This window comes from Pinus tabuliformis, chromosome 7 (genome assembly GCF_031772625.1).
Source record: "Pinus tabuliformis cultivar Carrire ecotype Pingquan chromosome 7, CPIR1, whole genome shotgun sequence".
In the NCBI taxonomy this organism is placed as follows: Eukaryota; Viridiplantae; Streptophyta; class Pinopsida; order Pinales; family Pinaceae; genus Pinus; species Pinus tabuliformis.
In genome coordinates, this window is record NC_142293.1 from 561,714,375 (window position 1) to 561,786,463 (window position 72,089).

Consider the following 72,089-nt stretch of genomic DNA (forward strand, 5'->3'; position numbering starts at 1 on the left):
AGGGACAAGTGGTAGAGAATTAGATTGCTATCAGTTGTGACTATAGTTGTGCATCAGATCTTGCACAATCAATGGATTGAGTATGCCAATGAGTTTGCTCATGTATTTGGCCCACATTTTAGCTTTTGCTCACGTCCACAAAGAGTGAGTGACTATTTTGCAGGTGAAAAACGAGTTTGGGAAGCTATTCCCATCAGTTCTTGAGCAGGTATTGAGCAGTGGAGGCAGGCAAGCAGCGGGGGAGATTTGGAGATCAAATCTGAGCTGTATTGTGTGTAACAGAGGTGGAGATACTTGTGAGAAGTATTATGCTGTGTAATGTTACATGATTCATTCAATATAATATACAGATAGTTGGGGTTTTTAGCGAGATGCTTTCCCCGGGATACATACTGTGTTAATGAGTTTGATTGATGCTTCTATGTGCGCCTGTGAATGTTTCTGCTTCTGTAAATTGATGATCAACGTAGAGGAGATTATGTATTATACATGTTCCGCTTATAATTGTATGATCAGGATAATCTCTGTGAATATGTGTTAAATTATTCAAAATTTCTACATGATATCGGAGCTAGATGATTTGTAGAAAAGGTTTCTACATGGTATCGGAGCTGCTTGATTTGTAGAAGAGATTTTTACAGGATATCAAGCGAGGATTGATCATCAGATCTACTATTCAGGAAGTGTTTACATTTTATTTCTTCAGGCAGAGTCTGTAATCGGGCCAGGTAGCCTCTGGATTCATCCTTCTTTTGGAAGGTGAGATATCCGGTGAATGCCCATACAGTCGATCTCTGTACAAGAAATAATTTGTTCTCACGAATTCTAGATCGGAAGCGGTTGAGTTTTGAGCTGGTGGAATTCGGATTTAATTCCAAAGCAAGAGATAAACTCAGAAACATTCAGTGTGAGAATGGTGACAGTATGCCCTAGTATCTCACGAAGTTCACCCAATGCCGGGATGAACTGGGAAGTGTGGGGGTGACTGTTGGATGAGGATGGTGAGTCTAGCACTCCTTGACCTTCCTAAGAGTTGGCATAGCTACCAGGACTCAGTGAATGGAAGGGAGAAACTGCCAAATTGTGAACGACTATGGTCGGATTTGATGCAGGAGGAGATCAGACGGAGCACCAGAGACAGTTCTTCATCTATGCATGATGAGGAGAACTGTGCCTTAGCGAGTAAGGCGAAGAAGGGGAAGGGGAAGGTTTCTCTTTCTGAATCCAGTTCTTCCAGTGATTGGAAGAAGGTTGACAAGTCGAAGGTGAGATGCTTTCGTTGTCATGAGATTGGTTCACAGGTCAGGAACCTGTATGCTCTTGAGGTTCAAGATGCATGCAAAGCCTTGAGCAGCGAGGCAACTGATGGAGACTTGGTGGTTGAGAGGGAGCATAAATTGCCTCTCGACATGCAGAGCCAAAAGAAGTCTCAGACGATTGTGGAGGAGCCACGATTGGTGCAGCAGCTTCAGGAGATTGTGGAGGAGCCACAACAGGGGAAGCTGAGAGGAGATCGAGTAGAGACATCTACTCATCCAGAGACCTCCAGTAGGGGGAAACTTCAAGCCAGGTGGGCTGAGGGATCGCATGCATCCATACCTCCAGGTAGGAGGTGGGGTGATGTGGATTGATCATCCCAAGGAGGAGGGGCAAGATCCTTGAGGTACCCAACCTCTTGGATGAGACCTTGCTACGGGAGCCCCGATGTGTAGTAGCAGGAACTGACTGATTGGGTAGAGACAGATGCGGATGGAGCGGCAGAGAGAGCGACAGTGCAGGGAATCCCAAGACAGCGCATAGCTAGCAGGTTGTAGCAATGCGAGAGGCACAAGTGTTTTGCACAGTGCTAGGTGGCACAGAGAGGTGTGCAATGGTGCGAGATGCATGGAGATGTTGCAGTAGCGCAGATGTCAGAGAGGGAGCACTTGTCAGCAGCAGGTAGAGCTTCAGCATTAGAGGGTGTTTCTATCCCAACAGGGAGGTCAGTTGGGAGGTGCAGTGCGGATGCAATGCTGGGAGATAGAACCAGCAGCAGCACGGATGCAGTCAGAGATCAAAGTGATAGAGGCTAGAGTAGTCAGATACTGAAGAGCACAGAGATGCAGAGTATCAGTCGACAGAGGCAATAGCAGTCTGAGACTTTGATGACAGAGCAAGTGGACCAGCCAGATGTGTTGCATGGAGAACATTCCAGAGTTACAGGATCGGGTTTGAGAGGAAGCCTTTCTTGTTGAGAGGGAGTGTTGAAAAGTGTGCAACAAGAAATGCTTGTTGAGAGTGCAACAAGATGATGGAGCTTAGTGAAAAGATTCGCCTTCACTAAGTGGGCCCGCAGGCTATTTTTGGCGCAAGTCTATTTTTAGACTATGTCTATTTTTAGACATATGGATCATGTCTATGGATTGCAGGTTGCTGTTTATGGATGATTGGTCAAGTTGGGAAAAATAGATGGACTTCTATTTTTGATCAAAATGTGAATGATCACAGTGTGAGTGATCAAAGTCTATTTTTAGACTGGCTGTCAAAAATAGAAAAGTCAAATATTATTGTCTCATAATAATATTTGGACTATAAACTTGATCTTATTCTCTTGGAGCACTTCAGAATGAGCTACGGATGTGGTACATGCAGATCCCACAAGGAAATACGTGGTTACCTATGGGATGACTAATATTTGCATGCAGGACTTCAGTTAGAACTCAAGTGAGTTGAGTTTAGTGGACTGGAGGTGCAGTTGATGGAGTTGTGTTCAGTTTAGCTTTGTTAAACTGGTTGTATTTAGTCTAACTGATCAATAGACTAGAGATGAGTTGGGTGAATTAGTTATTAATTAATTCACAAGTTATTAACTCATAATACAACTAATGAATACATCAGTTAACTCAGTTGCATGTCAGTGCATGTTCAGTTCAACAGGGACAAGTGGTAGAGAATCAGATTGCTATCAGTTGTGACTATAGTTGTGCATCAGATCTTGCACAATCAATGGATTGAGTATGCCAATGAGTTTGCTCATGTATTTGGCCCACATTTTAGCTTTTGCTCACGTCCACAAAGAGTGAGTGACTATTTTGCAGGTGAAAAACGAGTTTGGGAAGCTATTCCCATCAGTTCTTGAGCAGGTATTGAGCAGTGGAGGCAGGCAAGCAGCGGGGGAGATTTGGAGATCAAATCTGAGCTGTATTGTGTGTAACAGAGGTGGAGATACTTGTGAGAAGTATTATGCTGTGTAATGTTACATGATTCAATCAATATAATATACAGATAGTTGGGGTTTTTAGCGAGATGCTTTCCCCGGGATACATACTGTGTTAATGAGTTTGATTGATGCTTCTATGTGCGCCTGTGAATGTTTCTGCTTCTGTAAATTGATGATCAACGTAGAGGAGATTATGTATTATACATGTTCCGCTTATAATTGTATGATCAGGATAATCTCTGTGAATATGTGTTAAATTATTCAAAATTTCTACAGACAGTTCATGGACCTATGTGACCATAGTTCAGCAGAAGACAAGGCAAAGATAGTAGATTTCTATTTGCATAACATGACCCTAACTGATATGAACCTATGGGATCCCATTGCTAGGTTAGGGGATTTGCAGCTGATGGCCATGGCATCATGGATGAGTCATGATGAGAAAAGGGCAACAAAAATCAAGAAGATGATGGCAAAAGAACAAAATGAGCCCCTAATGATTAGAGCAGAGCCATCAGACCCTATGGCCCTCATTAGCACACACTAGCTACTTGCAAATGATCCTCAAAGTGCCCCTAAGTACATCACTGATTAGGCCCAGGCTATTGCACATTTTGAGGACATGGAAAGATTGTTTGGAGATGACTGCACTCATGCCTGTATGAGAAGGTGGAACACACTGCCACACAGACTAAAAATTAGGGAGTATCACTCTCCAAACAGGATGAAAGAAGCACTGAGGAGGGTGCCACTATACAAGCACTCTATGCAGAGTTTGAAGGTCAATTGGATTGGCCTCAAACTAAGTCCCCCACTGCTGCTAGGACTGATAGAGGGCAGAAAAGAGAAGAAGAAAAATAGTAGTGGGCAGAAGTGGACAGAAAGGTAGGATTCCATGATAAAGAAGAGGATCTCACATCAGAAGCATGGGATGTCAGGGAGGCCATCGGGGCCATCAAAGATGAAGAGATGGACTAGTTGCTCAGAGGATGAGCAACACATTTAGTAGGGGGGTGATGATGAGCCCAAAAAATGGGTAATTATATGGGCTCATTTTGCCTCCTAACTTAGCTTAATCCACCATTCTCATTAGTTTATTGCATGTTTTTTATTATATTTATGCTAATAGAGTGAGTTGGGTTAGTCATTATGCCATGAAGTCTAATGTGTGCTTTATGCAGATTTTTGGTCAATTTTGAGACAAAGTGAAAGGTTTAATGAGCATTTTGTAGCCAATATTCGAGGAAGACAAGGGAGAGGATTTATAGGAGGATGTCCCCCTCATTGATGTCTCCCTAATTCGAATCCTCCTTCAGATAGCTCGAAGCACACGCAGCCACATCAATGCATCAAAGGGGCAGCCGAGCAAGTGAAGAATAACTGTTGTCTATCTCAAGTCTTGGGAGCCAAGCCTCCTTGATTTTGGGAGAGCTATTGTGGGCTCCAGTTTTATAAATAGAGAGGCTTAGGGCCTCATTAGGTTGCTAGATGTTAGTCAAATTTTCGCACTTTTTTTGCAGCTTTTGTTCAGCTCATTTTCGAGCTTACTTTTGTGGATAGTTTTATGTAATGTGACTATTATTTTGATAATGAAGATGAAATATTTTCTAAGCCAGCACTGAGTTCTCTCAGAGGGCTGAAGCTCTTGGGTTAGGGCCCAACCCAAGCTGCCCAGCACCTCTTGTTTTGTATTTATATGTTTTGTTTCAGTTCATGAATTAGTTGCTGTTAGATAGATTTTTTTCCTTAGTAGAATAGGTTGCTTTTGGTGATTTACATAGCTGTTTCCATTTCAGTTTGTTGAAGTAGGTTAAATAGTGATAAGAGAAAGATACAAAATGGCCATCAATAGAGCCTTGACCTCCTTTCCTCCCTTTGGGACCATGAGCTGAGGTCAAGACCCTCTTGCTGCCACAAAAACACAGTTTTGCCTTCCCCATGCAATTTCTAGTGTTGTAGTCTGATTTAGAGGTTAATGCTTTGCTTCAAATCTATTTTGCCATGCTCATTTCTGTTTCTGCAATAAATCTCTTTCCATGCTTTCCTTTCCATATAGCATTGTTCAACATTTCTTTTTCCTAGATCAAAATTTAGGTTAATATGAAGTACAATTCTGTTTTTTTGGTGCAGCTAGTTCCTTTTCTTGCTCAGTTTCCGTGTTTGATTTGTAGCTCTCCTGCAATACATCTCTGCTCATAATAAGTCAATAAATCAGCCATCACCATCTCTTTTGCTACATGTTCCACAGGTCATTCACAACCCCTCATAAATCTGCCCTAATTTTCTGCATCTTTTTCATAAACTTTCCTCTCGTCTCTTGAACAAGTCCAACCATCATTCTCTTCCCTGATCCCCCTGGATGTACCTTAGACACCTTAACACATCCCTCTAGTCTTCAGCTACCCTTTCCCACCATTTTTCCACCTTTAAAACCTCTAAAACAGCCATCGACATCCTCTTGTAGATCCCCTGCAGCTTCCTGTAGAATTTCCTACAGGTGACTTTTTGAAGTCCGATTGCAGGGAAAGCCTCCAGAAGGTTTCCAGAGGTCTCCTAGGACCCCTCCACACCTTCCTATGCCTCTAAAAATCCCAAAGTCGCACTCCATCGCCACCTAATCGCTGCTACATTCACAAACAAATAAATTACATGCATGACAATTTCACCTAAAATACATAAAAACCCAATTTCCTCAGTAGGTAATGGCATTCATTTCATAGGTTTTCATCTCTCTTTCTGCAAAAGTAGGGTTAGTTGGTAAATTAGGGTTTGCTAGGTTGTGATTTACATTCCAGTATTCTTTCTCTTTCTGCAAGTAGAATAGCCTCTATAGAGTAAGCTTTCCTTTCTTTCATCACATTTAAATCTTCTTCTGGAATCCATAGAAGTTGGCTTGAGCTCCTAGTGATCTTGTTCCAGCTGACCAAGTGACAGCCTGCAGTGTGAACTAGTACTTGTGCATACAACACCGTCGCTTCCAAGTTTGTTACAAACTACCGGGTTGATAAAAGTAAAGTAGGAAACCCCAGGAATTGCAGCATTATTGCTGCAATACTGGTGCTCACCAGTTGCCTCTTCAAGGACGATGTTGCTTCATCAAAACTCAAGGATGGCCTTTTTTATGCTCGAGGATAGTCAGGTATTCACTATGAGGCCACAACAATCCTCTACTCCTGATTTTGTTGGATCTATGCATACTGCTACAAGATTGATTTCTGTCCTATAACAGTCACACAATTCCCTCCAAAACCTCATTCAAACCTTATGTTGCTTCATGAAATGTATCTAGTGGCTTGGATAAATCAGGGTGAACCTAAAAACAAGAATGGAAGCTCTGAAGGGGTGAAGGCAAGGATTTTTTTGTTTTTGTTTTTATGAATCAAAGGTGGAGTCTTGAGAAGGAAGTTAGTTAAATGGAGTGGATGAGAGGTGAAAGGGGGTTTGATGAACCTCTTCTAACATTGTCAGAAGAAAAACATGGGTTTTGACCCCTTTTCCTGAGCAAATACTTATCTTGTAGCATTTCTGGTCAATCTTATAGCAATTCAAGACAATCCCGTAACATTGGAGGATCAAGGCATAATTGAGTGTAGCTACTTGCTCGAGGATGTAGGGAGGTGAGTGACATGATGAAGGGAGTGAAAGGGTGAGGTTGGAAGATGGAGAAATGGGATGTGGACTATGTTTCTTCAAATTTTGCCCCTTTGACCATCTGGAATCCTACAAAAGGAAAGTGTTAGTAAAACAAATGTAAGGACTCCTTGACCTCTGTGTGCTTCCTCTTTCTCTCTCTCTCTCTCTTTGAGAACTGCAAGTTGCCTCAACAGGTTTTCATTGTTCATGCCTTCCCCAAGTGCCTCAAAGGAGGTTTTCACCTAGGGATATTTTTATTCTCTCATCTTTCTTTTCTCTCTTGGGTTGCCTCAGGGAGGTTTTCAACCCTAGAGCTAGCCTCAGGTGCCTCATGGAGGTTTTCACCTAGGACTCTTATTTTCTCTCTCTCTTTTTTTTTTTTTTGAGGGACTGTATGAAATAAGGGTTGTGAGGCCCCCAATCACATTCAACTCCTTGCTTATTGAACTGGTAAACTCCTCCTTTGACATAGGCTTCTTGTAAAATTTTAGTCGATAACCATTGAAAAGTAGTGGAATACCTTCCCCATAAATTGTTCTAATTTGGACAAACCCATTATCATGGCATTTTTCCACTAAATAGGGACCCAACCATCTTGTCATTAGTTTCCCTTTGAAATATTTGAATATTGAGTCATACAAAAGGGCCCAATCACCTACTTGGAAGGATATCTCTCTAATGTGCTTGTCATGCCAAACTTCCCTTTGTAGTTGGACTACCTCAGTGTGCATGAGAGCCTGCAATCTGAGCTCATCCAAACCATTCAGTTGGAGAAACCTCTCTTGTTGTGCTGTAGTGAGGTCTAGGTCCAACTGAGTTGCCATTCTTAGGGTGTTTTATTCAAACTCAATGGACAACATAGCCTTATTCCCATAGATGAGCTCAAATGGGGTGAATTTAATGGTGGTTTTCCATGTGATGTTGTAGGTTCAAGTGGTATCTACAAGTCTATCTACCCAATCCTTTTTGTTGTTGCTAAAAACCTTGGTCAAGATGTTCTCCAAGGCTCTATTTATGACCTCCAATTGCTCATTTTCCTGAGGGTGATAGGCACTGGATTTCCTATGCTTGATGTGGTGCTGCTCTATGATGTCTTCAATTAGATTTGATGTGAATTGTGTCCCTTGATCAGTGACCAATTCCCTTGGAAAAAAAAACTTTTATAAGATGTTCTCCCTCAGAAATGCAACCACTTTCTACTTGGTTGCTACCTTTACCGCTTTTGTTTCACCCCACTTGGTCAAGTAGTCAGTTCAGACAAGGATATACCTCTTTTGCCCTGCTAGAGCATCAATGGGCCCAATGAAATCCATGCCCCATTTCTCAAATGGCTCCAAGATCACTTGAAGTTGTAGGGGAATCTCATACTTGGGTGTAGGCTTTCCCATCCTTTGGCACTCATCGCACTTGGTGGTGTACCTTCTTGCATCTTGATGTAGAGTAGGCCAGTAGTAACCAACTTGTAGAACTTTGAAGGTTGTCCTCTTAGCAGCAAAGTGGCCTCTACAAGGTCCATCATGGCATGTTTACAAGATATAAAATACCTCCTCTTCCCTCACACATATTCTCAAAACCTGATTTGGCCCCAACTTGAAGAGATTTCCCCAAATCCAAGTGGATAGGGCACTCTTCCTAATGATCTTTCTCTTCTCCCTAGAGGATAGATTAGGAGGGAACCTCCCAGTAATCAAGTAGTTTACAATATCAACAAACCAAGGAGATAACACCGAGATGAAAAAGAGGCATTCTTCTAGAAGCTAATCATCTACCATGTCCTCATTCCCTGTAGGCAAGTTCAGTCTTGACAAAAAATTTGCAACCATATTCTCTTTCCCTGGTGTGTCAACAATAGTTAAATCAAATTGTTGCAATAATAACAACCATCTAATTATCCTAACATTGACATCAAGTTTATTCACTAAGTAGTTAATGGTTGCATGATCATTGTGAAATTTTTTTTGATATCCAGTGATATAGTGCCTAAACTTATTCAAAGAATGCACCACAACTAGAAGTTCCTTTGTAGTGATTGTATAGTTTAGCTCAACTCTAGAAAGGTTCTTACTGATGAAGTATATTTCATAGGGCAGTTTGTCTTCCACTTGTCCTAAGGCTTCCCCTATAGTTTTATCTGATGCACCAGTGTGGATGTGGAAGGGAAATGTCCAATTGGGACCCCTAAGGATGAGTGCATTAGTCAACTTCTCCTTTAGGACTTCAAAGGCTTCTTGACATTGGTCTGTCCAATAGAAGTCTGAATCTTTAGCCAGTAGTCCAAACAAGGGTGAAGCCAATTTACTGAAGTCCTTTATGAACCTTTTATAATACCCAGCCAATCCAAGGAAGCTTTTGACATCCCTTTGTTTTTGAGGTATAGGGACCCTTTTAATGATGGAAACTTTATTGGGGTCAACCTGTATCCATTCCTTAGATATGGAATGGCCTCAGATAGTCCCTACTTTCATAAAAAAATCACATTTCTTAGGACTTAGTGAAAGATTCAACTCAATGCATTTATTTAAAACCTTACATTGATTAAAAAGAGATTCCTGGAAGTCACATCCATAAGGAGTGAAGTCAACCATGTATATCTCAATAGTGTCATGAACAAGGTCAACAAAGATACTCAGAATTTCCCTTTGGAAGGTCGCAAGGGAATTGCACAAACCTAATGGAAGAACTCTATAGGCAAAGGTACCCCAAGGACATGTGAATGTGTCTTGTCTTGGTCTCATCAGGTGCTCAAGTTTATGCTCAAAAATCAAAGTGTCAGAATCTTGTCAAAATTAGCTTCAGATCGAAGAGCTTGTCATTCTGAATCCAACGGTGTGAATGACACTCAAATCCGAGCTCATATGTAGAAGTTAGAGCAAGTAAAAGTTCAAGTTTGACTTGCCCACATGGCAAGATTGGATGATGTGGCAAGTCTTTTAGCGAATGGAGAGGCACCAAGTGGTAGCCCACCATTGGCCCCCGCATATCACAAATCGCAATCGCAGATCGGCAAGGGGAGAAGAGGTCAGAATTGGCCCTTGGGAGTTATCGGGTGGCGATGCGATAAGTCACAGATCGTAAATCGCATGTCGCAAGAAGAACAAGTCCACTTAAGGCTGTCGCTGGTTCTTCGCCGAACTGTGAAATGTGATAAAATACCTGGACGTGAGGTGTTTATAAATTCTAGTGAAAACTCCTGTCGGGTCTGCCAATATCGCAATCACAGTGTTCCACTGTGTTAACAAGACCTTCAGCCCACTGAACTTCGCTGATTTCGATTTGTGATACGACCAACAGGATATAGGCCATTGAGCGGAGAAATTCTTGCCTAGTTAGCGGATTTTGGGGCTAATTTGTAGAATTATGCCAGTTTTAAAGCATTTTGTGGAATGAATAGTTGGAGAACTAGGAGAAGTCATAACTTTTTTTAGTTCTTATCCAAATTGGATGCAAAAAAGAGGCTAGATGGCCATTTTTGAGCATTCTGAACTCATGGAGAGAGGTTTTAGAGGCATTTGAGCATGGTAAACACACCTTTGTTGTAACTTTGAGAAAAATAGAGAGGCCCAAGCATTAGAAGATGGACCAAGGAGACGTAGCCCAGGAGGGGTGAACTCCTCATCAAATCTCTATGTTGTGTGTTGTATTTGATGTTCTTTGCTGTTATTTTGCTGCTATTCAACATCTGTTTTATGTGAAATTGTTCATAATAATTACATAAGAAACTGTCATGGGAATTAGTTAATTAAGCAAACATGGTGAATCCTTAAGCACTTGATAAGAAAATGATAAGCATCTTGGGTTTTATTTTGATTGGGGAATTAGCACAACATTACTAATCTGCTCCATTTCAGACCATGTTCCTCAGGTTTGATCTGTATTTGGTTGTACTCACTTAATCTGCACCATTTCAGATCAAGTTGGTATTAGAGCACTGATTTTGCTTACTAGATTTGCTTGTGTAAAGAAGGAGTATTGTTTGCTAGTTTTGTGTCATGCTAACAAGGTTAAAACTCAAAAGAGGAGAAGGGAAGCTGGTTGAAAGCCCTGTAGTTGGCTCAAGGGGAGGAAGAGCAAGGTTTCCAAAGTATTCTACACCAGTACATCCTCAAGTTGCAGAAATTGTAGTTGAGATTTCAGAGACCATGTCTCATGAAGGAGAACCTATCATGACCGAAGATGAGAAGACTTTCAGAAAGGCTTTCTTCGATATGATAGAGATGGTGAAGGTCCTCTATGATTAAAGGAATAACAGATTGCAAGGAGAAAGTTCCAAACCTCCCAAAGGAGAAGGCTCTTCAGGAGGAGGTAATGGGAATGGAAACAGGCCTCCACCCTCTCCACCATCTTCTTCATCGTCTTATTCGCAAGAATCTTTCCACTCTTCCACTAATACAACCCTTAATCATACTCATCATCATTCTTCAAAAGGATCTGGAAAATCACCTCTACTTAAACTTGATGTTAAATTTGAGTTGGCCATGTATAATGGTGAAGTAAATGCAGTGAAGCTTGATAATTGGATTCATCAGTTGGAGGTCTACTGTAGAATTTAGAACCTTCAAGAGGATGATATTAAAATTTAGTTGGCTTCATTGAGAATGGATGGTGCAACACTCATTTGGTGGGAAGCAAGGACTCAAGGCGAGATCAAAAAACATGGTAAGATCTCTATTACTTGGTCTAATTTCATTGCTGCTATAAAAAGACAATTCTACCCTTTAGCCCATATGCAAAAATCTATCATGAATTGGCAAAATTTCAGACAATTAAAAGGTCAAAATGTGCAAGAGTATACTCAAGAGTTTATGAGAAGAGCTCTTATGCTAGGAGTAGACTTACAGTCATAAGATACTTTTCTGAAATAAATAGGAGGTTTGCATAGCTATCTTTGACACACCATTCTTATACTTAATCCCACGAATCTTGATGAGGTCTGTGTTCAAGCTACACACCTCGAAGCAAGATGGAAAAATGTTCAAGAAGAAGGTAAGAAGAAGCCATTCTAGAGTGGTGAAAAAGGAAAGAATTTTAAAGGAAAGCAGAAGAAAAATGCTTCTGTTAAGAAAGAAGGGGAGAAACCAGTGTGCAAGAATTGTTCCAAATAAGGCCATGATGAAGCACATTGTTGAAAGCTTCATCCTAAATTACGACCGAATAAATTTAACAACAAAGGGAAACAAAAGACCAACACTGTTGTACAACAAGACTTGGGTTCAGACTCAGGAGATGAAACAAAAATCACAGCCACAGTCACCAAAGGAAAAGTTGTGGTAAAAGCAAGCAAAGAGGCAGTCATGGAAAGCACCAGCGCAACACATAACTCCAACAACATTTCAAACGAGGAAAATTGAATTGAGCTATTCCACATCCAAGTTATTTCCAAACACACAAGAATCGATACATTGTTTGTCAGTGGATCTCAGGAAAATTTAATCTCTGCAGATTTGGTCAAGAACTTAAATCTGGAAACCGTGCCTCATCATAAACCGTATCCATTGGGATGGATAACCAAGGATGCCAATTTGTAGGTAACATGGAAATGCGTTTTCAGGTTTGTAATCACTACCAATTTTGTTGATGAAGTCGAATTAGACGTTGTGCCACTGGACATTTATGGAATTGTGTTGGGAAGCCCGTATTTGTATGACAGGAAGGCCGTTTTCCATCGATTTGAGAACAAGTATCATTTGTTCAAAGAAGAAGTGGAGTACATTGTAAGAGCCCATCGTATAAAGATTAATCTGTCTTTGGCAAGCGCAGGGAAAATGAAGCGACTGGTCAATTCCAACAAGAGTCTTGTGCTCCTTATGATCAAGCAGAAGAATGACACAGAGTAGGAATCCTTTGCAGGCTGTGATGTAAAGTTGAAATCTGAATTGGTTGATGTGGTCAATCAATATGGAAACATGTTCCAAGAACCAAAACTTTTGCCATCGAAAAGGGGAATTCAGCATGAAATATAGCTACAACAAGAATGTCCACTCTTGAACATTTGTATGTATCGAATGTCAATTCTAGAAAGTTTAGAAATTAAAAAACAAGTCCACGAATTGTTAGATAAAGGAGTAATTCGTCCCTATACTTCTCCATGTGGTTCACCAATTGTTTTAGTACCCAAGAAAGATGGAACTTGGTGCATGTGTGTAGATTATCGAGATTTGAATAAAATTACCATAAAGAATCGATACCCACTGCCAAGAATAGATGTTTTGCTAGATCAGTTGAAGAATGCAAAATATTTCCCTAAATTAGACTTGAGAAGTGGATATCATCAAGTTAGAATACTGAGGAGGATATTTGGAAGACTTCTTTTAAGACCAAACAGGGATTATTTGAGGGGCTGGTTATGCCTTTCGGTCTTTGCAATGCTCCAGCTACATTCATGAGAGTTGTGAATGATGTTTTAAGATCATTTCTTGATGAGTTTGTAATTTTCTATTTAGATGATATTTTGATATTCAACAAATCATGAGAAGAGCATGTCAAGCATGTGAGGAAAGTGTTGGATGTATTGAGACTAGAACAACTATTTTTGAAGATGTCTAAATGTGAATTCAGGAAGACTTCCTTAGTGTATTCGGGCCACATAGTTGGAGGAGGTGAGTTGAAGATTGACCCCTCTAAAGTTTCGGTCATTGTGAATTGGCCAATACCCAAATAAGTCACAGAAGTAAGGAGTTTTGTAGGAGCAACACGGTACTAGAGGAAGTTCATTGCCAATTTCTGTTCCATAACATCTCCACTACATGCTTTGACTAGCGTGAAGGTTGGCTTCCAGTGGGAGGCAAACAATAAAAAGCATTCGATGCTTTAAAACAAAAGATCAGTTCAACCCTAGTTGTAGCATTGTTGGACTTGAAACAACCCTTTGAAATACAAACAGATGAAAGTGACTATGCCATGGGTGCAATTCTTTTACAACATGGTATGCCCATTTCATTTTATTCCTGAAAGTTTTAACGGTGTTGTTATTAATTATCCTACATATGATAAAGAGCTTTATGCATTGGTGCAAAGTGTGAAGAAATGGAAGCATTACTTGATGGGAAAAGAAATCATTATTCACACCGATCATCAACCTTTGCAATATTTGCAATCTCAAACAAAATTGCAACAATCAAGGCACTTCGTTGGATGGGATTTTTACAGCAATTCCACTTCGTAATCAGGTACAAGAAAGGTATTTATAACAAAGTTGCTAATATGATTTCTAGACCGATTGTTAATGCAACCATTTTACTCAAGAATCATTCTGTTTTGCTTGAAATTTATGTTGAGTAATATGCACATGATGTTGATTTTCAAGAGGTATATTTAAAATTGAGTCAAGGCCACCAAGTTGAGGAATTAGACTACCATGTTCATGATAATCTGTTGTATCATTTGGAAAAACTTTGTGATCCACAGGGAGAGAGTAAATGTCACAAGGGAAGTGCACACTTCTCTTATTGCTGGACATTTCAGTGTAAGTAAAACAATGGCAAATCTTCAGAGGTATTTTTATTGGCCTTGTATGCTTGAAAGTGTGTCACATTTTATCAGAGGTTGTTCATTGTGTGTAGTCAGTAAGCCTAGTAATAGGAAACTAGGATTGTACACACCACTTATAGTACCTTCACGTCCATGGGAGAGTGTTTCTATGGATTTTGTAGGAGGTCTTCCTTTATCAAGAAAAGGTCATGATTATTTGTACGTAGTTGTGGATAGGTTCAGCAAGATGTGCATATTAATGCCTTGTAAAAAACAAATTACAGCTGAACAAACAACTCAACTTTTCTTTCAAAATGTATGGGTTCATTTTGGATTACCTACTTCTATTGTAAGTGATCGTGATTCCCGATTTGTTGGGAATTTTTGGTCAAGTTTATGGAACTTGATGGACACCAAGTTGAAGAAAAGTACAACCTTCCATCCACAAATAGATGGTCAAACTGAAGTGGTTATCATGACAGTTATTCATTTGCAGAGAGGATTTGCAACAAACATCCAAAGATGTGGGATGAACAGGTGCATTATATTCAACATGCTTACAACCGAGCAAAACACTCTTCTACTCTAACTTTGCCTTTTGAGGCATGTCTTGGTTATTTTCATAAATCACCTTTGGATTTCATTTTTGAGAAAGATGTAGTTGTATATGGACATAGTAACATAGACAAAGCAAAAAAATTCATTAAGCAAATTCAGTTGATTCACCAAACAGTTCAAGAGAAACTAAAAAAGAGTCAAGGAAAGTATAAAGCAAGGCATGATAAGCATCGTGTGGATCATCAGTTTCAAGTAGGCGATGAGGTTTGGCTCTACATTAGCAAGGAAAGACTTCAAGGTGAAGGTAAAAAGCCGAAACCAATCCGTTATGGTCCATTTAAAATTCTGGAAAAGATTGGTTATAATTCTTTCAAGCTTGATTTGTATTCATATATGCAAATTTATTCCATTGTTAATGTTAAAAATTTGAGATTGTATGAGCCTCCTTTAATTGAAGATCAAGGAGAAATGTAAAGATTCCATCAATTGAAGAATTTTCTCCAGAATTTCTTGATGAGCTTCAGCAAGACACCATACTTGACAGAAGAACGAGGTCATCAAAGAGGGGAAATCTTGATTATCTTTGAGTGGGTCTCAAAGGTACAAATCCATCAAAGGCCAAATGGATTGAAGAGGGGAAGGTGAGGGAACAATAACCTTATCTGTTCAATAACTGAATATAATCTTTTGGGGTCCAAAAGCTTCTAGTGGGGAGGAGTGATCAGGTGCTCAAGTTTATGCTCAAAAATCAAAGTTTCAGAATCTTGTCATACTCAACTTCAGATCAAAGAGCTCGTCATTCTGAATCCAACGGTGTGAATGACACTCAAATCTAAGCTCATATGCAGAAGTTAGAGCAAGTTAAAATTCAAGTTTGACTTGCTGACATGGCAGGATTGGATGATGTGGCAAGTCCTTCAGCGAATGGGGAGGCGCCAAGTGGCAACCCACCATTGGACCTCGCATATCGCAAATCCAAATCACAGATTGGCGAGGGAAGAATAGGTCAGAATCGACCCCTGGCAGTTACCAGGTTGTGATGCGATAAATCGCAAATCGCATGTCGCAAGAAGAACAAGTCTGTTTAAGATTGTCGTTGGTTCTTTGTCGAACTGCAAAATGCAATAAAGTATCCAGACGCGAGGTGTTTATAAATTCGGTGAAACTCCCATCAGGTCCGCTGATATCGCAATCGCAGTGTTCCGCCGTGTTAAGAAGACCTTCAGCCCGTTGAACTTCACTGATTGTGATTTGTGATACAGCCAACAGGATATAGCCCGCTGCGTGGAGAAATTCTTGCCCAGTTAGCGGATTTTGGGGCTAATTTTTAGAATTATGTTGGTTTTACAGAATTTTGTGGAACGAATAGTGGGAGAACTAGGAGAAGTCATAACTTCTTCAGTTCTTATCCAAATTGGATGCAAAAAAGAGGTTAGATGGCCATTTTTGAGCATTCTGAACTCATGGAGAGAGGTTTTAGAGGCATTTGAGCATGGTAAACACAACTTTGTTGTAATTTTGAGTATAATAGAGAGGCCCAAGTATTGGAAGATGGACCAAGGAGACGTAGCCCAGGAGGGGTGAACTCTTCATCAAATCTCTTTGTTGTGTGTTGTATTTGATGTTCTTTGCTGTTGTTCAACATCTGTTTTATGTGAAATTGTTCATAACATTTACATAAGAAACTCTCATAGGAATTAGTTAATTAAGCAAACATGGTGAATCCTTAAGCACTTTATAAGCAAATGATAAGCATATTTGGTTTTATTCTGATTGGGAAATTAGCACAACATTAATAATCTACTCCATTTCAGATCATGGTCCTCAGGTTTGATCTGTATTTGGTTGTACCCACTAAATCCATAAAGGAAGGAAAATAATATCTTCCCTGTAAGGCCATCTAGGACTTGGTCAATCAAAGGCAAAGGGAAGTGGTCCCTTTTTGTAGCCTTGTTAAGCTCTCGGTAATCAACACAAATCCTCCACTTCCCATTTTTTTAGGGATTGTGATGGGGGGGGACACCCATTCACTATCTGAAATGGTATATGTGAACCGTTCATCCAATACCTTTTGTAATTCCTCTTTCACAATGTACTTAAGAGCTTGATTCATCCTTCTTTGGGTTTGGTGCACAGGCTTGCATCCATTTTTGATGTAGATATGATGATTACAAATTGAGGGATGCACACCTTTGATTTCCTTATAGTACCAAGTAAAAGCATCAAGGTGTTGCCTCAACACATTGCATAATTGTTCTTCTTGCTAAGTTGAGAGAGGGGGGTTGATATTTAGAGTTTTGGATGGACTAATTTCTACAACCTTGGCATGATATAGATTAGGGTCAACAAAGCACAAATCATTCCATAGGTTGCTCTCAGATTCTTTCATCAATTCATCAACTGGCATAAAAGTGGGAGGCTGAAATTGTAATATATGGTCAATAAGGTCATCTTCATCAAGTTGCTTCCCTCCTACAATAGTGTCTAATGTACATATTGGGTAAAGAGATGTCTGATAAAAGTCTTCTTATTCCTCATCCTCTAACCACAAGGGCAAGTCATGCTCAATATAAGGTTGAGTAGGAGGGTATAACACAAGTTGTTTTGATAGATGCCCATTCTTGATGGTCATGTTCCCAACCCTGTAACTAATGTAGGCATTAATAGTGGCCAACTAAGGTCTTCCTAGGATGAGAGGGTAAACATTAAACTTGGTTTTGGGCTAGAGGAAAAGGAAATTTGTGGGGTACTCCCAAGAGTCAATGGAGACCATCACATCCTCAATAACTCCTTCAGGAGCTATTGTGGATCTATCTGCGGGCTGCAACATTGTAGTGGTCTTCCTCAAGGCCCCTTGGAGGTTGAGCTTGAGCATGGTTTCCTTGGTAATCACATTGATTGTAGCCCCAAGATCAATCAAGGTATTAGGGACCATAATGCTATTAATGTGTACATCCACTACTGGGCTACCCGAATCCAAATACTTTGGGGAGACCACCCTCCCAAGCATTAGATCAAATAGCTGCCCAACAACATTGATAGTGGGGGTATATATTCTTCTTCTTCTCCTAGGCCTTTGGAAACACTCTTCCTTGATAAGCTTGTTGTAAATGGGGATATCTTTGATGGCCTGGAGAAGGGGTATTTTGACACACAAGTTCTTCAATTCTCCCATAAGTTCTACCTCTTATGGGGTGTGTTGTTTAGGTTGGATCAACCTTTCAGGATAGGGAGGTGCATTGGCTTGAGGGGTACTATCTTCCTTCTCTTCTTCAAATTACTCAAGTGGAGAAGGTGGGTGAGCATCTGGAAGTACCTTCCCAGACTGAAGGTTGATCTCTTGGATTTCCACAACATAAGAAAGATAGGATGTCTCCCCACTGTAAACATGTTGTGCCTGCTTATTGTTTGGGTTCAGATTGAGTTGGGAAAACATTCGAGGTTACTTTGGTGGGTTATGGTGAGAGAGTTGTGGTCGAGGTTGAGGAGGAGGAATTAAAGTATGAGGTTGGGCTACTTGAGGCCTACATCCTCATGAGGGTTTGCTCCATTAAGGAGGTTGAGGTGGACATGGCTAGAAAATAGAGTTAATAAGTCGAGGAGGATATTGAGGAGTATAAGGCCAAGGAGAAGGTACAGAAAATGATGGATGAGTGGAAGGGTACCAAGGATGGAAAGGTACATTATAATCTCACACTTAGCTATTTTCCTGAGCAACCTAGCCTCATTCAGCTTCCTGAAACTATGCACTTTGATTATAAAACTGTCAAGCTTCCTCCCTTGCCTGCTGAAACCCCACAACCCACAGAGACCCCAGCCATCACTGCTCTCCAGAAATGCACAGAGCAGTCCAGCTACATTGAACTCATAAATTGCGCAAAGGTGTCCTCCTAGGACCCCCATCCCGCTACAGTGTCCTGTGCCTCAAAACTATGCAATGTTGTCCAAGCTGCCCTATCTGTCTTGCATGCAGAAACTGCGCAGATGGGTCTCCCAGGGCCTCATCTCGGCAGCAGTCACTATCAACTGAAATTACGCAGATATACCTCTCAGTGACTACAGGAGAAGGTGACATGTTGAAATCGCTTCCAAGGAGCTGAGGAGAGGGACAAAGGAACCAAGTAATGTAAGAGATTAGGACTACATGAAAACTCCATCGTATGCATGATCATCTTGAGGGTAAGTATGGTAAGTAAAGAACACCTTTCGAAGTACACCTCTTAGTTGAGTTTGCAGGACGGTTTGTCAATGCCATATCATCCTGTCCTCAGTGACATGCATGTGCGCAAACACGAAAGGTCATTGTATGTGTTTCTTCTACATGTCTTACTTCCTTTTCACTTGTTTGACCAACTGTCATCTTCGACATGCTGATTTCTATGTCATGCTTACAACCTCATTCTAGTGTTTTTGAAGGCTGTGTTTGAGTTGTGTTCGCTATGTAAACATTTATCGCGCTCACACACGATATTGTAAGCAATGTTGCGCAAGTGTCATCATGGTCGTCCGAATGTCTATCTCAAGTGTCGTGCTTGTCACTCGCACCCATCGGTCAGTCACACTGAGTGTATGTTGTCTTGATTGTTCGAGGTGTCTTTTCGTCGAGTCATGTTGAGTGTGTGTTCGCAAGGTCATGCATGCACAAGTTCACTCGCTCACACACTTAGTCATTTTGCTGAAACTCTGTCAATCGAACCACCCTCCAACAACTAAACCTTCACTGAGCTACATTGCATAGTCTCAACCCTCAATGAACATGTACTGCTACCCATAATTACGCAGAGCTTGAGGCTACTTCCCAGGTAGTCTGCACTGTGCAATCCTTGAGTTGGCTCGACTGTCTATCACCAAGAACAATGCAAAATTTTCTTAGCAAGCCATCTCAATCTACGCTGCCCGCAAGAAACACCATAAAACCTCCAACTGGTCAACCAGAGAGTTTGACTAGGCAGTGACCCCAGGCCTCACTCCAAAAAATTACGCAGAAGCTGCCAAGCATGCCCACTTCTGCTGACTAAAGAAACTGCACAAAAATGTCGGACAGACACGTGGTGGCCTTAAATTTTGTATAGTTTTTCGAGCGAGTCACCCTGTCAACTGACTTGCCGCTCCTCCTAAAAAGTGCACAGTTTTCATGAGAAGTCTCCCAGCTTCCCAACATCCTGCTTAACTTAGAAATTGCGCAGGAATGTCTAGCAGACCAGCCTCCTATCTCTGCGCAGTTTTTGCTAGCAGCCTCCTGCAGCCCACTGCCATCTCCCTAGAGAAATTGCGCAATTTTCGCCAGCAGCCTCCCGCAGCCCACTGCCAGCTCGCCAGAGAAATTACACAGTTTTTTCTGCCAGTCTCCCCCTGCTGCCTGCACTGTCTCCTTGAAAAAATTACGCAAATTTGCCTGCTAGCCGAGCCAGATCCCACAGAAAGTCACTGCTGATTCGGATTGCCCATCTTAGCCTCCCAGTGACCTCTGCACAATTTTCATGGACAGTTCCCGAAGCCCGCATCCCATCTTGAAATCTGCCTTGCGTAGTTACAGAGCCTTGTCCTCTCTCCCGGTCACGTGCATCCAAAAGTGAAAGACAATGCATTATGGTAGACTAGGATATTTCTGGATTTGATGTTGTCTCATCATGAGTGATTGCATATACAGGTACATGGATGAGACATGGCGCGACGACAAACGAGATGAACAAGGAACGCATGCAAGGAGATTTGTTCGCGAACATGATGAACAAGGTGTGCATGCAAGGATATTTGTTCATGAATGGACGAACACATGGAGCATGCCAAGTACAAGTGAAGGAGAGACATGCATGTGCAAACATCAAGCGAACACCAAGACCATCGAAGACTCCACACACCTTGCCATGTGGAGGTGAAGCTATGATACACCAAGAAAACATCCATCACTCAGCAACACTGCAACTTGATATGCACACCACCACCATCATGAACATACCAGCTCTGTCATGTCGAGTCATGTCATGAGTCATCTCGGCCACATCACTACTGTGGGCCACACTGTTGTAATTAATGTAATTAACTTGGAAGTTCAAGAGACCCACATGTAAATATGAAGAGTTATGTAAAGTTGAAGAGTCATGTAAGTCAAACAGTCACAAGGGAAGTCAAACAGTCACAACAACCAGTTTTACCCTTGGCTATAAGTACCCCTCATTTGTACATGCAAAAGACTTTTCACCTTGGCTCCTCCCACATAGACTTGAGAATCTTTAGTAATTTCTTTGAGGAGCGAGTGGTGGCTACAATGCCCCGCTATCGGGGTTAGTGATGTATGGTGTAATGATGTGTCTTGGAACTTTCGCTTAATTCAGAAGCTTGATAACAAGCCAGGAAGTTTTCATACATGTATTGTATTTGTTTGTAAGACTATTCCTTGGACACTTGTAATGCATGTTGCTTTAACTTGTGCTAAAATAGTTTAACTATTTCGGTTGTTCTAATACATATGCTTACGAAAATGTGTTTTATAAGTTGTTAACGTTGTCTCGCTCGTGTGGGCTATCTCGTTGGACACTCGAAAGATTCATTCTTGTAAACTTATTATAACGCCCGTCACACTCATGTGGACTATTCCGCTGGGTGTTGTATGTGCTATCTGTTCACCTTGTGTTTGTGACTGCCACATTCGTGTGGACTACTCTGCCCAAAGCTGTGCATGTCTTGTTGTGTTGCGTGTCTCTAGCAGAGTTGGGGCTATTCCCTTTCAAACTTAGACTCACTTCCACCCTCTCCCTCTGCAGTGAAATAACTTTGACACAAGCGACACTAAGCACTCACCAGACATGCGAACCTCGCTGTTCGAAGATACAGAAAACCACTCTTAGGTGCTAACAAGCAAGAGATAAGGCATATCTTTAAGATAATGGAAACCGGGCCATTGTACCAGATGGGACTCCTACACCTAAAGGTGTGAGGTCTAGTTGGGACTTCATACGAAGGAAATCCCATGAATGTTGGTGGGTCAAGCACCATCAACAGAACATGATTCGTACAAACTTAGGGGTGATAGTGCTATATGCACAATAGATCAAGCTCTACTCATGTCACCAACAATCATTGAATCAGATCAAGGCATACAAAGACCACTCCTTTAACTAGCTTGTAAAGAAAATTTCCACGAAGAGACAAGATTCTACTCTAAAGACATTATCCTATTTGCAAGGATCATTGATCAAGTGCAAAGACTAAATACCATTGCAGGAAGGAAAGGACTACACTAATTGCATAAATGAATCGTTAGATGTAATGACTAATTACAGTTGAAGGAAGTAAAGATCTATGCTAATTGCAGAAATGAATCATAAGATGTAATGACTAATAACAATTGCAGGGAGTAAATATCTATGCTAATTGCGGAAATGAATCATCAAATGTAATGACTAATTAAAATTGTAGAAGTAAATATCTATGCTAATTACAGAAACTAACCATGCTATTATACTTGCAAGAATCAAATCAACATTCCATTTGCAACATGCAAATCATAAGTCTACGGAAATATAATTTATGTTTGCAGTGAAGGAGGAATGGGTATAGAGTGGTCTTTGATCCTCCCCAACCATGGATTCAAGGCCTGGAGGTCATTATTCAATCCAAAAATGCAAAGATAAAGGTTTTGAGGTAAATCTGGTCGAGTTTAGACAGTCCTACAGGATACCCAAGACTGCTATAGGATTTCCCTGTTTGCTATAGGATTAGATTCGAGAGAATCCCGAGGGAGAAAAAGGTTTGCTAGAGGCGGAAAAAGTGGATGATGGTGTATGGAGGATATGTGAAGCCTTTTTCCAAGTTTAGCACCCCTTAGAGGCCCATATTGAATAAAATTACATGCCCATAGTGTCCTCCAATGACCTTGAAAAGATGATCTCGGTGGCAGAGTTTAGGAACAATATGAGGGATCAAGGGGGAGAAGGGAAATGAAAAAGTGGATGTAGGATGAAGTGTGCTAGTCACTGCAAATCACTGATAGTTCTTGTAGCCCAATAATAAACCCTTGTTTATTATTGGAAAGAACATCAACCTAGTGGTCAAGTTGTAGTAAAAAAAAATTAAGATGGAAAGGATGAGTTGATTTCTATAAGAACTATTCTAACCTACAACTTGCGTCTAATCCTTATGCCAAGACATGATATTAACTTCTAAGATGCAGAAACATAGCATGTAAGATAATTATAATCCAAAACCTAGCAAATTCCAAAGAAACACACTCATATTTTGGCTTGTTTTTATAGACTTTCTAACCACACTTCCCACAAGAGAGGTCATGATAAGGCCTAAAAACACACTTTTTCAATCTAATTTCTGCCTAAACAAGGAAAGAAATGCAACAACTTAAACGTGAACAAAAATAAAAAGCATGAGAAGGACTAAAGCCTTTGTGTTGGCCCCAAACCCAAGGGTATCAACCCTCCTAAGATAACTTAGATGTAGACCAACAATAAAAATTTCATTAACATAAAACAGAGTTCAAATACATCACATCAAAATGGAAATACAATCTTGAGCACTTGGCTCTTAGTAGCCCTTCCTAGCTCTCCAAAACTTGAATCCTAATGAGCTTTTGGGCTCATTTAATTATACAAAAAATGATTGGGGTAACTCCCTTGAAAGGAGGACTCTTTCCCTCCAAAACCTCGAAATTAGTGGATCTAGTCCCCTTAGGTCCTTGCATGTAATCGAGTTCATTGAGTGGACTTCGAGTTGATTGTTAGGAATCTTGAGACTCAAGTCGAGGTGGAGAGTTAATGTAGTGGACAAGCCCCCTATATTCTCCCTAGATGCCTCTAACATGCCCCTTAATAGTAAATGTCTCCAAAAAATGCTTCTTTTACTTGCATATTAACCACATTAGGCCATGAAATATGACAAGCAACCTTTAGTCTTCATACTAAGCACATTATGACTAAGAAATGTAAATTAATATGAGGAAAAGAGAATTTAAGGGCTGGAGGATAACACAGTGGGCCTCAAAATATACCTATTAGTGGGACCCATCAATAATCATGAGACATCATCATCAAACACGTAAGGTTTTTTAGGACCAACCAGAGTCAATTCACAACTTCGTTTGTGAATTGAGCGAGGTTAATCCAAAATAATTTCTATCATATTTTCCATATCTATCATAGAAGCACTATCATCATCATCAAAGAAACACTATCAACTTGTCTTAGTGACATTGCCATTAATGAATCATAAGCAAGGTCACTAACATTATGGAGTTAGGTCACTGTAGCATATGAATATAAGAATAAGATTATTGTTTCATTAGGTCACTTCTAAGTCATAATTTTGCTTTCGTGATCATGTATATGGATAATTGTCTTGTATCAAAGTCTCAATCATAATAAATGTCCTTGTATTGCCACATCAAATGTTGTTATTGTCATTAAGTGTAAGTCATCATCAAGTTCACTGATATTCATTATTTATGGTCACTGTCATATGAAAATTCATGTCATGTCATCTACGTATATACATGATTTAGGTGGATAATCACTAGTGTTAGCACCTAAATCTGCCTTAGGCTGAAGGAAGGCAAAACTCAGGGTAACCACAAACCACGCTCAGTCTGGTAGCTAGCCCTACCAGAACAGGAGAGGGCTCTCTCCTAGTCACGCTCAGCGAATAAGTAAACGGAATGGTCTGAGATGACTAACAATGAAATATTGATCTTAGGCTAGTAAGTAAATATGGATACAAGAAGCAATTTTTTATGAATGACTGAGTTTCTAGGATGGTATGGGACCAACGGACAGCAATGAGCAGAGAATTTAATACAAAGGCACAGATTACTTCGTGAGGCAAGATAGGTGGAAAGTCTAGCAATTTAGTTCGAAATAACGCGGGATGGAAAGATTGCTTAGGAGAGTGAAAAGGGCATAAGTACATGAATCCTTTTCAATGGAAGAAGAACACTGAACATGAAATTTTCCCACAGGAAGAGCAATATAAATGAATTCTACCTTATCTAACTTAGAAACTTTCACTGGAAATGAATATGAAATGAACTGTGAAACATTACGAAATACATATGAAACATAAGAGACACATTTGCTACACTCACAACCACATGAATCTCATGAAACAGAGCCGCTGCCTTTCATTAATTATCTGTCAAAATATACAATGAAGAAACAGAGTTTCTTTCCCACAGTCTCCCAGAAGTTACTAGCCAACCAACCCTTTGCAAATAGTTTTGCATACAATATATAGAATGTGCCATGAAGAGATAGAATGCCCAAGGGTTGGGGAGTTACTCGAATCATTACAAAATGGAGGTGGAAAGCCAACCATTAGCTACAGGTGCAGTGTTACAAACATGACAAATGGCTTGGGTGACTGTTTGCCTCCCTTTGCCACTTGGATAGAAGCCAATCTGGAGTGAAAATACTTTAAATTCTGGCTTAGGTGCCGAAAAAGTGAAATGTAGATGAGCGGGTCCACTTGGAGAAGTTGTGAATCGAAATTTCGCGAAACGGGCGCGATTTTGGCCTTTTTCTCTATATGCGCCGCGCCCAATTCTATACGCGCTGTGCCACTTTGGAGGCTGTTTTGAGGCACTTGCAGGAGTCTAAATTGTGCCCAAGTGTGCTTGTTGGAAAGCCTGGCCTGTCTAATTTCCAACCCAAGTGGAATTTCTGAATTTGGTGCTCATTTGCCCCTCCAAATCTTCATTCTCCCAAGACTACTTCCTGTGTGTCAAAATAGGGGTAGAGAGGTCATTTTTTGAGTGTTTTTGACCTCCTGGAGACTCAAATCATGCCCAAATTTCTTGTCCAAGCACCATTAGTCGTGATTTTTCATGCTGAATCCAAAAATGCAAACCATTTGTGATTTGGAGCTCCCAATCCTAAGCGCTGCGCCACTGGGAGAAAAAACCTGTGTTTTGACCAGAAAATTACCATGTGACCAAAATTGCCCCAAATTTCTTGAAATTTGGGCTGGAGGTTCTCTATGAAGTGCTATGCTATTCCAAAGAAGCTTCAGCCAATATTCGAAGCCGATCTTGCTCTTTTGCCTCTTTTGCCTCTCTTGTCGCTTTGCTCAATTTTGCCTTCAAGCTCTTTATCCAGGCGTTTGCACTCATATTTCGTGCCCTGTAATGGAAAGCCATGTGTCTCAGTAAGGCATGGTCCTTGTCGGCCTTATCTAGCAACCTCTCCAAGTGCATGTTAACTCTCTCGAGATTGGCCTCCCGGTCCTCATTGATCTCTTGCTCCAATGACGTGAGCTCAACTCTTCTCCTTTGTGCAGCTTGGCGATGCTCACGAATGTTTTGTAGCTCCATGATCGCTTGCTGATCCTCAAGATGTTTGTTCCTCTGCTCCAGATATTTCATGTTCCATTTGGCTCTTTCTAAATCAAGGGACAAGGCTTCAATCTCTGATTGCTGTTCCTAGATGATCTCTCTAAGCTCTGCATTTGTCGGTTCTGTATCTATCTCATCATCATGAAGGAGAAGGAATTCAGTCTCTCGTTCACCTGATGGCTCACCTGAAGGCCCCTCATCATGCATTGGCTCCTTACCTCTGTCCTGTTCCTGTGTCGTCGATGCCGCAAGCGAGGCCCCTTCCACCTCGGGTGGAGATAACACTCGCTTTTCCGCTGCAAACAAATGTCTACTGCCTCTCTGATAGGTGATGAATACTGGCATAGTAGCGGCCTCCTGGCGCTCATACTAGTGAGAAGGACCACCTATCTCATGCTCTCCCTCTGATAATACCTGTGGAGTGCTGAAGAAGTCACAGGAGATGAAGTCCTCCCAAGCAATGCCCTGCAATTCCAACTGATGATCCACCAAAATCCGGATAAGAGCAAAGTGATAAACACTGTTAAGTTGCTGCTGAGGGGTCTTATGCTGCATGAAAGTGTTCATCCTCTCTATGTTCCTGCAAATTAAAAATGGGAGGTTCATCATCCGCACCCTGGTAAAGTGCACGAGCAACCTGATGTGATAGGAATATAGACGAGAGAACCTCCCCTCACAATTGAAGTACTTCATGATCAACCTCATGAGTGGAGCATACTCATTTCTCAAATATCGGAATGGAAAGACTCTTGTGAGCTGCCTCAAACAACTGGCCTTGATGTAAGGCTCATAATGCTACCTATCCACCTGCTTCTTCTTATGCCACTATTCTCCAACATTTGGTATGCCTGTTGCCACTGAGATAGTTTCGGGTGTCAATGTGAAGGTGACCCCGGCTAAGATAGACTGACCTCCATGTAGGTGAAGCAAAAAAGACGGGCCAACCCATGATGAACTCTAACATTAGCCACCCTTTGACAAAATTTAAAACATGCTAGGTGATGGAAACATGACATAGCAAGAGGGCATGCCTGTAATTCAGTGAGGGTGTTTGGCTCATCCCTAACATGTTTTCCACTCTTGTGATGTCTCCTGGGAGCCTGTTCTTCCGGGGATGTATCACTTTGAGTCTCCACCTCATACTCTGATGAACCCTCAGATGCCATGACTGCTGTTTATGTACTGTGCTTGGACTGCCCTTTGATGATGGTGAAACTAGGTGTTGTTGTGATATCTGCCACCAAGGGGAGCAATGAAACAAAAGGGAGTATTAGGAGGGGAGTAATGTGATGGGAATAGGGGTTATGGGGAGAAGTTTTTTTAGGGATATGTAGGGGGTTTGGGTATTTGATAGGGTAGGTTTTTGGGGTTTTTTGTTGACAAATAATAGGAGGGGAAAGGGAATAGGGTTCGGTAGTGTTTTAGGGTAGGGATAATGGGAAAAACGAGAAAGGGAGGATAGGGAAAAATGGTAGGTGAAGGAAAAATGGTGGGTGAAAATGGAACCTTGGCTTCAATACCACAAATATGCAACCCTAGCAACAATGGCCTTTAGTGTTTTCTTGTGGTTGACTTTATGAGTTTTGCTGCATTTCAAACATTGCCATAAACCACCATATTATTTATAAAATTTGAGGAACAAGTCATGTCATAGAGCCTACCTGTCAATTTGAGGGGCTTCACAAAAAATTTGGGGAAGTTTGGCACTGTTTCGGCGCTTTTTCTGTGTGCGCCGCACGCAAAACCCAGTGCGCCGCGCCCTGGGTGTGCGCCGCGCTCGTTGGAAAAATACATTGAGGGTTGGCTTTGTGTGCGCCGCGCCCCTGTGTATATGCGTTGCGCCCTCTGTGTGCGCCGCGCCCCTGTGTATATGCGCCGTGCCCTGAAAACCGCCTCCAACCTTGCTCCAAACACGCACGATGCACACTCAAAGACTTTGCAATGTTTCCCTATGCACTTGATTTGCACAATGACTTTGATTTTGGTGGAAACTTGTATATAAAGACTTGGAAGTCATGGGTTAAATTTTTGCTTCTTCGAAAACCCATTTTTCTAATGTTATGTTTTGACACTTTTTCACTGACTTAAAGCAACACTGATTTTCACTTTCCCTTTGAAATTTTAGCTCAAATGATGAAATTTTTGGCACTCTTTGCAAGGATTGTACGACAGGACATTTGGCCACGAAAACCATGCCTGCATCTGAAGAAATCAACTGACGACTTTTTTGAAAATTTTATCACCAATGACATTGTTTGACTTTTCTTCAAAATGGAGTTTTGAAGAACAGTCGAAGTTTATCAATATGACGATGAAACTCTCTGAATCATTACTTTGTAAGGGCCTCACTCTGGCCTGCATGGCTTTACTAGACATATTTAAAGACCGAATTGAATTATCCCTAGACCTAATGATCGAAAATGATTTTTGTCCATTAAAGGACCAGACGTTGACTGTCATGGACTTTGGTGATCATTGACAAAAGACCTAAGCCAGCAGGATCTAGACATGGGGGGAAATGACTAGCAATGACCTTTTTCGTCAGATTATGGCATGCCCCTAGCGGAATGTAGTTGAGTGAATGGAGCGGACTCCTAAAGACTGAAATGCATAAAGAGTTTTGATCTCTGATGGAGGACTGACAAGACCGACTCTAACAACTAGTACAAAATGGCTAATTAGTTACTAAAGAAAATGACAACATTTTGCATATAAACGACCATTTTTCAGTCGGTGAAATAATGGCTAATATACAGTATCTTATAATGCAACCAAATTTGAGTCATATTTAGCTTAGTCATTAATTGGTCGTCTCAATTTTACCGTCTATTAGTATATTTAGTCACAAATTTTGTCATTAATTTAGTCATTAACTGCCACAATTAATGACCAAATACACAACAAAATATACTACTACATGATCACCCAAGAAAACCAATTAATGACCAAAGAAATATGACAAAAATGTTTGTCGTGTTATAAGATATTGTAAATTAGCTACTAATAGTCATATATCTGCAAATTTTATTCATCGTTTGAAACCAATTAATAACCAAAGAAATATGACTAAGTTTTGATCGTGTTATAAGATACTGTAAATTAGCTACTAATAGTCGTATATATGCAAAATGTAGTCATCATTTGTAATCAGAAATTTATCATTTACAATAGTCATTTATCTTTTTTTAGTAGTTTCATATTCATTATATAAACAATTGATTTAGTAGTTTATATCCATTTCATTTACATTCATTAATAATCACTATAAACGACTAACTAATTTAGTCGTTGTATATTCATTTTATTTGTGTTCATCATTAATCAATATAAACTACTAATTTAGTAGTTTTAGATTGATTTTATATGTTCATTATTAATCAACGTAAATTAATTAATATTATTTTGCGACCAAATTTAAAAAAAAAATGTCATACAATGTGCATGTTCGTTTAATATGAAAATGAAAAGTTACATATGTTAATTACAATACTAAATAATATCAAGTACAACTATAAATAACTTCAACCACATAAATTATATTATATGAAATGTCAAGTATTACAATATGAGTTTCCAACTATATATTGGTTGGACTACAATTTACACATGAAATATTGTTTCATCACTTCAAAACATTATCATTGTTGCTAAGGCATTGTAGGTGAATTCACCAACTCTAAAGGCTTGACCATCAGTCTGTATGTGTGTGTCTCATGCGAGATATTGGCTTTAAGGGTATCATTAGATTGTTTCTCTTCTCTCTCTCTCTTTTCATTTGTCGCTCCAGTGTTATTATTCTCCTCTTTCTTCAATTCTTGTTAAGGTATCATGTGAAGGAAGGGTCATACTACTATTTTTTGCCATATTACATAGCTCCAATGGCTGCAATCAAACACAATAGAATCCTACATATCACATATCTCAATCACAATGTCTATCATTACCAGCTCTTACAAGGAAAAAAAACCCTTATTAAAAAAGTAATAGTTTTGAAGTCAAACACCAAATTTGATTAACCTGATAGCATCCAATTACCAAAAGTTAACAACTCTTACAAGGAAAAAAACCCATATTAAATAAGTAATAGTTTTGAAGTCAAATACTGAATGTGACTAACCTGATAACATCCAATTACCAAAAGTTTTGGATAGCTTGGATGGAAGACACATGAATGTAATTTATTTCCACTACAAATCAATTCATGTACACATTCACCTTCTTTTCCAGAATGAAAAGACCATACCCTAACAGAATCCTCACTTACAACAACAAAATATTCTCCACTTGTATCCCAACAAACTGAGTGCACATGCTTTGTATGCCTATGAAATAATAAATATATTAAAGATACTAATCATTTCCAAGCCTTTCTTTATCTAAATCCGATAAATGTTTACAACTACTGAAGATATTTTCAGAAAATATTTAAAAAATTAGAAGATACAAGCATCACATGTGGAAACTGTAGATACCTTAAGTAAACCAATTTCAACAAAACTAAGAGAATAAGAAAACTCAGAATCTTCATCCAATATTGCATAGAAGTTTAGTGTGCATAGCAAAACACTGAAAGTGAATGAATTATAACACAAAACATACTTGTAAAGAATGCAAATTGTGCTCAGTCTCAACATAAAAATTTGATACAACATTTTCTGCAGTGACTGCAATAATTCTACCAACTCCTTCTTGAAATCACACTTGACTCATACCACTCCGTGAAGTAAGTGAAATCAAGAATAAGCCTTTCAGAATTTAATGTGTACACCATTTTATCTAGCATAGTGCATTCATCGTGATTAATTACACAACTAAAAAAGTTATACTTTATAAATTGTCCACCTTAAAAGTTATAGTGCAAATTCTCTAATTAACACTACAATAACACATTTCATTTTGTCCATCACAAGATTAGAGAAGATCATTGTTTCGATCGAAATCAAAAAATTGATACAACATTTTCTACAGTGACTGCAAGAATTCTACCAACTCCTGTTTGAAATCACACTTGATTCATACCACCTCGTGAAGTAAGTGAAATCAAGAATAAGCCTTTCATAATTTAATGTGTACAACATCTTATCTAGCATAGTGCATTCATTGTGATTAATTACACAGCTAAAAAACTTATACTTTATAAATTGTCCAACTTAAAAGTTATTGTGCAAATGCCCTAATTAACACTACAATAACGCATTTCATTTTCTCCATCACAAGAGTAGAGAAGATCATTGTTTGGATGGAAATCAAGAGACATAACAGTTCCTAAATGACCAATAAACATTCTCAATGAATAGCTTGGTTGTAACAAATAACAATATGTTAGAATGATTTGACCTATCTAATACAAGATTTGGGAGCAACCACTCTTTAAGAGAGAATGCCCATTGAGTAAATGATTGGATGAAATCAACTTATAACGACCATCCTACACCCAAATCTATTATCAAAAATTAAAATAAAATAAAATTCAAATGCTTGCATGTGCCAAGAAGGTACCAAAGCAGCCCAATCAATGAAAGCAACAACAGGTGCTAGATGGCTATCATCTAGAAACTAGTGTACTTAGAATTTATTTAAACCAAGGTTAGTATTTATGAAATGGTAAATCAAGCAAGAAATGTATTTTCATATTGAATGGAAGATTTTGCTTGAATTTATAACAAAAGAAATGCTAATATTTGGAGGAAAACAAAATTCTAAGCCCATTATGTCACAAAAATACAAGAGAAAATGAAAAAGCCAAGCATCATTTAGTGAGAGGATGAAATGTTTGTCTTCAAAGTTTAAGAGGACAACAATATTAGAAAGATGCAACAATATATCAATTATGTTGCTAAGATCTTAAGCGATCCTATCATGCAAGTTCCTTGATCATTAGAAAGACGCAACAACATATCAAATGTGCTGCTAAGATATGAAGCAAACCTATCTTGCAAGTCCCTTAATAGGCATTATTTGTGAGGGGATAATTGGACCATCTTTAAATTCTTAAAGGCAAAACAATACTTGACATCCAATTACCAAAAGTTTAGGATAGGTTGGATTAAAGACACGTGAATGGAATTTATTTCCACTACAACTCAATTCATGCACACATTCACTTGCTTTTCTGGAACAAAAATACCATACCCTAACAAAATCCTTACTTACAGCCGCAAAATATTATCCACTTGTGTCTGATCTGTTTTTTTATGATTAGTTTTTCTGTGCTAATAACAATTACATATTTATAAACAGATGCTTGCTTAGTGCTTCTTGTGTTGAGGTTTCGTTAGTTGTTTGTGCATACAATCAGGTAAATTTCCTTAAGTTTAAAAAGACATTCATGAGAAAAATAGCTTCAGAAACAAATACTAAACAACAAACATTCACAATGCAACAAACCATCAAAGAGATACATTAACACAATGTTTTGATGGAGTTCACCCCTCCTAGGCTACATCTCCTTGGTCTAGCTTCCATGGTTTGGGCCTCTATATTAGCTCAATGTGGAAAAATGTTGTTTTACAAAGTTCTATGGCTCCTGATACCTACACCAATGTGTTCAGAATGTCAAAATTAGCTAAGAACACCTCTTTCTGAGCTCAATTTGGTCGAAAATTGACTTCTCTAGAGTTCAGTTAGTCTTTTCCTACATTTTTTCCTCTAATTCTGGAACATCTCCAGTTAGCGCCACTAAAATTGGTGGCAGGCCCGAATTTTGGGGCACCGCCCAATTTACCGCTAGACTAAACTGAAGTTAATTAATATTTAAACTACGCTTAATTAGAGTTGAACCCCATGATTAGCGCAACTGCAGTCTTAACTTTCGACGGTTTGTTGGCCTGGTCACATGCGATAACTGTCGCATTAATGGTTAGAGAAAAACCGTCGGATGACGTTAGAGTTTGTGGTGTCGTGTTCACATGCTAATCGTCACAGTGGTGGTTTGGGGCGGAACCGTTAGACGACTAACCGTTTCATGTCACCCCCACAACATTCACATGTGAACTGTCACGGTTTCAGAGTGTTGTATCCCACCGGTCTTGATAACTGTTTGCGGTTTGTTGTTTTGTGTTCACATGGGGGAGGGCTGGGCTACGGGCTAGCCCTCCCCTAACCACCCAAACTCAAACCATTACACTTCAAATACACACCGCGAACTTAATGGGTAAGAAACATTGTGTAGAGCAAACGGTTAAGGCATAGATTTTGTGTGTGGGAGGTCGTGGTTTTGACCCCGACTTCCGCCATATATTTTGCTCCACTATAAATACCACCAATCTGACCTTTGGGAGGTGCCACGTGGCAGCCTCTGGGCTTGCCATGTGGCATTCTTCCATTGGTCCAAAAATCCACCAATAAGAATGAGCCAACAAATCACCTGTACAACCCAACCAAATAAAGCCACTTGTCCATCCCTACTTCACCATTGAGCTACATTGATCATGCCTAGTCACTGGCCACGTCATACGAACTCGGTTTTCAATGAAATGAGTTGCGTTAGGATTGTTTTTCCAAGACGGATGCAGTCGTTCATGTTTTGAGCCGTTCTGAGAACTTTGATTTTTGAGCTAAATACTGATCACCTGATCACTTTCCCAGCAAACTGAGTGCACAGGTTTTGTATGCATCTAAAAGAATAAATATATTAAAGATACTAATATATTCCAAGCCTTTCCTTATCTAAATCTGATCAATGTTTACAACCACTAAAGATATTTCTAGAACACATTTAGAAAATTAGAAGATACATGCATCACATGTGGAAACTGCATATACCTTATGTAAACCATTTTAATCAACAAACTCATAATCTTCACCCAATATTACTTAGAAGTTTAGTGTGCATAACAAAATACTAAATGTGAATGCAAGATAACATAAAACATACCTGTAAAGAATGCAAATTGTGCTCAATATCAACATAAAAAATTGATACAAGATTTTTTGCAGCTGCTGCAAGAAGTCTGCCAACTCCTGTTTGAAATCACACTTGACTCATACCACCCTATGAAGTAAGTGAAATCAAGAATAAGTCATTCAAAATTTAATGTCTCCAACATCTCATCTAGCATAACACATTCATTGCGATTAATTACATAGAGCTAAAAAACATATACTTTATAAATTGTCCACCTTAAATGTTCTTGTGCAAATGCCCTGATTAACACTACAATAACACATGTCATTTTATCCATCACAAGAGTAAATCAAATCATTGTTTCGATGGAAATCAAGAGACATAACAGTTCCTAAATGACCAGTAAACATTCTTAATGAATAACTTGGTTGTAACAAATAACAACATGTTAGAAGGGAATTCCAAAAACGAAGTGGAATCGGAGGATGGAGTGGACGTGCAGCTCTGAAACCTTCGCTGAGAAGGGTTAGGGTTTCCCACATCATTTTTTTGCAGTCACCTTTGCTTCTCTCACCCCTCGATACGCTGGTATCACCGCTACGGTTTATAGCCTAACCATTACCTCCTATACCCTACTTTCTCGCGTTATCACTATTGTTGTCTACAGAATGTCGACAATGGATATCGACATGGTTGACTACTCGAAGGATCCAAACCTCGATGAGTCCATCTAGAAAATCCCGAAGTCTGCGCCGTAGTCGATGGATAACGGACCTCTGGGCATAGAATCTCCAATTACGTAGGATTAATCTCACTGTCGTTCCGACCCGGGACCTTCCTCACTCCCCATTTCGTTTGACAACTTCTCCATCGGAACGCCGGGTCTCGACTACCCTCCCCTCTCACTGGAAACCCTAAAGTATCTCGTTTCCTGCATTCCTCCATCCACTACCTTTGGCATTGTGCCTTTGGACTCCCCCCATATGACTCCCCCATCCATAAACCCTTCTACGGTTGGACATGCCTCTGTTTTCGTATCCCCTCTGCATGCATCCATTCTGCACCCCCCGCTTCATTCCTTGATTATTCCTGGCCTCTCTTCATCCCCATTTGGGTGTTTTGACACTCCTTTTGTTAACCCTCGTTCCGACACCCCTCTATCTTGGTGGCATGCATCGGGCTCACAGGACCCTCTTCAGGAACATCCCACTACTCTGCGAATCGGTAAAGATAAGAAACAAAAGTGTGTTAAAGCCACCCACAAGAAATTGGAACTCAGTTTCGGGGTTGGAGTGCACATGAGGGAGGTAGTGGACACAACCAACATGGTATTGGTAGGTAGGGTTGAAGGACGTGCCTACACTACTAGTAGATTAACAATGGGTCATGGAAATTTGGGGGCATATCCTCACGAAACTCCCAACTGTAACTACTTTGGCTCGGGGGTGGTTCGCTCTAAGTTTTCCGAGAGAGGAACAAACAACATGGGTCCTGTCATAATATTGACATATTGAGATGGTTCCCGTCCTGCTCAAGCGCTCGAGCCCTTTATCCGACCCTGAGTGCGTACAATTGGGAGTTGGACCAATTTGGGTCAGGTTACCGGGCCTCCCCCTACATTTTTTGTCTGAGGATGTTTTTACGCACATTAGGAATGCTCTTGGAACATATCTAGGATTTGACAAGTCGTATGAATCAACTGACAACAAGTCCATGGCACACATATTGGTTTATTTGGATATCGGAGAAGTATTGAAGGAACATATTACTCTGCACTAGCGAAATTTCACTCGAGTTCAGCTCCTGGACTATGAAGGTGTGCCCTTTCATTTCCAAAGGTGTCATAAGGTGGGGCATCTATTTAAGGAATGTCTGCTGGTTAAACCTGCCATCTCCCCTACCAAAGCTTCAGAAGCAACAACCATGGGAGAGCCATCAATTGTTGAAGAGCCAACTTCACAATCTCCGGGGCCGTGTCACACTACTATCGAAGATGGTAAGATCCTAGTTTCAAATGCTCCCAGGCCTCCTTCACCACCTATGACGAGATCCAAGGCTATAGCCACAACTACTCGATCATCGGGTACTTCTTCACCTCTCTGCTCTGCATCTCCTATTATTTCTACTATTTTTATTATGCACCGTCATGTTGAATTTTCATCCATCCCTAGTATCACATCATCCCCACTTTCTTGCCCTCTGGACCTGCACCCTCTGACTATATCCACCACTCTTCCCTCCATACCTGATCTGCACTCCAACCCACTCCCGGAGATTCCTACCTCCTTTGGGCATTCCTACTCTTACAACCTCCGGTCTAGGGCATCCCTTCCACCCAATTTATCTGGGGTTGGGCTGATTTCCCCTCTTAAAACCACCAAGCCCACCAGAGGTAGACATTGCTTCATATCCAAGGCGATCATCTAGGATGGGGTGGACGTGGCATTGGGCAAGCAATCCACACTCGGCAGGGTTCTTAGAGCATTGAATACCCTCAACCGGTTTCTATCATGAAATGTCTATCTTTCAATTGTAGGGGTCTGGAAAGCCCTGCAAAAAAAAATGCCCTCAAAAGGTTATTGGAATATGAGACCACCGATATTATATATCTTCAAGAAACCCTTGCCAATGCTAACTTGATCATCCCCATTCTTTAAAACCTGAAGCTGGGCTGGAATTTCCATGCACATGATGCCATCGGAAGATCTGGAGGTATTGCCTTAGGCATCAATCCACGTACCATTAAGATTATCTCCACCTGGGGTGGAGTTGGGTTTATTGGAATGGACATTTTCTCCTCTAAATTAGGGATGGAGATAAGAATATTAAATATCTATGCCCCCTGTCTCAACCGAGCTGATTTCTGGACTCATCTGCTCAACTTATCCCTTGTAAATTCTAACAATCTTATTCTAGGAGGGGATTTGAATTTCTCTATTGGATATGGGGAATCCTGGGGCAGTAATGCCCAGATTGATCCACTTTTGGATATCATGGCACACCTAATGGAGCAACACCAATTGATTGATATCCCCATGCACAAATTTATGCCTACTTGGCACAATCAAAGAACTAGAGATGCTACATTATCCAGGCGATTGGATCATTTTCTCATCAAGGAACATTTGATTCAAGCTCTTCCTAATTATTGTCAGGTGGTGGGAATGGGTGGAATCTATGACCATTCTCCTATCTTCCTTGAGCTCTCTGGCCCCGTTCCAAAGCCTAGGTCTCCCTTCAAATTCAATTCCTCATGGTTATTGAACCCTGATTACATCAAGTTGGTCGTGGATTTCTGGCACACCCATCCTCCATCCAGGGGGATATCTATAGCTAAGGGCTTCTGTCAAAATATACTCAAGATCAAGAGTCTTACTATTAAATGGGCTAAGGAAAAAAGAGATCAGGATGAACTAGCCCTCTCAACCATTGAAGAACAGATGGCGGATCTACTATATGAGAAAGGTAGAGGGTTCATATCAGATGCTGCAAAATCTCACCTCACTAACTTAGATTCACAAAGAGCCAAGATTCTTAAAGATCGTGAGGAAACCTGGTGACTTAGGAGTCGGGCCATATGGTTAAAGGCCGAAGATGATAATACCAAAATTTTCCACAACTTTGCCAAGGGACGGAGGGCCAACAACACTATATGGAAAATGCCCATTGAAGATGGACATTATGCCACCTCTTTTCACCAGCTGGCCCACCTAGGAAATTCTCACTTCTGGAAGCTGTTCAAAGCCCCTCCTGGGGCATCCTTAGCTGAAATTGTTTGTATAGCTGGGTTATTCCCTTGTTATGTTGATCAAGCAGACTCTGATTACCTTGTCAAACATGTTTCCGTGGGTGAACTGGAGGGCACTATTAAATGGTTTAAAAAAGATAAGAGCCCTAGACCAGATGAGTGGACAATTGAATTCTATATTGCCTTTTTTGATACCATTAGATAGGATCTACTCAACGTTGTGGAGTAATGTATACTTACTGGTCATATGTTCGAGGCTATCAACTCCACCTTTATTGTTCTTATTCCCAAAGTGGATTCTCCTAGCTCTTTTGATGACTTCAGGCCCATCTCTCTCTACAACTGCCTCTATAAATTCATTGCCAAGATTATCGCCAATCGCCTTAAGCCCATTCTATCTAATCATATTCTTCTTGAGAAATTTTCTTTCCTACACAATCGACAAATACATGAAGCAATAGGCACTACTCAAGAGGCCCTCCACTCCATCAAGATGAAGAAGCTCGAAGGGACCATTTTCAAGATTGAGTTATCCAAGGCTTTCGACAGGGTTAGTTGGCTATACATTAGAATGATCCTCACTCACTTGGGCTTTCCCTTGCCATTTATCACCTGGACCATGAGTTGTATTACATTTTCTCTTTTAGTGTTCTCATTAACAACTTTGCCTCCTATTTTTTTCATGCAGAGCGTGGGCTAAGGCAAGGCTGCCCTCTTTCCCCTCTCCTATTTCTCCTAGTCATGGAAGGTCTCAACCGACTCATTCACTAGGCCAGAAGGGAGGGGCGAATACTTGGTCTGAAGATCACTGATCAATGTACTATCACCCACCTCCTTTTTGTGGATGATGTGATTATCTTTATAAATGTGTATCCAAGATTCAACTGCTTTCCATGATATCATGTTACTTTTTTCAACTGCTACAGGTATGGAGCCCAATAGGATGAAATCCAGTATTGCCTTCTTTGCTTGCTTAATTCAGGAAATGCAGATAGCCTCTCAGAAACTCCCCTATAAATGATTACAATTGGAGGTTGGTCTTAAATATCTTGGCTTCCGGATTAAACCTCTTGGTTACAAGATTGCAGATTGGTCATGGCTGGTGGCCAAGATCGAAAAGAGGCTACTCAACTGGAACCATAGATTTCTATCAAGAGCAGGGAGACTAGTACTCATCAAATCGGTACTGGAGGCAATGTCAGTGTATTGGATGTCATTAGCTTGGATCCCAAAAGGAATCCTTGCTCGAATACAAAAATTATGATGCAGATTCCTTTGGAATGGTCATAAGGAAGGGAAACCTTTTGCATGGGTGGGATGGACCCGAATCACACTACCAAAGAAGTGGGGGGGATGGGGGTTAAAATCCCTACCAGCCTTCTCCCATGCTCTAGCTGCAAAAATGTGTTGGCTCATCCTCACATCCAATAGTCTATGGACATAGGTAGTGCACTACAAATACATTTGGCCATTACAGATTATGGATTGGATACGGCTTCCTACTTGGCGTAAAATGGATATTTATTCTATTTGGAGAGTTGTCCTTCACACTCTACCTACTATTAGAAACGGTTTAGTCTGGTGCATTTGTGATGGTCAATCGGTGTGGATTGGCATTGACGCGTGGACTGGCAGTGGAAATATGCATCGGCTCCCACCTGATCTCATTCAACACCTCAAGCACAATGATATTCACAGGCTTGCAGCCATTGCAAATATGGAGAATAACACCATTTTCACTCAAGCATGGAAACCAACAGGGGATTTAGGCATCCCAACACAATGGCACCAGGTATGGGATGATTACATAAAGGCTCTGTTAGAATCCCATGTTTGCATCAAAGAGGGGGATGATGATCTCATCTGGGCTCATGTTGGGCATGAAAAATATACGCCCAAAGAAGGTTACCTTGCCATTCAAGCCTCTCTTACCCCACCTGTGCTCATTTACTGGTGGAAATACTTATGGAAGCTTAAAGCCTTGCCTCACACCAGATTACTTATGTGGAACATCTTGAAGAACAAGACACCTACAAGAACCAACCTTATGCACAGGTCATATCATGGCCCCTCTAGATGCGTGTTATGCAAACAGGCTGAAGAATCAAACGACCATCTTTTCCTTCACTGCAATTCAGTTATTGACTTGTGGTCACAGGTTCTTTCATCCCTCTCTATTAACGCACGATGGTCCGGAAACAACATTGTGGAAGCTTGGAACCACTGGAGATCGGGGACCTCAAACAAAAAACATCATTGTATACCTTTGATTTTATGTTGGTCCATATGGTTGAACCGGAACGGATATATCTTCAGAGACAAAGCAATCAACTGGCCTATATCTATTGCCTGCATTTTAAACACATACCATGAAATACCTGATGATGATAATACATCAGTTGTTTGATCAGTGACCACCGAAGTCATTAACCACAATATATCATGGGCCTATTTTGATGGTGCTGCTTAGGAACAGGGATTGGGGGGGGGGGGTTATTCTGTTTCACCAAACTGAAAACCATATCTATCGCATTCAATTGGGTTTGGGGACTGGCACAAATAATTTCGCTGAAATTATTACTCTTCGTCACCTGGTCCACTTTGCACTTGCTCATGACTGCAGACATCTTCAAATATTTGGGGATTTAAAAATCATTGTAAACTGGTTCAATATGAATCCACTTGTCATATGCATTCACTCAGAAATATATTGGATGAAGCATTTCTTTTTAAATCCCATTTTGAATTTATTTCTAATCAACATATTTACAGGGAACGCAATCAGGCTGCTGACCAAGTATCCAAGGAGGCCACAGTCCAGCCCAGGGGTATCTGGCTCATAAAGGAACAACAGGGTGATGAACACTTCTAGTACTACCATCGACTGTACATAGATCAACACTACCTGAGGGCCAACATGCCCTAATTTTGTAGTATATTTTTGTCTCAGTACATGATATAGTCTTATCTTGTATATATTATTACAGAACTGTTTACAGTCCACCCTATAAGGGTTTTTTGTACAGAACTATTTTTTGATGGCCATGGGCCCAACATATGCATATGCCACTCAGGCATCTACAACATGTAATTTTCTTTACTAATAGAAAATTGTGATTTTTCCCTGGGGAAAAAAAAACAATAAGTTAGAATGATTTGACTTGTCTAATACAAGATTTGGGAGTAACCTCTCTTTAAGAGAGAATGCCCATTGAGTAAATGCTTGGACGACATCAAATTATAATGGCCATGCTCCACCCAAATATATTATAAAAAATTAAAATAAAATAAAATTCAAATGCTTGCATGTGCCAAGAAGGTACCAAAGTCCCCCAATCAATGAAAGCAGCAACATGTGCTAGACTTATGCTTTATATTAACCGTTAAGCTCTCATTTCCTATGATATATGAATTTGCGCCATAGTCTAAACCTTCGTTTTTTCCATGATTTTTTTTCCTTTACTAAGATGCGGACTTATGAAATTGAACCCAATGCAATTCAAACTTGAAACTTTTTGAATTAGAGTAAAAATCACTACCATTGTGCCATATATCTTCCTTGCAAAGTAATTGGAATACTAGATGGGTGGGACCTTGCTTACTTGTCTCACATGTGGCACATCGCTCTAACATGTTCATGTGTGAGGGTCATAGATGGGCGACTCAAATAACTCAAGGAAATTGTGCGACATAGATGGCTCGAACCCCTTACTCATTTTATTGACTACCCTCCCATCTTGTCAATTAACATTACATGTCCTCCACATAAAGAGGTTCCTTCGGATGAAGACTAGGGTTTTAGCTCTACAATTATGCTTCCTTGGTTATTGATAGCACCATGTTTCAATAGTGAGTTGGTTACATCAACAATGTTTCAATTTGTGAATGACAAGTAATTTTATAGTCATTGTTGAAAACGTCATCAAGAAAATCCTTATTTAATTTTTCATTGAATTAAATTAGGAGAAAATTGTAATTCCACATCACATGACAACTTGAATAAGTTAAATAAGTTAGTTTGACTTAGTTGGTTTAGTTAATTAGAGTTGAGGGTCTAACTTGAGTCATGTAGAGTGAATCCTACTTTATAGGAGCCCTCATTGAGTTTATTTTAAGTTGTAATTAATTGATTTAGTTTAAGTGAGTTAAAATCAGTTAAACTAGTTCCAACTATTGGAGGAACTAGTAGGAGGTTTAGGAGTGGAGAGTGGCTTCAGTGTTCAACTGGTTAACTCATAAATCAACCATAAATAACTCATACATGTGTGATTTATGAGTTACCCAGTTGAGATTGGATTTCTAGGGTGGTGTACTATTGTAACAAACCCAGGTTAGAAGTTCAAGTAATAAAAGTTAATAATGGAAACATAAGACCACATTTAAGGGACACTTATTCCGAGCTTAATGTAGGGAAAAATATCATAGTGGGAATCACTTGATGTGTTTATGGATAAGTGGAAATTGGCAAAGGCAATGGCTAAGGCTTTGAAAAGGAAAAAAGGAATTTTTGGAATTTTATTTATGAAAACTAAGGAAATTAGGAGAAAATGGAGGTGAAAGGTCATAGATTGCAGGTGAGGAGGAAACTAAAGGAAAATTAAGAGAAAATGAAGAAATTAGAGGCATTAATAATAAAAATACATCAGAGCATTAGTTGGTAGCCTTTTGTTAGTTCAATTTTTGAATTAGTGTGAGAGAGGAGAAAAGCACCAAGAGGAGAAGGAAAAAAATCAAGCAAAGGAAAGCAAGGATCAAGCAAGGAAAAGTTGGACCAATAAGCATTAGTAGGAATACTTGTAGGTAACAAGTTACATGTATGATTTGCTAGCTGGTTTTGACATGCATGTTGGTATTTTATTCTTTTGTTGTCATTGGCATGGATTTTTTCGGGTTTCGTCAGTGGATTTTAGCCTAGCCTTTCAATTTCCAGATAGCCATGGTGTGATGGGATTATTTATCGCTTTGAGCATTGGATTTCTGAATGGTTTCAGAATCCGAGGTGAGGTGGTCTTAGGAATATTCCCAAAGGCCTAGGAATCTCTTGATCATAATGGCGAGATACACGATAAAGCCTGAGGGTGGAGATGGAAAAATTCCTCAAGGATGGTGAAGGAATATGGAGGCATCCAAGCTTGGATTGGTTTTGTGATCTTAGGACCAGTTTAGGTGAGATCACAATATGGTGAGGGTGGAGGTGCCTCAACCTATGGATTCCTTTGGTTTTTTATTGATTGGTTTATCCGATGAAATCCAACATTCATGCTTGGAATATGGAACAGGGGTGATTGGATGAAAGAAATATATACTTTAACAAATCTATGCTAGGGGGGCTTGTGGAAGTCTTAAATGTGGTTGGATTTTGCCTATGTTCAATAAAAGATAAGTTTCTCTTGTTTTGATGAGTAAATGTACTTGTTATTATGTGGCTTTAAAGGATTTTCTATCATATTTATTTATCTCTTTATATGTTGGTTATAAGCATGGTTATATGACACATCTTAGTCATGGCTCTATTCATGTTTTTACTTGTAACTGAATGAATAATGGATGCAAGACCTAATTGATGTTATGACATCTAATGTGAGAAGGTAAAGACCCTTCTTGTTAAATCTCAGATAAGGTTTTAGTCCCTCATGTTCATACTTGCATTCAAGAACTGTAGGTTGCATATCTACCAAGTGTTTGAAATAATTTTAGTCCCGGTTGGGGATGGTCATGTTGAGTCTTATTTCCAGTTTTTGGTTTACAAGCATTGTCTTCATGTATTTATGATTTCTGGAAGTTTCATAGAGTTTTGGGCAGAGGTTAAGCCCCAAACTTGGAAAATAACCTTAAATATCATAGTAGTTGGCACAACACTGGCATAAAAAGTCCACAATTGCACTAATGTAGGCCTATGGGAGAGACTAAGAACCCATAGTCACATGGAGGCCTTGGAGAGGGAGCGACTCAGACTCTAGGTCAAGGAAAAAGTGAGATGTCTGAGCAGTTAGACACCTGGAGGGGTTGGGTTACTCTTGGAGGTCATGTGGCATGTAAGGGAAGTCAGCAAGGTATTGTTGTGCTGATTCCATTTCCTTAAGGTCATATAGGAGGTTGATTCATATCATAGTAGCCCCTCATCTCCTGTTTATCCTGTGTAAGCCGGTGAGATTGGGTAGATATGAGAGGAGGTGTGTTACACGGTCGTATCAGAGCGGATTGCACTCTCTTGGGTAAAGTTTGATGTTGTCATGGTTATGGTTGTCATGCATGGGGTTATGGTATACAATTGGTATGGTCATGCATGATGTTTTTATGTTGTTATATGGATATGCTTATGATTATACATGTACATGCAAATGTGGACTCATATTTTAGTTGAGATAAGCCTCCAGTGAACATCACTAAGGTAAGGATTTGGATTTGGTATCTATTTGGTTTATCTGACATGGTACACTTATAGGAAGAAGAGAATCAAATATAACGAGTAAAACAATAGACTACAACTACCATGGCTCTCCCTATAGATCAATTGGGTAGCAAAGGGAAGAGTATTCTCCTGGTATAAAAGATAAATTGAGGAGCTTGAGGGCATTGATAAAAAGTTTCAAATCAGACAATGATAGGTTGGTTGAGGCTCAAGAAAGACTTGCAAGAGCTCAGGAAAAGCATGTAGAGGTTAATTCAGCAATCCTTCAGATCTTGTCAGAGTTATAGAGGCAAGGATAACTGAGGATTAGTCAAGAGAAGGAAGAGAAAACTAATGGAGCCTATGGTAGCACATCTTGATATGGATACATGTTTGATAGAGGGGACATTGTTAGAGGTAGAAGATCACTGGATGCACCTGACAGGAGGACTGGTATGTATGGGGATCATTATAGTTCCTCATCAAGGAGACATCATCACACTCATCACTATCATCATCCTTATAGGATGGGTGATTATTTTCCTGAGGAGTTCAAGAAATTAAACCTCCTACATTTGATGGAGAAATGAATAATTCAGAAGCTATAGAGGCATGGTTGCTTGGGATGATGAAATTATTTAGATTATGTAACTATTTAGAGAACATGCAAGTTAATATATCCATTTTCAGTCTTAAAGGAAAGAAAATATCTTGTGGGAGGATGTAAAGAATGTCAAAGGTACTCAGGAGGATGAATTGATTTGGGATCAATTTGAGAGGCTCTTAAAGAAGAAGTACTTGTTGGAGAGGTACTATGATTCATAGATAAGGAGTTTTATGAGTTGCAGATGGGTTCTATGACAAATGATGAGTGTACTAGCAGCATCTTGGATCTGTTGAGGTATGTGCCTTATCTCAACGTTGAGAAGGCTAAGATTCAAAGATTCATTAGTCGGGTGTGAGTAGCATACATAGATCAAATTGAGTTTGATGAGCCTAGATCATTGGAGGAGGCCATACAGAAGTTGAATCATTATTATGAGTATTCAAAGTGCAAAGCTGAACCTAAGTGTGGCTTGAAAGGAAATTAGAAAGTCAAAGGAAAATCGCCACCAAAGTGGGGAAAACCTCAGGATGTGGGTGAGAAATAAAATGTGGTTCCTTACAAGAAGTTCAATAAAATTGAGAAGGGGCATGGGTCACAACCTCGAGAGTAGTAGGCTAGAGGTGATGGTAGAGGACCCTTGCAGTGTTGGATATGTGGCAAATATCATCGTAAGAAGGATTTTCCACTATAATAAGGAGGTAGGCCACAAATATATAGTGCTCAACAGGCGCAAACAATTGGGGTGTTGGCCATAGTATTCCTTCGATCTATGCAGTTGTGGACAACAAGAAGGAATGTCACCAGCCATCCATTATCGAGATGGATGATAAGCTTTGTGATCAAGTTGTTTCTATTTTGATTGATCCTATATCTAATTATAGTTATGTTAATCTTGACCTAGTGGATAAGTGTGGCTTGAGAAAATAAGTTCATGTAGAGTCTTAGTTGGTTCATTTGGATACATGTACGGAGAAGAGAGTTCATCACCGGCTAAGAGCTTGTGTATTTGAGTTGAATGGTATGCCTATAGTAGCATATTTGAATATACCACCATTGAGATTGTATAGTATGCTTTTGGGTATGGATTAGTTGTATCTTCACAGGACCAAATTAGATTTCTATGACAAGGATATTTAGTTCCTAGATGATAATGGAGAGAAGACAATCTTGTAGGGAAAGAAGAAGTCTACATTAGTGAGGATGGTCACAACTATGCAGGTGAAGCATAGTTGCAGTAAAGGGTGTGTGATGCTTGCAGTTCATATTGCCACTGACAAGGGTAAGGATGTTGAGGATCCAGAAATCTTCAAGAGGTACCTTGTATTGCAGCAGTTTCAGGATGTGTTTCCAACAAAGATTCCATAGTTTCCTCTGCATAGGGATGTATACTTTTCTATTGAGTTGGTACTAGGGGAAGCACCAACATCAAAGGAAACTTATAGGTGTAGCGATGCATCACCTCATATCTACCCACTTTCACCGACTTACCTAGAGTAAACATCAGATGAGGGGTTACTATGAAAAAACTCGACCTCCTAACTGACCTTAAGGAAGTGGAATTGACGGAAATCCACAACATAAACCTTCTATACCTGCTACAAGACTCCTTGAAGCCTTCCTAGTCATCCCCATGAAAATTTCCTAGGTCTCACTGAGATTTATATCATTAAACCCCTAGACACTCCTTGATATGGACAAGGATGTGTTTGGGAGGCTCCACACTCTCGCATAACAAGGCATGGATCCTCCTGGGGACTTTTCTCCTCATACTTGTGCCTACGACTCTAGGATTCGTGCCACTTTTCATGACCAAAATCTAGGTCACTACCTAGAAACCCCTGTAGCTTTCATAATCCATAATTTACATGACAACGAGACTTGCAAGCCAAAATTGACTCCAGGACTAGGCCTGACCATCCCCAACCAGGATTGACATTCTGTCAAACACTTGGAATCAATGTAATCTATAGGACATGAATTTAAGACAAAGAATAAATGACTAATAAATCATATGAGACTTGATAAGAAGGATCACCACCCTCTACCCTTAATTGTTTTGACATCAATTAGGTCTTGCATCCATTATCATTTCAGTTACGAGTAAATACATGAAATAACCATGACTATAAAAAGTCATATAACTATGCTTATAGCCAACATTAAAAAATGTAAATAATAATGATATAAAAGCTATTAAGGTCACATAATAAAAAGTACAAAAGCAATATCTCTTAGCTTTTATTAAACATAGGCAAGAGTTGACCAGGTTCGGGACTTCCACGTACCGCCCGACCATAGACATGGCCGAACCAAATCTTTATTTCAGCTAGTCACCCTTGTGACATATTCCAAGAATGAATGTGGGATATCATGGATAAACTAATGCAAAAACAACCAAGGGAATCCAGAGGTTAAACCACCTCCACCTTCACCAAACTGTGATCTCACCAAAACCGACACCGAGATCACAAAACCAAACTGAGCTTGGAATACCTCTAGAATCCATCACTATCCTTGACGAATTTTCCATATCATTGTATCTCAGGCTTTACCACAATCCACACCAGATCACTAGGCCCTAAACCAAGGCACCACGCTCAAGATTTACCGTGTATCCCGCCAAAACCGGTCAAGGGATTTCTAGGCATTTGGGAATTTTCGTGAGACCACCTCCGCACTCGATTCTAAAACCATATGGAAATTCCAAAGATCAAAATTGATAAACAATACCATCACACCATGACTATCCTAAAAAGGAAGTGCGAGTTTGAAAACCATTATCATAACCCGATAAAACCATGCCACCGACAATAAGAGAACCATATACCAACATGCAAAGCCATGCATTTCAAAACCAGCTAGGAAACCACACATGCAATATCTTACCTGTAAGTATTCCTGGTGACGCTATTTGATCCTTCTCCTCCTTGCTTGATCTTTTCTTTTCTTTCCTTTCCTTGTCCTTCCTTTCCTTGCTTTTCCCTAATTCCTTCCTCCAAATCTAGAATGCTCCAAGAAAACTCTAAGTGTCCAAGAGAGTGAGAGAGAGAGAATAATGGGAGAGCTCCAAAAATGAACTAGAAAAAGTCTGTGAGCTGATCCTCAAAACCATTTTTATCAATGAGGCCTCTATTTTCTTCATTTTCCATTATTTTCGTTCATTTTCCACTCACATGCAACTTGTGACCTTTCACCTCCCTTTTCTCATAATTTCCATTATTTTCATAAATAAATGTGCCAAAATACCTTTTTGCCTTTTTAATGCCTCAACCATTTCCTTTTCTAGTTTCCCTTGGCCATAAACACACCCAGTGATGCCCACTAGGATATCGTTTCGCAAAATTTAGCTTGGAATATGTGTTTCTTAACCATGATCTTATTTTGCCTTTATTAAATTTTATTACATGAACTTTTATCCAGGGGATGTTACAGACCCCTCCCCGTTGGGCAACACTGTCCATGATGTTAAACCACATGAAGACTGTTATAGACATTTTTGTGCCTTACAACATTGAGCATGAAATGTCCATAATTCAAGGGATCCAAAGTCCCTAAAAAGAGTTGTTCCTGCCCCTAAAGGAACAAGGTCAACCAATGACAGCTTCTCCCAGAAGTTCTCCACCAAAAACCACTCAGAAACAGTCAATTCAGGATCAATTCAGATGCTCTACTAGCTGCCTGTGTTGCAGTGCACCCCAGTACACTAGCTAGGTGCGTTGCAACGCACCTAAAAGCACTACCAAGGTGTGCTAAGCGAGAAATGCCAAATGGCAATGTCATTCCGCAAGGTGTACAGACACTGGAAGCTTCCAGAATCTTCCTCAATGACACTTGCCTCAATGAATTCGACTAGTGATGAGTAAGAGGCTCTCAACCTCCAAGTGGAAGCAAGAACTGACAGAGAGAAGCCACAAGTCAAAACATAAGCTGACTCATCCTCTCCGCTTACATCTATATATGGATCTCTCACCCAGAGGTCCAGGAGGCTGGAATTTTGTACTTTGCAGAGAATTGCTGTTGGTTTGAGATTGAGATTAGTACATTGGGTGATTTATGATTTGTTGGAGGAAAGGAAGGGATTCCTTTGCTGGGAGGTAGATGCTGGATCGGGACTCACTTGGTTGTATCTCCTCTTGGAATTTCTTATCATATCAATAAAACTATTTGAGTTTCTCCTATGTGCTTGTATATCAATGATGCTTTGTTATATTTGCACATTTAGTTTATATCTGATCCTAAACTAGTTATGAATGTAAATCTATGTCTTTTATGTAGTTTTCCTCTCTTGTGATCTTGCAGGAACTTGGTGTAAGCTGGACCAGTGAAGGAGCGAGCAGCGGGAAGCGAGCAAAGGAGAGAGCGATTGGATCGACAAACTAGCGGAAGACACCGGTTAGTTACATCCTTCTTCTCCATTTACATTTCATAAAGAAGAATACGAAGATAGTTTTTCCTTGTTTGTTGCTAAGGCACTATCACACCTTAGAGTGGGATAGGGGCATTCCGAATTGGATACTTTTCCCAACAACAAATTGGCGACTCCGCTGGGGAACATATCTTGTTAGTTTATTTGTGTTTCTATTGTTGTTCTTCTCATAAACTCAGGAGTGCCGAATCGAACTGCATTTGCCATTTTCAAATGCAAAGTAGAGATCTGCTACTCTAGTCCATTCGCTAGGCCTGTTTATGATCTGAATAGCTGATCCACAAGTGCTCTAACAGCCCTTTGTGATAGATCTTAGTCCTCCTTTAAATCATCCCTCTAATTGTACCTAATTGATAGCTTTTATCCGGCCAAAAACTGTAGATTAAACTGCAAACCGTGACCCAGAACCCAGAAACAACTCTCGTTTATGCTTCAACGTAGACTCTGTGAAGAGGTTTTGCATTTCAACGCAGGTCCCGTGAAGGCTACCTGCGCTGAAGTTTAGTTTCTCTGTGCTGGGGGTGCGCTGATCAGCCTTTGCCTTGTGCAGCTGTGGTTCCCTGCTTCCTTTTGCTCAGTTTTATCTATGTTTTTTGCAGCCTGTTATCAGTGTGTGTACCTATCTAAAACCCCTTTTCTTTGCCTCAATTCCGCCTCAGTTGTATAAAGAAACTGTATTTGTTCTTTGTGTATTTGTTACATCATTTGCAGTTTCCCATCACAAAAGTAAACTAGTCATACTGTCGCCCTTAGATCTAGGCCTGTCGTAAGTGTCGCTTTGATCTTAGGAGTGAGTTTGCTTGCTGTTCACAGTTGATTACGCTTTTACTTTTGTCTTTTGGTTTGAATTTATGCATTTCCAGTGTCGAAACAAGTAAATCATAAAGTGTCGTAATCGTCTTTTTGATTGTGTTTTTTTGCTTGAAATTGAATTCAAATTTGTACAACAGCTTTCTTTTTAGGCATCAATATTAAGAAAGTGAAAACAAATACATGCATATGTGCATTTGCATTTTGACAGTTTGTATGTGTTGATTTAGGAAAAGTGCATTTACAGTGTGCTCTATGCTCTTCGAGAAAAGATTGTGTCTTTCTTTTCCCCTTGTAGCTAGGATTTTCATTGTTGAAAAGATATAAAAGCTTGCTTATCATCTTTAGACTGCATTTAGGAATTGTATCATACATCTCGTGGTGATCCAAAAAGGCAAACTTCTAAGAAAGATCAACCTAAAATAAATTGAATGAACTTAACAACGCTTTGTAACTTAACGCACAACATAGAGGTCTAGGTTAGAGACATGTTCCGGCGTCGTAAAACCTGGTCACTGGTCGCCTCACTGATGGTTGGGTGATTCCTCTTGAGAGACGATAAGTTCCAGTACGGATTGTGCTCCCACGTACCGTCGAGTATATATTGGGAGACCCCTATAGGCATAAAAACTTTATCCATAGGAAGCCGTGTCGGCCGCCCTACTGATCGCAATGCACTGAACACAACATTCGGGAAGATTGACCGCCCGTACCCTCAAAAGTATTCTGCAGTTTTGCGAAAAGTTTGGCACACCCTCTACCTAGAACTCCAGAGCAGTTCCTTTTGGCCTTTTTCAGACTCTATAACGGAAAAAGTCCATCCGAGCATTTGTCACTTCGGGCTCGTTAAAACATCGAAGGAGACTAGAGTCATCTTTTTCTTTTTCTCGACTCTTTAAAATTGAAAAAGCAAGTTGTGTCTAAGCGTCGTTAAAATTTATTTTAAACGGAATAATCACCCTCTTTCCTGCGTTGATCTTTAGGTTGAGAAAATAGAGCCTACCAACCAAGGATTTCCCATTAGTGGAAATCCTAGTCCCTTCTCCTCTTGGGGAGATGTTGGTGCGCCCCATATGGCCACATTGTCGCTTCCAGGACTGACAATTGGCCTGCCGGTCTGGCTCTTCTCAACCAATGTCGTTCAGAACACCACTATTCCTGAACAGTCGAATCAACAATTAGACGAGTCCAGAATTTCCCACCAACCTTCTACTTCCTCTCATTCCTCCTCTCTTCCTTACTCTTCGCGTGACGGGACTGGTAAAACTAAAAACCAAGCTCCCAAGGAGAAGAAGGAAAAGAAGAAGAAAGGGAAAAAGAAGAAGGAGCCAAAGGCAAATAAGGGAAAACAAGTGTCGTCTGATGAAAATCCACACACAGCATTGACCAGGCCTAAATCGCCATGTGTCATCTGCAAGGGAGACCACTTTCACAGAGATTGTCCTTGCATCCCTCGGATACTAAGGGACTGGTCTCCCCGTTTGCACAATCCGGTGTCATCAACCTCTGATAGCCATGTTGAATGCACACCGTCAACTAGCGAAAGTGAAGTCCCTGGACAAAAAGGGAGAGCTAGATCTCGCTGTAGACTGTGCAAAGGCAACCACGCCATCCACCGTTGTCCCTTCTTAGATGAAGCGAAAAGAGTTTTGGATGATCGTCCGGTTTCACCGTTACGAATTCCTCCTGGATGTAAAAAACTCTTGCCGAGTCCTTCGTTAGTTGAAAACCCAGCTGGCCCGCTCAAGTGGTCAGGTGAAGCGCCGGTCATTGAAGATGAACCAGCTGAATCCATACCCGACGAAAGTCAAAAGGTCGAGGCGGCAGTTGACCCGGTCTTGCCTTCAGAGGTTTTATCTTCGAATGATACAATCACTGAAGAGGATAAAGATGACACCATCCAAATTCTCTTCATCAACACAGACACCGACGAGCATGGGGGCAATCCCCCCATTCCTTTATTGCAGGAAGGAAGTTCGTCAGAGCGATACCCGGCCGTCTACTCAGTCCCACCACCAAGCAACCTAGTTGTCTCCTTCGACTGGAACCAACTAGGCAGACCCGGTTTGCCAGCAAGCATACCATTCAGAATTATCGTCCAAATATACAGAATGGTCATGGCTGGCACCATCATTGATGAGGGGGCATCTGTGAGTATCCTTTCCTCTATTGCTTGGAAAGCGCTTGGTTTGCCAGCGCTTTTGCCTGAAATGAGAAATCTGTCAAGCTTTGATAAAGGAACCAATCGACCTTTAGGGATCCTCCCCAATGTACCCATAACAATGAAAGCGAAGACCATTCAAATGAACGTGATGGTCGTTCAAGGACCCTTGGATTATAACCTACTCCTTGGACGAGACTATATATATTGCATGGGAGCCATCGTCTCCTCACTCTTTAGAGTAATGTGTTTTCCGCACGAAGGAAGAGTGGTCAAGCTCGTGGACCAACTTTCATTTCCCGGATCACGCATCGCAAATAGTCATATACCATCCCTAAATGGTCTCTTCACGCAAGAAATGTCTCAACCCATGGTCCGTCCTCCCGATGAGCGCGAGTGATTCAGAAGGATATGACTGGAACCCAGGGGGCATGCGTCCTGGTCTGCTTCGGCAGGAAAACTTTGGGTATAGGGTAGGTTTCCGCGGGAGAATATGACTAGTCTGTACCCCGCCCATGCTGGAAGAGGGTTATTCTAGAATAATATTCTTTTGTCAAAGTTATGTAAGCTGGGTCGGCACCGCTTACCTTTGTTTATCTCGGTAGACATCGCCGAAGAAGTGTTTTGTTTGCTGCGCAAATGGAACAATCTTTGGGTAACCTGTAAGAGGTAGGCCTCTCTCATTAAAACAAATGTTTTAACGGACTAAAGAAGAGGTAACCTTGAAACCATACTTTATACCTGGGGGCATGCAAACCTTTTGGAGTGCAAGCAAGGGGCGCTATTTATTTTTTAAATTTTTAGGTCCTCCCTTTAAAACCGTAGGTCTAACCCTTTAAACTCGTAGGATTAGTCGTTTCCGAACTTGCATAAAGAAAGGATTCCAGGAGCAAAGCTTTGTAAGGCGCAAACTCCATAAAAAATGGTATCTTACATGAGACATTCTTATCATATGATTGGATTAATCGAGCTGTTTTAGCACATAGTTCATGCTCGTTAAAAAATAAACATAAGACTGATTAGTGTTTTTCCGCGTTTAAGCTCGTTAAAAAATGAACTACCCTCCGGTAAATAACCACCCTGAATGTAACATTATCAGCCATTAAAGCCTTGGTCGTGTTTGCACCATCACCTCCACTTTTCCATTGGCCGATCATTCATCTCCATATTGATTGTTTACCCATTTTGAGGAACAGCTGCGAAGAGTGATTTCACTAGCCATCCTTGTGACACTGCCGTGATTGGAAAATTACAACCCTTACCTGGAATCAGCTGCTACCCGTTTATCACTCGTTCCTCAAAAAACGAGTCTTCTTTAAGCTCTTTTCATCTGAATCGTAAAATATGAAAAGATTGCCGAGTTTTAGCCTTCCAGCTCGTTAAAGCGACCGGAAGTGCTATCCCTCCTCTAGATTTTAATCTTTTTGGACCTGAGGGATTATTGCACAAAAATATCGAGCGCTTGTTTTGTTCGGCTCGTTAAAACTATCGAAAATTCATCCCTTCTGTATTGTTTTATACTTTTTCGGACTTAAGGGATTAGATGACGAAAAAGGAACTTTGGAGTTATCTTTACGTACCTTTTCAGACTCTCTAAAAATGAAAAGGACCGAGTTATCTTTGTCGTTAGACTCGTTAAAAAGATCAATAGTGACAAACTTGTCTTTAGACGAGAACGAGTTTCACTATCGCTAGGCTCGTTAAAACATAGCGATGGGTTTGCCCGAAGGGCAAATTATAGAACAAGCATATGTTATCCTCCTCAAGCTTGACAAAAATAAAGAGGTACTGGTCATAAATGACTGGGGAAAAATTGGGAAGAAACTCAAAGAACTTTTATTGGTAGCAAGTCGCTCTTGAACATGACACTTCCACTCCATGCCTGAGTCGGGTTGGGTTGTTTCATTCACCGGTCACATCACCATGGTCTCGCCATACCATCCATCTTTGGGGTAAATGCTACCAATCCATCACATAAGTGTCACCGATATGTTCAAGAGAAGTCATCCAGAGAAGTCAACCGTGTTCCATCCACTGCCATACATTATCCTTCATTCTTTCATGACCGCCACCCTGAACCATATATCATCAAATTGTTTTCACCTCCATAAAAATCGTTTGCTCCGTTCCGTGTCACCGATGTGGGATACATTAAGGCCCTCCTTTGACGGATCGCTTCTTGTCGACATCAGCTCATTATCCAAGAAGTTGATCTAGGAACACCCCCTTCAGTACTTTGAAGCTTGCATGCCTCAATGGCAAGTTTCTCACTTCCGACGACAGGTATACGTCAACGACCTTCGACCGAAAGATTTTGCGTGGTGTTCAACGCCAAGTCCTTTATTCACACCACGTGAATTGTACTGCAGTACCTTGAGGGTCATTATCATTATCGGTGATTCCTCTTGCGCTTGTTAACAGTTTACATCATTGACTGGTAATCAAGCGATGTCTTTCCATGTTCGACTTCAGAACATTTCTCACATGGATAGACTTGTACTTAGAGTGAAGATCGGACGAGATTGAAGACCCCGGATCTAGTTTCATCCATCCGGGCTGCGATATATATTCAGGAAAAATAAAGACATTGACATGTACAGCGTTGCGGCACAGATAATCATCCTACCAAAAGGATGATGATTTCATCAAAATCATCAGTCTACCATCAGACGATTGTGTGTTCTATGTAAAAAAAAATGAATTTATAAAGCTGAGCATGGGAATGCCCGCCTCAGCTAGATCATGAAAACAGTATGAAAAATAATGTATTGTATTGTATTTTATTACAGGTCTCCTCCTAGCATTGGAAAGAACTTCGGATCCTCCTAATAAAGCATTTCACCGAATAAACGGCCTCATACTTTAGGGGGAAACTGTTATAGACATTTTTGTGCCTTACAGCATTGAGCATGAAATGTCCATAATTCAAGGGATCCAAAGTCCCTAAAAAGAGTTGTTCCTGCCCCTAAAGGAACAAGGTCAACCAATGACAGCTTCTCCCAGAAGTTCTCCACCAAAAACCACTCAGAAGCAGTCAATTCAGGATCAATTCAGATGCTCTACTAGCTGCCTGCGTTGCAGTGCACCCCAGTACACTAGCTAGGTGCGTTGCAACGCACCTAAAAGCACTACCAGGGTGCGATGAGCGAGAAATGACAAATGGGAATGTCATTCCGCAAGGTGTACAGACACTGGAAGCTTCCAGAATCTTCCTCAATGACACTTGCCTCAATGAATTCGACTAGTGATGAGTAAGAGGCTCTCAACCTCCAAGTGGAAGCAAGAACTGACAGAGAGAAGCCACAAGTCAAAACATGACTCATCCTCTCTGCTTACATCTATATATGGATCTCTCACCCAGAGGTCCAGGAGGCTGGAATTTTGTACTTTGCAGAGAATTGTTGTTGGTTTGAGATTGAGATTAGTACATTGGGTGATTTATGCTTTGTTGGAGGAAAGGAAGGGATTCCTTTGCTGGGAGGTAGATGCTGGATCGGGACTCACTTGGTTGTATCTCCTCTTGGACTTTCTTATCATATCAATAAAACTATTTGAGTTTCTCCTATGTGCTTGTATATCAATGATGCTTTGTTATATTTGCACATTTAGTTTATATCTGATCCTAAACTAGTTATGAATGTAAATCTATGTCTTTTGTGTAGTTTTCCTCTCTTGTGATCTTGCAGGAACTTGGTGTAAGCTGGACCAGTGAAGGAGCGAGCAGCGGGAAGCGAGCAAAGGAGAGAGCGATTGGATCGACAAACTAGCGGAAGACACCGGTTAGTTACATCCTTCTTCTCCATTTACATTTCATAAAGAAGAATACGAAGATAGTTTTCCTTGTTTGTTGCTAAGGCACTATCACACCTTAGAGTGGGATAGGGGCATTCCGAATTGGATACTTTTCCCAACAACAAAGACCTCAACAAAACCGCTGAAAATCAAACATACTACCCATGGAGCTTTATAACTTAGCTCATTGCAGTATTTACAATGAATGACCTACTCAAAAGGAAAACATTATGACAACATGAAAACATAACAATCATACCACTTATTGGAGATTTATAACACATATCATGGCGGTATTTACATACATATAGATATGTACATATAACAAAACATCAAAAAAACATATGCCAAACATATACCAAACATCATACCAAAACTACTTCACCTCCACCGGTAAACAAAGAAGGAAACATGGCCTGCATCTGATCCACCATCTCCCATGTAGTTTCTTCGGGCCCAAAGTATTCCACTGCACTTAAAATTTCTCTATGGCTCTATTCATAAGCATGATATTCTTCCACTACAATATGCAATGAGTCTTTAGTTGGAATTCTCCTTCTTGCTCCACCTGTAATACATACCAGTCAATAACATGATCAATATCCTTTATATACCTTTTAAGCAATGAAACATGGAAAACATCATGGACTTTCAATATTGGAGGCAGTGCAAGTTGATAGGCCAACGGTCCAATCCTCTCAAGGATCTCAAAAGGCCTGTAATACCATGGTGGCAACTTGGCACATGATCCAATCCTCAAAGAGCTCTTCTTGTGCTTGATGCATAAATACACATGCTCCCCAACCTGAAACTCCTTGAATGATCTGTGATGGTATGCATAACTCTTCTATCTATCATGTGCTACATTTATATTCCTTTTTATAACTTGCATTTCTTGTTCCATGTCTACCAACATATCTGTCCAATAAGTACCCCATTCACCCGATCACTCTAGCTGGTGGGAGTATTACAACTCTGCCCATACAGTGCCTCAAAATTACTCATCCTTAGTGACTTTTGATAACCATTGTTGTACGCAAACTCAACCACTGGAAGATACTCCTATCTTATCTGCTGGGGCATGGCTTACATCCTCAGCATATATTCCAATATCCTGTTGAACCTCTCCTTTTGTCCATCTGTCTGTGGATGATAGGCTGTACTTAGTACCAAATCTATACCCAAACCTGCAAATAGCTCCTTCCAAAAATTGGAAGTGAACTTCGCATCCCTGTCGAACACAATCTTCTTTGGAACACCATGTAATCTCACGATATCCCTAATGAACACCTGTGCCACCTTACTAGTTGAATATGTAGTCTTCACTGGAATGAAGTGAGCTACCATGCTTAACTTGTTGACCATGACCATAATAGAATCATTCCGTCTCACCATCCTTAGAAGAACTATAATGAAATCCATGGAAATGACCTCCTATTTCCATTCTGGAATCATAATAGGTTGTAGTAGACCACCTGGATGCTTACAATCTATCTTTACCTATTAACAATCCAAACAACAGCCACGAATTTTGTGACTTACTTCTTCAGATTTAGCCAATATTAGAACTTCTTCATCGTCGTTAATGTCTTCTGATATCCTGGGTGACCCGAGTATGGGTTGATGTGAAACTTCCTCAAGATAAGCTTTTTGAGCTCATTGCAATCTGACACATAGATCTTGTCCATGAATCTCACCAAAACATCGGTCATGAGACAATAGTATGCATCCTAATCATCCGTACCTATACTTGTACCTATACCTATACTCTGCTATAACCTGCGCATAATATCCATATACCTGTCTTCCCATTGTCTTGCCTGCAATATCCCATCCTAGAAATATGTCCCATAAGAGCTCATAGATGTTAAATGATTCACATTTACCTTCCTTCTAAGAGCATCTACAACCCAATTCTCCTTTCCCTTAATGTATCTGGTATCAAAGTCAAACTAAGTAAGGGAAGCCAACCATCTAGATTTCCTAGAATTTAAATTCAATTGGTCAAAGAAGTATCTAACCCCACTATGATCGCTCATCAATAGAAATCTCCTTCCAAGAAGATAATGCCTCCTTATCCTCAAGGCGTTAATAATAGTTTCCAACTCAAGATCACAAGTCACATAGTTCTGCTTGTGCTCATTCAACCTCCTAGACTCATAACACACCACCTGTCCCTCCTACATAAGGATGCCACCATGTCCTCTTTTACATGCATATATACACACTACAAACTCTTTATCTGGATCTACAATCTTAAGGATTGGAGCATTGTTCAACTACTGCTTTAGCTACTCAAAACTAGTTGCACATTCTTCTTTCCATTCAGACTTCTTACCTTTCCTCTGCAAGGTTGTCATAGGATATTTAATGCATGATAAGTTCCTGATGAAGTAGTAACCTACAAAATCCATGAATGATCTCACCTCATCCACATTCTTAGGAGTTGCCCACTCCATGATAGTCCTTATCTTTTCTGGATCTACTGTTATGCCTTCCTTGGAAACAATACGTCCTAAGTAATGCACCTTTATCTAAAAGAATCTTTACTTGCTAATCTTGGCATAGAACTAATGCTCTGTTAGTAATATCAACATTGCTGCTAATTGCTTGGCATGCTCTTCTTCATTCTTGGAGTATATCAAGATGTCATTAATGAATACAATAACAAACTTTTCCAAATCAGGATGCAACACAGTATTCATCAAACACAAAAATGTAGCTGTGGCATTAGTTAAACTGAATGGAACTACAAAAAAGTCATAATTCCCACACCTGGTCTTGAAGGCAGTCTTGTAGATATCCTCTTGATGTATATCTGAGGGTATCCTGATCTCAAGTCGATCTTAGAGAACACCGTTTCTCCTTTCAACTAATCAAACAAATCATCAATCCTCGACAATGGGTACCTATTCTTGATTGTCACCTTGTTTGGCTTCCTATAATATATGCATAATATGAGAGTACCATCTTTCTTCTTTTATGAACAACACTAGTGCACCCCAAGGTGATAGACTTGGCCTAACATATTGATGAGCCCCATAAATGGGTAATTATATGGGCTCATTTTTCCTCTTAATTCGACTTAATCCACCATTCTCATTAGTTTATTGCATGTTTTTAATTATATTTATGATAATAGAGTGAATTGGATTAGTCATTTTGCCATGTAGTCTAATGTGTGCTTTATGCAGATTTTTTGGTCAATTTTGGACAAAGTCAAAGGATTTATGAGCAAATGGTAGAAAATATTCGAGAAAAACAGGGAAGAGGATTTGTAGGGGGGTGTCTCCTTCATTTATGACCCCTTTCCTTGAATCCTCCATCAGTAACTCGTAGCACAAGCAGCCACATTGATGCATTCGAGGGCAGCCGAGCAAGTAAAGAAGGACTGCTGTTTATCTCCAGTTCTGGGAAGCCGAGCTCCTTGATTTTAGGAAGGCTGTTGGGGGACTCCATTTGTATAAATAAGGGGGCTTAGAGCCTCAGTAGGTTAGCCAGTCATTAGTAGAATTTTCGCACTTTTGTGCAGCACTTGTTCAACTCATTTTCGAGCTTCCTTTTGAGAACAGTTTATGTAATGTGACTTTTATTTTTGATAATGGAGATGAAACAATTTTTGAGCCAGCACTGATCTCTTTCAGAGGGCTAAAGCTCTTGGGTTAGGGCCCAACCCAAGCTACCCAGCACCTCTTGCTTTGTACTTATATGTTTTTTCTTCATTTCACGAGTTAATTTCTGTTACATAGATTCATTTTACTTTGTTTAGATTAGGTTGCTTTTGATGGTTTGCATAACTTTTTTTTTTTTTTTTTTTTTTTTTTTCAGTCGTTCAAGTAGGTTAATGCAGTGACAGACTAAGATTCAGAAAGGCCAACAACAGGCCCTAATCTCCTTTCTCCCTTTCTAGGACTATGATTTGAGGTCAAGGCACCACTTCTGCCACCAAAAACACAGTTTTGCTCTCCCATGCAATTTCTAGTGTGATGACTTGATTTGGAAAGATTAACGTCTTGCTTCAGATTCAGTTGCCTAGATCATTTCCTATCCTTTTACAATAGATCTCTCTGCATGCTTTTCTGTTCAAAGGTTACTATTCAGCATTTTCTGTTTGTAGGTCAGAAATTAGGTCAAGCTAGAGAAATTTTTGTTTTCATGGTATAGTTAGTCCTTTCTTTGATCAGTTTTTGTAAGTAAATGTGCAGATCTCTTGCAGGACACCTCAGCTCACCATACATCCATAAAACAGCTAGCACTAGCTCACTTCTCACAGATTTCCCAAGTCATTCGCAACATTTCGCCAATCTGCCCTAATTTCTGCGTTTCTCCATAAGCTACCCTCTTGCCATTTGAACAAATCCAACCATCATGTTCCCTCTTGATCTTCCTTCACAAGCTCCAGACACCTCAACACCTTCATCTAGCCTTCAGTTACCATTTTCCATCATTTTTCCACCTTCAAAACTTCCAAAAATAGCTCTCGGCCTCCTCCTGTAGATCCCCTACAACCTCTTGTAGAATTCCCTGTAAGTGGTTTTTCGAAATCCGATTGCAATGGAAGTCTTCAGAAGGGTACTAGGGGCTTCTTAGGACCTCTCCACACCTTCCTCCACCTTTGCAAAAACCAATTCCATCTTCCTTCACCACCAAACCTCTGCACAATCACAACTAGATAAATTACAAGCATAATAATTTCACATAAAAACACTCAAAAGCACAAAAAGATGTTTTCTTCTCATTTCTTTTTAGAAGTAGCTTGAATAAATGTAATTTACCTTTTTCAGTAGTCAATGAAACTCATTGCATTAGTTTCTATCTATTTTTCTACGAAAGTAGGGTTAGTTGGATAAATTAGGGTTTGCTTTACATTCCAGTCTTCTTTCTCTTTCTGCAAATAGAATAGCCTCTGTAGAGTTAGCTTTCTTTCATCATGGTTAAAAGCTTCTTCTGTAAATTCATAGAAGCTGGCTTGAGCTCCCAATGATCTTGCGCCAGCTGACGAAGTGAAAATCTACAGTAAGAGCTAGTACTTGTGCATACAACACCATCACTTCCAAGTTTGTTATGAATTACCGAGTTGATAAGAGTAAAGTAGGAAGCCCCAGGAGTTGCAACATTATTGCTTCAATATTGGTACTCACCACTTTTTGGCGCTGTTGTCGGGGAAGCGTTAGAGTATTTTGTGATTACTGCTTTCTTCTTTTTTTTCTACTGCAACATTCTACTAAGTAGTCCATTTCAGCAAAAGTAGAGTAGTTGTTTCTTTCAATTTTTGCATTTCCTTGCTTTCCTTTCAATTCTGCAATTTCCATTTCAGCAAAAGTAGATTAGTCATTTCCCTGCTTTCATTTCAATTCCGCAATTTCCATTTCAGCAAAAGCAGTTTAGTCATTTCCTTGCTTTCATTTCAATTCAGCGATTTCCATTCCAGAAAAAGTAGATTAGTCATTTCCTTGCTTTCATTTCAATTATGCAATTTCATTTTAGTTAGTTGCAATTTGTTTGTTCAATCAATTTCAGTTTTGCAGGTACAAGCAGAAAAAACAAAAATCACCCAAAAAGAGATTTCCTTTCATGCCTCGTAGGAACAGAGATAATTCAGGGAAATTCCTACCCAACACCCCCACCACATCACAAAGTCACCCTTCTCTCTTCTTCGGTGGTAGTGATCCAGAAGAACCTATAGGTGCACAACCAGAGATATATAGAGATCCTATAGCAGAAGAAGAGGAAGAAACCATCCCTCCTGAGACCATGGCTGAAAACAGAAACGTTAGAGGGAATGGGGAAAGAGTAGAGGGTACCTTTCCCATCCAAGAGACCAATGGGGACACTAAAATGAAGAACATAAGTCCTTCAGCCTTACCTCACTTCCATGGGTTGACTACCGAAGATCCTGATACCTTTTTGTTTGAATTTGTTGTTATCTATCGAACCTATGACTATGCAGAAGATGAGCAGAAGTTGAAACTATTTCCTTCTACCCTTAAGGATGCAACATTGCGCTGGTTCATGGGGTTACCTGGAAGCAACATCGCAACTTGGGCTCAGATGCAGCGAGCCTTTAATAACAAATACCGAGACTACTGTAGGTCAACGGATAACAGGGAAGAAATATTCCGAATGACCATGGGAAGCGATGAATCCTTGGAAGATTATGAAGAGAGGTTTCAACTCAGTTATAAAAGGGCCAGGTGCACACTTGACCCTGAATCTCTGAAGTTGGTCCTGCTCAGAGGAGTCCTGGAAGACCTTCTAGATACCCTCCATTTGCTGGCTGGGGGGGACATCTACCAACTACCTTATGAAGACATAAAGACTATGTTTAGAAACCATTCTAGGGCAGCCAGAAAGAGAGGTAGGGGAAATCAACCCCTAGCTAGTACATCCTCATCCAGTTCATCCCTTAGAGGTGAATTTGGAAATTTGTTGGAAGATTTCAAGAGCGAGATGATGTAGACTCTTCCCATGCAAATGGATACCTTGCATATCAAAAGGAAACAAGAAGAAGCAGAAAGGGCCTTGTCCATTTTTTGTCCTAGGTGCACTAGAAGGCATCCTAGGAACGAATGTCCAATGAACTCTATAGAAGTGTGTTCAGTCTGTGAAGAAGACCATTCTATGAATCAGTGCCCTTCCTTGCCCGAACGTAAAGTTGCATACCATGGGGCCGAAGGAGCCACTGAACCACTCTATTTCATGAACCAAAGGAGGCCACATGGACCCAGACCTTACCAGCAGGGAATGAAAGGGACATCCCAAACATATTACAACCCTAATCAAGCCACTTCCATGCCTTCTTGGGTCCCCCTGCTCATCCTTCTTGGTCCACACCCCCTCCTTGGTCATATCCATCACAATACCATGCTCAACCAGCTGCTTATTCATTTCACTCTTATGCTTAGCCACAGCCTCAGTGGAATGCACCTCATCAGGGGTGGAGGCCCCAGTACAAATCTCCTCCTGCTCTTTTGCCTCCACCACCTGCTTAACCTCAACCATTACCTCCCGCTCCACCAAGGAAACCCCAAATACCTGCTCAACCGAACCTGAACCCGAATAACAGACAGACCCAACAGGTATATAGTGGGGAACCATCATGCCTGACCTATGCTGTGGAGATTCAAGAGATTAACCTACGATCTGGGAAGGTTCTCCCAGATAACCAGCCTCCCCCTAAGGAGGATGAGGAAGAAAAAGAGGAAAGTGAACCAAAATCCATTCCACCCTTTCCTGAGAGATTATCTGGAACAACATAACCTACCCCAGAAGAAACTGAACTTCTGGGAGAATTGAAACAATTATGTGTAAAGATACCACTTCTCCAAGCCATAAAGGATGTGCTTATATACAACAAGATTATCAAGGAGAAGTGCTTCAGGCATCCAGGCAGGCGTAGGAGAGATGCCCCAACTATCAATGTCATAGGACAACTATCCGACCTGATGTTGGGGCAAGTAATCTATCCGAAATATCTAGACCCTGGAAGCCCTGTAGATGATGTCCACATCAATGGCACCATAATCCCCCATACCCTGATTGATCTAGGGGCTGCCATTAATATGATGACCAAGGACACTATGCTCAAGCTCAACCTTCAGGGCTCCCTGAGAAAGACCACAACAATACTACAGTTAGCAGACCGCTCCACCGTGACCCTTGAAGGGATTGTGGATGATGTAATGGTATCCATCGATTCTTGGGAGTACCCTACTGATTTCCTGGTTCTCCAACCAAAGACAAAGCTCACTGGTATCCTCTCATCCTTGGAAGACCCTAGTTGGCTACTACAGATGCCTACATCAGTTGTCAAGCTGGGAACATGACAATCAAGAATGGGCATATGTCCAAGCAGTTAGTCCTATATCCTCCTACCCAACCTTTGTTAGAACATGATTTACCTCTTTGGTTGGAGGAAGAAGATGAGGATGAAGTCTATTCCGCACCACTGTGTGCAGTGGAAGCTATCATGGGGGGGAAACCACAAACCGAGGATGATATTATTGAAAAATTGATTCAGAACCCACTCCCTAGTGTGTTGCCATTAGAAGAGCTGGTGGAAGAAACCCAAGCCAATCCTTTAATTAATCTCTATGTGGCTAACTCGACCTCTCTCTGAGTTAAGAATATGGAATTTGGCCCAGAAAGAACCTTGAAAATCAACTCATCCCTATCCACCTCTCAGGAGAAAGAACTATGTAGCTTATTAAGAAACCACTTGGATGCTTTTGCTTGGAGCTATAAGGAGATGAAGGGAGTGCACCCTTCAGTCTGCACTCATCACATTTACATTAAGGAAGATTGCAAACTAGTAAGACAATCTCAAAGGAGGATGAATCTAGCCCTTAAGGACATTGTCAAAGAAGAACTGCAAAAGTTACTGGATGCAGGATTCATCTACCCCATCTCTCACAGTGAATGGGTCTCTCCTTTGGTGCTAGTGCCAAAGAGAAATGGGAAGTGGAGAATCTATGTCGATTATCGGGAACTAAACAGGGCCACCAAGAAGGACCATTTTCCTTTGCCTTTCATAGATCAAGTGTTAGATGGCTTGGCAGGGAAGAAGTTTTTCTCTTCCCTAGATGGGTTTAGTGGGTACAACCAGATCCAAATAAGCCCGGAAGACTAAGATAAGACCACTTTCACTTGTCCTTGGGGTACCTTTGCATATCGGGTCCTTCCTTTTGGATTGTGCAATGCTCCCGCCACTTTCCAGAGAGAAGTATTGAGTATATTTGCTGAACTGGTTCATGATGCAGTGGAAATCTATATGGATGACTTTACCCCTTATGGTTCTAACTTCCAGGAAGCTTTGTCTAACCTGGGAAAAGTTTTGGACAAGTGTATTGAAATGAACCTATCCCTCAGTCTTGAAAAATGCGAATTCCTGATGACTAAAGGGACTGTGTTAGGTCATACAATCTCTCAACAGGGATTACAGGTGGATCCCAACAAAATTGCCATCATCCAAAGGGTCCCACCTTCTCAAAAGGTAAGAGATGTTTGAAGTTTCCTAGGTTTAGCAGGGTATTATAGAATATTCATTAAGGATTTCAGTAAGCTAGCCCCTCCATTGTTTGGTCTTTTGGGCAAAGATGCTGAGTTCATTTGGACAGACAACTGTCAAGAAGCTCTAGATACCTTGAAAAGTAAAATGGCGACTGCCCCAATTTTGAGAGGTCCAAACTGGGCCCTATCTTTCCACATTCATACAGATGCCTCGAACAAAGCGATAGGAGTAGCCTTAGGGAAAGTTGATGAGAAGCTGCCTTATGCCATATATTTTGTAAGTAAAAACTTGTTGAAGGTAGAATTAAACTACATTGTAATCGAAAAGGAGCTCCTAGCTGTAGTCCATTCCCTAAATAAATTCAGACACTACATCACCGACTATCAAACATTTGTTCACATTGATCATGGTGCAATTAGGTATTTAATGAACAAACCAGATGTAAATGCTTGCATTATTAGATGGTTTCTTTTATTGCAACAATTTGATTTAACCGTTGTTGATAAGCCGGGTAAGGAAAATGTTGTTGCTGATTTTTTGTCTAGAATAGATTTGCCTGTAGGTGAAGAAGGAATGGTGGATGATTAAATGCCAGATGAACACCTATTTTCTATCTCAATACTCTCTCCATGGTTCGCTGATATAGCAAATTACTTGGTTTCCGCACAGTTCCCGCCACACCTGTCCTCAAAAGAGAAGAGCAAGATCGTGAGGAAGAGTGCCCCTTTCACTTGGATTGGGGGCAATCTCTTCAAACTTGGCCCAGATCAAGTTTTGAGAAGATGTGTCAGGGAGGAGGAAGTTTTTGACATTCTCCTGACCTATCATGATGGGCCCTGTGGGGGCCATTTTGCAGCAAAGAGGACTGCCTTCAAAATTTTGCATGTAGGTTACTATTGGCCCACTCTTCATCAATATGTAAGGTGATATATCAGCCAATGTGACTGGTGTCAAAGGATGGGGAAACCTACTCCAAGGGATGAGATGCACTTGCAACCTCAAGTGACTTTTGAGCCATTTGAGAAGTGGGGCATGGACTTTTTGGGTCTTGCCAACCCTCCTTCAAAGCAGAAATATTACATCATTGTGTGCACTGATTATCTGAGAAAATGGGCAGAAACAAAGGCGATTAAGGCAACAACAGAAGAAAAAGTAGCTGAGTTTTTAAGAGAGAATATATTCTATAAGTTTGGATATCTAAGAGAATTAGTCACAGATCAAGGGAGTCAGTTTACCTCCAATTTGATTGAAGACCTGCTCACACATCACAAAATTAAGCACAGAACTTCCACCCCTTACCATCCGCAAGCAAATGGATAGGTGGAAGTCACTAACAGAGCTTTGGAAGGGATTTTGACCAAGGTAGTGAGCAGCAGCAGAAAATATTGGGCAGATCGATTGGTTGAGGCCACCTGGGCCTATAACACCACCTGGAAGACCACCACAGGGTTCACACCCTATGAGTTGGTCTATGGGAAGAAGGCTTTGCTGTCAATAGAATTTGAATATAACACACTAAGGATGGTAGCTCAGCTGGACCTAGATCTCAGCCATGCACAAAAGGAAAGGTTACTCCAGCTAAATGGATTGGATGAACAAAGATTGCAGGCCCTTCTCCACTCAAAGGTAGTCCAGGTTCAAAGGAAAATATGGCATGACAGACATCTCAAAGAGAAACAATTCCAGGAAGGAGATTGGGCGCTATTGTATGATTCAAGGTATAAAGATTTCAAGGGAAAACTGAGGACAAGATGGCTGGGACCGTACATAGTAGAAAGGTGCAATGACAATGGTTCAGTTTTGATCAGGACCATTGATGAAGAAGCCATCCCCATGCTTGTCAATGGGCATAGGTTGAAAATCTATAGAAAGCCCCTCTCCAAGCCAGAATTCATTGAGAATCTGAGTAAAACAGTGTTGGTAGTGGAGCAAGTCTCTGCCTCCACTCCACCCACACCCTAAAAAAAAAAGAAAAAAAGAAAAAAAGAATAGAAAAGAAAAATGAGGAGAATAAAAGATACCTGGGTGAAAACCTCCCCTTGGAGGCACCCAGGGCAGGCAGTTAGGGTGAAAACCTCCTGGACGCGCCCTAACTGTCTCTTAAAATAAAAAGAAAAAAGAAAAAAGAAAAAAGAAAAAAGAAAAAAGAAAAAAGAAAAAAGAAAAAAATAGGGACAGAAAAATTAACTTCTTTTGAATGCATTGCAAATTGCAGGAGGGCCACAGAAGAAAAAGGGACATGGCTAAGCCAAATACACCTCTGATAGACCATTTATCCATCGCTATTGTCTTTTCCCAATCCTTGGTCTCACTTGTTCTGGAAAACTATGCATCCTATAGGAGGCTCTGAGAATTATACATGACGCTCCTGTAGAAATCACAGAGAGCTCGAAATCAAGTCAAGAAAAGGATCAAAGGGCTAGAAACTTGTCCAGAAGACCTGTGGATGCCGCTACCATCATTCATCCTCCTAACTCTCCATTCCATACCTACACCACTGCATTTCCACTCGCTTCTTTCTTCCCTGCACAGAAAACACAGAAATCCTATTTCTTTTGTTTTTTGAAAAATGAAGAATAAACAAGCAGCATCCTTAACTTAACTCTTACCTAGTGCATACTAGCTACTTTTCCTTGACTGACAGAACCTTCCTCAGCTACCTCTCCAGTCCTTGCTCAAGCCTCAACCAAAAGTTTTAGAGGGAGAAGCAGCTATAGGAAATCCTGTAGGATTCCTGTAGCAGCTGATCCCCTTAAAAATCGAGCTCCAGAGGCAGGGTCAGTGCAGCCACAGATGTATAAAATGCGCAAGGAGCCTGGTCCTGATTAAATATCACCAGTACGAGGTAGCCGAGCCACCAATTCAGAAGCCATGGGTGCCAACAACAGAAATCCATGGATAAAATGCCAAAGTCTGAGCATGCAACAGCACGGTAACACGCAATTCTCGACTAACAGGTAAGTGACTAAACCCGTTCCTCTGTTGCATGGGTATAATTTAACGACTGCATGGACAAGTGAGATAGTTACAATTAAATGAAATCGGTGGCTAGCTAACTGGCCACCCTCGTCCAGTCCAAACAACACTCAGTGGGTGCAATCAGCACATGTGTTCAGTCAACTCGAAAAAATCTCAAAAAAATAGTGGCGGAATCTAACGGGAATGATTGAAATAATTGTGGAAGGCTGCATAAAAGTTTCATCATGACACTGAAGTAGGTACCAACGATCCGGATGAGGGTAACGTACCCTTCTTGCCACCTCACCTCGTCACCGCAGAATGCTCCTGTAAGCTTAAGTATGTTGCAGTGGACCGCCTTCATCACCTTTGTTCTCATTTGTGTCAACGAGCTCTCGATTGTAGCAACCTACCTACCACCTACAGAGCCTCGAAACAATCGCTCTCTATCAGTTTCAAAACCCTTGCACTTATCGGACTCTACAGGAGCGACAAAACAGTCCTATAGGAGCCTTTCTATAGGAAGGCCAGTGAGCAGCATCGCAGAGGAAAACTCAGGATTTCATGACAAATTCGGGCTGAAAAAGGTAGGCTTAGTGAAACCCACTCTGCATTTCCATATATATACAAAGGTGGTGTGATTCCAAGCGAGGTATTGAGTTGAAAAGGGAAGGAAAGTGAGAACAGAGTCTACCTGTGTTTAATATATATATATATATATATATATATATATATACAGTTTCTCCATTTGCTCTTTGCACTGAAAGACTGTCTCCTTCTCCTCTGTGGTATTCTCCTATGTAAAGAAATGATGCAACTCTAGAAAATCAAGCCTATAAAGAGTGAACTTGCATTGGGTATCTACTTATTTTGAAAAAGGAAAAAACATAGTTCTGTATGTTCTCTGTTTTTTTAAGATATTGTTTCCCTCAAACAGACAGAGAAGTAATGTGAGTCTAGAGAATGGATTTTGGAAGGAAGGAAAGTTGAAATTTGTTTTTAAAAAGAAAAGAAAAGAAAGAACACAAAAACTCTCTCCCTGTTTCTTGAAAGAAAACCTCAGCTGTTCCTTTGTTTTCGGGATTGAAACTTGCTGCCTCCCTCTTCAACTGAGATATTCCAGCAGAATCTGAAACATCATGATAGGGGGTTTTATGAGGAAGGAGCCTCTGAATTCAACTAAGCTGCATGAACATCCAGAAGTGGTAGCCCTCTTCACTAGAGCAAATTGGATGCCTTTCCTTGAAAAGTTGCATGGGTATGATGATGAAGTCATAAAGGAATTTATATTGTCTTTAAAACCTCACTCAAAAACCCATGCCACTGTCAGTTTCAGGGGTCTAACTATAGAAATCACCCCAGAGTTCATCAACAGGATTACAAGTCTCCCACTTGGACTACCCTGGAGCAAGGAAGAAAAACCACTGGGTCAAGTTGCCAAGAAGACCTTTTTCCAGCCTAATGAACATCCTGTGGAGGACAAGAATGGCATCAGGAGAACAAGTATACCTTACCCATGGGATGAGGTCAGTTATCAGATTATGAAATACATCTCCTGTGAAGGAAGATACAACATAGTTTATGGGTACCATTTCAGACTGTTACATGAACTCAGATATGGCATGGACCTTCCTGCATCCAAAAAACTTAGTATTCCATATTTTCTCCTCCAATCCTTAATAGAATCTAGCACCAAATTGAAGGCAGGGGTTCCAGACCAATTGGCTCACCATGGGCTAATTAAATTGCTGGTGGAGGATGCCCTCCACACTTTCACAATCCCCATAGCCTGGGATATTTTCAGAAACATGAATAAAGAGGATGATATAAAAACTCTCACCTATGACCTTAGTCCATCTAAAAGTGAAGAGGAAGAACAAAAAGGAGAAGCTGAGAAGGGAATCCACGAAGAAGAAAAGAACACTCAAATGGAAGAAGAGGAACCCCACACAGAAAAAGAAGGAAACCAGATAGAAAAAGGTAAACATGACACCACCAAAGATGAGCCTAAAGCAGAGAAGAAGAAATAATCAAAAACAGAAAAGGGTAAAACCACAACAGAGAAAAAGAAGAGGCCAAGAACTGAAAGGAAGAAGCCTAAGATAGTTCAGAAAAAGGTTGCCACAGGAAAAGCAGAAGCTAAGCAAGCAGAGGAGCAAAAAAAATCAGAAACAACAAAAACGGGAAAAACAACAGATGAAGAAGAAGAAGCAAAGCAAGAAGAAGTGTCTCCTGAGACACTAGCAAGAGAGGCAGTAGCTATTCTTGCTGCACTTAGTACTCCAGCCAAGCCCAAAGGAAAAAGGAAGAGACAACCATCTATGTACTTCAAGGCTCGAAAGAGCACTAGAATAAAGATGGGGAAGCCTCAACCACCTTCAAAGGAGCCCATCATCATTGAAGATGTCCCTACTACAAAAGAGGAGGAATCTCCATCCAAAACCCCCATTACCTATGAAAGGGGTAGCCCTAGAGCTTCTACTTGGAAAGAAAGGATCAAACTTATGGACTCTAAAACAGTCCTACAGGAGGCGCAGACCGCTCTACAGGAGACATTGACAAAGCTTCAAGAGACTGAGAATCTTGAAAAGAAGGCAGAAGGACAGACCCAGGAGAAAGATAAGGCAAAAGAGATACCAGAGCCTGACCCTTAGCCTAATTTAGGCTCTTATTACAACCTTCTGGAAGGAGGGAAAATCATCCCACAAAAGGTTGCAGTCCCTCTTTTCTTTGAGCTGGAAAAGGAAAGAGTAAGGACCCATACATGGATGCAGATTGCAAAATCCAAAGGGGTGGAAGACATTGGGAAAATGGAAGATAAATTGAGAAAAATGGGCAAATAATTGAGCATGGTCAGGCATACAAAAAGCATCAGAAGAGCTCAATTAGAGGCAGAAAATGAAATGTTAAAAAAGCAGCTGCAAGAAAGGGAACCCCAGGCAGAAAATGAGCTGTTAATCTTAAAAAGACATCAACAGGAAAAGGAACCCCAGGCAGAAGGTGAGATATTAATAAAACAACAACAGGAAAGGGAACCCCAGGCAGAAAATGAGGTATTAATCTTAAGAAGGCAGCTACAGGAAAGGGAAGCCCAATTAGCCTGCATGGCCAGTTGGGCTATGGAGGCACTACAGTGTAGGCAGCCAGCTAAATCATATGCAGTGTACCTCAAGGATCAGTGGCTCCAATTTCAAATCAAGACTCTGGCCCAGAGAGGCACCATACCTTTTCAGGATTATGGCCAATTCATGGATCTATGTGATCATAGTTCAGCTGAGGACAAAGCAAAGCTGGCAGAGTTTTACTTACACAACATGGCCCTTACTGATATGAACCTATGGGATCCCAATGCTGTGTTAGGAGACTTGCAGCTGATGGCCATGGCATCTTGGATGAGCCATGAAGAGAAAAGGGCAGCAGAAATCCAGAAAATGATGGAAAAAGAGCTGAATGAACCTCTGATGATTAGAGCAGAGCCAGCAGACCCCATGGCTCTCATCTATGCCCACCAACACCTTGCAGCTAATCCTCAAAGTGTCCCCAAATATGTTGATGAGCAGGCCCAGGCTATTGCACATTTCGAGGACATGGAGAGATTGTTTGGAGATGACTGCATTCATGCCTGCATGAGAAGGTGGAACACATTGCCACATAGCCTACAGATCAGGGAGTATCACTCCCCAAACAGGATGAGGGAAGCCATGAGGAGAGTGCCACTGTATAAGCACTCTATGCAAATCTTGAACGCCAATTGGATAGGCCTCAAATTCAGTCCTCCACCGCTTCTAGGACTGCTGGAAGGAGTAAAAGAGGAGGAAGAACATAAACAGTGGGAAGAGGTGGATAGTAAGGTAGGATTCCATGATAAAGAGGAAGATATCACATCAGAAGCATGGGATGTCAGGGAATCTATCAGAGCCATCAAGGATGAAGAGTTAGACTAGTTGCTCAGAGGATGAGAAACCCATTCAGTAGGGGGGTGATGATGAGCCCCAGAAATGGGTAATTATATGGGCTCATTTTGCCTCTTAATTTGACTTAATCCACCATTCTCATTAGTTTATTGCATGTTTTTGATTATATTTATGCTAATAGAGTGAATTGGGTTAGTCATTTTGCCATGTAGCCTAATGTGTGCTTTATACAGA